This window comes from Mobula birostris, chromosome 10, assembly GCF_030028105.1.
Source record: "Mobula birostris isolate sMobBir1 chromosome 10, sMobBir1.hap1, whole genome shotgun sequence".
Lineage (NCBI taxonomy): Eukaryota > Metazoa > Chordata > Chondrichthyes > Myliobatiformes > Myliobatidae > Mobula > Mobula birostris.
Window position 1 is genome coordinate 98,742,927 of NC_092379.1, and position 70,278 is coordinate 98,813,204.

Here is a 70,278-nt window from a genome sequence, read left to right on the forward strand (position 1 = left end):
TCACGGGTAGATAGGGTTGTAAAGAGAGCTTTTGGTACATTGGCCTTTATTAATCAAAGTATTAAGTATAGAAGTTGGAATGTTATGGTGAGGTTGTATAAAGCATTGGTGAGGCCGAATCTGAAGTATTGTGTGCAGTTTTGGTCACCTAATCACAGGATGGATATTAATAAGGTTGAAAGAGTGCAGAGAAAGTTTACAAGGATGTTGCCGGGACTTGAGAAACTGAATTACAGAGAAAGGTTGAATAGGTTAGGTCTTTATTCCCTGGAGCGTAGAAGAATGAGGGGAGATTTGATAGAGGTATATAAAATTATGATAGGTATAGATAGAGTGAATGCAAGCAGGCTTTTTCCACTGAGGCTAGGGGAGAAAAAACCAGAGGACCTAAGTTAAGGGTGAAGGGGGGAAAAGTTGAAAGGGAACATTAGCGGGGGCTTCTTCACATAGAGAGTGGTGGGAGTGTGGAATGAGCTGCCAGATAAAGTGGTAAATACGGGCTCACTTTTAACATTTAAGAATAAATTGGACAGATACATGGATGAGAGGTGAGTAGAGGGATATGGTCCAGGTGCAGGTCAGTGGGACTAGGCAGAAACATGGTTCGGCACAGCCAAGAAGGGCCAAAAGGCCTGTTCTGTGCTGTAATGTTTCTATGGTTTCTAAGTAATCAAAAAATAACAAAGAGCTCCCAGGTGATAACATTGAAAGAATTAATGTTTGCTTAGATAGACTTCATGATGATAATGTTTTGCACAAAATGTATTAAAATAATAAAATGTGTGCTGTTAAAATATGAAACAATTCATAATTATGGTCTTCATAAATCAAAATATGTTCTGTAGGACTAATACTTGATTAGGTAACAAAAATATTAATTTCACTATTAATATTCATGGATGTGACTAACCTTCAAAATTCATTACAAGTTAATTCTTTTCAATTGTGCTCGTGGAGTTTATAATTAAACTTTATTGAACTTCTATTAAATCTATGTTTTTTCTAACTTCGGTTTGGTTAATTCATTCTAATGAGTTTTATTGTACAGATAATTACCAGATTGCCAGAGAAATTTCTCCCAGATATGTACAGAGCTAGTGATGCTACAACTTCCTGCACATACATTTTGAAAAATGACTATATTTACAGTTCTATTTCCAACCAAGAGGAATTTTATTGAACTGGGAAGACAGTGGAATATTCTTGATTGACCTGATAACTGGATGGCATTTTAGTGTTTCATAAGCTACTAGTACTACTACTACTATGTCGACACAGGCCTAGGGGGCCGGCGTCGGGCACGATGACGGACTCTCCACTTCTCTCCCTCTCCCTCATCAGTGTGTTCAGTTCATCTACATTAGCCGCGCCGTCTTCTAGGAGCGTGTTGACCATAGTCTTGGGAGGGCGCTCAGGGTTCATCCTCCCGTGCTTGGGCTCCCATACGATGACTTGCCTGGCAGGTAGCTCGAGGTGGCATAGACAGTGCCCCGCTAGTTGCAGTCTTCTCGCCTCGATTTTAGTGGTGAGCATCGGTAGGTTGTTATAGAGCTCAACGTTCGTCATGTGCTGTTGCCAACTCACGTCAAGAGCCATCCGGAGCATTCGTGTATAGCAACCATCTAGAGACTTTCGCATTGTCTTGGTGAGTGTCCACGTCTCGCATAAACAGTTGGTTCTTTTTCTCTCTTTTAATTAACTTTGGATCCTCCTGAAGACATCCCAGTGAATCACTATGGATTCTGTCTAGGTAGAAGCATAATGATTAATGACCTTCACCATCCGACAGCTTGAAGCAAAATGCAGGAAACAATATTAACTGCAACACATGGCTTTTTATTGACCTCATAAAATTCTTTAATTTCATCAATCAAGCTGCAAGGTGCAAATGACTCTTGAAAATACTTGGGTTTGGAGTCCAATTTCAAAGTTGTATGAGAGAATGGTCTGTTACCAACCTGGTCTCTCTATACTAAACTGCATGCTATACACTCCACCCTTCACCCTGGGCTGAAAAGCTCAAAGTCCTTTGTCTCAGGAGCAGGCGTTGATAAAATTCACCAGCAACTTGTGCTCAGCAATAGACATTGTATGGTCAAGCTGGGGAATGGTTCCTCTGAAAGTTGGTGCTGCTGAGACACTGTGCTGGTGGTGTTTACAAAGGAAGTTATGGTCCATTCTCCCCACTGATAAATCTTGCCTGAATTGTACTTGATGTATCTGCTCACTTCTAAAAGTGTATTCAGAGTTAAGAATGCATTTCCTTTTGTTAAGTCTTGGAGCCTTAATAAATAATGAAGATTTGAATTTTACATTCATCTGTCTGACAGTCACAGTGGGGTCTGTGCCTTTAATGTTGCCATTATCAGTGTATGCAAAAACAAGTCCATCTGCTCTGCCTGTACCAATGTGTCAGGCTTGATTCCGCAGGTGAGTCGATATCAGCTGCTGCAAATTTTGGAAGAGTTGAGGGGAAGTTGCAGCCATAAATCCCCAGGAAGTAGCTAGCATCTGGTGTTTCCTGACATCCACCTTGGTATGTCTCGACACGGCTAACATTTAATACTAATGCTTCCGCTTTAGTCACCAGCCACTCTAAAGTTGCCAGAGAATGTTGTGTATGGATCCCATTAACAATAGAAGTAAATATAATCAAGACTGGTATTTAAATAGTTCACCGACTTTTTTAAACTAACTAAGCAGGATAATCTATTAATCCATATAATACTAATCATACAAGTTGGCCTTGCACAGGTTATGATTCGTGGTAAAGATATATGAGCCCAATGTGTTTGCCCATTGACTGATAGCCATCTGCATACATGCAGTATTTAATTAGATACTAGATGTAAGTTATGACATTAATATAGTTCTTGTCATTAATTCTAAGTGGTCAGATAACGTGTGAAATGTTAGGTGGTGGTTAGATAATATAGCTGATCATTTCCCGGGCAAGTTTCATTCGGAACACAGAAGGGTATAGCACTGATGCAGAAATAGGCTCTTTATCCCACAATGATATGCCAAACTATTTAAATTAGTAGTCAAATACCCAGCTAAATGAATCCCTTCTGCTTACACAATGTCCATATCTTTCTATTTACCCTACATATTCCTGTGTCGATGTAAGACCCTCTTGAATGCTTCAATTGAATTTGCCTTCACAACCACCCAGGCTTGCATTCCAGGCTCCCAACACTGTCTATGGGAAAAAACCTTCCCTACCTTTGAGCTTACCTTCAATGCATGCCTTCTGCTAGTAGACGTTTCATCCCTGGGAAAAGTATACTGGCTACTAAATAAATACTAAAAAAAAATCCATTTGTGTAAGAATAATGCAAAAGACTAACCATTTCTGGTGTTAGGAAAATTTTTAAATTTGAACTTTTCATAATTTAGTGCCCTAACTTAGCAAAGCTTTATAAATCCAAAATGCCTAGCGTACTACAGTTTTATGCAGCAACCTATGTTAGAAAGAAGAAAATTGTGTATGGTTTAGTTTCTTGTTCCAAGTCTCTAGTTATTTCTAGCAAAGAGATGTTTGTGTTAATTAAGCTGATCCTCATCTCTGCACAGTCCATGTCAAATTGAGTTGCATTAAATAACAACCAGTTAGATGAAGCATCAAACATACACAAACAGACATTAAACTGTACCTTGTAAATAATTAATGTGTTAAGGATAATGAAGAAACTGAATTGCCTGTAAAGTTGATAATGATGTTGGAAACAGGATGGTTCTTCACAAAGAAACATTTGCTCCATTGTTCCTAAAAATAAAGTCTACTTACAATATATTCACTTGGAAAGGATCAGTCGAGTAAATGTATTAACCTTTTTCTCTCATCAGACAGAACCATTGTGATCATAAATGATTAGCATTCAAATTAAACTTGCATTCCAGTTTAAATAAATTAGAACTTGGTTGTTCATTGACGAAGCAGAAACTGACAAATGCTTTATTACTTGATGGAGAGTGCACATCAATGCACTATTTCAGAAAAAAATATATACTTAATTACGGTTGCCATCTAGGGCGGAAAACAGACTAATTTTCAACAATACAAGAGATTCTGCAGATGCTGGAAATAGGCTTTTCCAGCTATCACCTCCCAGCTTCTTACATCATCCTGCCTTTCCCCATATACTTGTCTTACCCCTGATGAAGGGTCTCGGCCCGAAACATCGACTGTACCTCTTCCTAGAGATGCTGCCTAGCCTGCTGCGTTCACCAGCAACTTTGATGTGTGTTGCCTTACCCCTCAGCTGGTTTCACCAATCACCTTCTACTTTGTGCAACACACATCAAAGTTGCTGGTGAACACAGCAGGCCTGGCAGCATCTCTAGGAAGAGGTACAGTCAATGTTTCAGGCCGAGACCCTTCGTCAGGACTAACTGAAAGAAGAGTTAGTAAGAGGTTTGAAAGTGGGAGGGGGAGGGGGAGATCAGAAATGATAGGAGAAGACAGGAGGGGGAGGGATGGAGCCAAGAGCTGGACAGTTGATTGGCAAAAGGGATATGAGAGGATCATGGGACAGGAGGCCTAGGAAGAAAGAAAAGGGGAAGGGGTAAAGCCCAGAGGATGGGCAAGGAGTATAGTGAGAGGGACAGAGGGAGAAAAAGGAGAGAGAGAAAAAGAATATATATATATATAAATAAAATAAATAACGGATGGGGTACGAGAGGAAGGGGGGCATTAACGAAAGTTAGAGAAGTCAATGTTCATGCCATCAGGTTGGAGGCTACCCAGACGGATTATCAGGTGTTGTTCTACCTTGTACTCGTTCCCCTCCCCCACCTTACTCTGGTTTCTTCCCCTTTACTTTCTAGAATAGCTAGACAGGATTTTCATTTGATCACTTCATCCTCATGTAACACACTTCAGTCCTGTTCTGAAATATTGTCTTAGATTTCATAACTGCATTTGGGAGGTAGGAATAGAACCACATTTTTTGGCTCCAAGGCAAATGTAATATATTGAAATTATTTCTCATAGAGTTATATGTTAGGATAAAATAAAGTTTACTGTACAGACTGCAGTTAGTTCTGTTTCAGACTATGGGTTGAGGGCCAAAATAAATCAGCCATGATTGAATGTCAGAACAAACTCAGAGGGCCAAATGGCTTAGTTCTGCTCCTATGCCTTATACATGAAGGCGTCTATATTATTGACTGTATACTCGAAAAGCACTAGCTCTACAATCTTGAAGAACCTGGTCATTATGATTGGGCTAAACTGCTCAAAGTAATAATAAAAATAAAACAGAAGTTGTATTTTCAAACCTTATGGAAACTCTTGACATGCCAAGTCAAAGATTTTGCTGGGAAAATGAACTTAAAGCATGGATCAGTACTTGGAGTTATGATGTTGTGGCCATTACGGAGACTTGGATGGCTCAGGGGCAGGAATGGCTACTTAGAGTACACATCAGGCTTTAGATGTTTCAGAAAGGACAGGGAGGGAGGCAAAAGAGGTGGGGACGTGGTATGTTGATCAGAGATGGTGTCACGGCTGTAGAAAAGGAGGAAGGCATGGAGGGATTGTGTATAGAGTCTCTGTGGGTGGAAATTAGAAACAGGAAGGGATCAGTAACTCTACTGGGCGTTTTTTATAGACCACGCAATTGTAACAGGGACATCGAGGAGCAGAAAGGAAAACAGATTCTGGAAAGGTGTAATAATAACAGGGTTGTCGTGGTGAGAGATCTTAATTTCCCAAATATCAATTGGCATGTCCCTAGAGTGAGGGGTTTAGATGGGGTGCAGTTTGTTCGGTGTGTTCAGGAAGGTTTCTTGACACAATATGTAGATAAGCCTACAAGAGGAAAGGCTGTACTTGATCTGGTACTGGGAAACGAACCTGGTCAGGTGTCAGATCTCTCAGTGGGAGAGCATTTTGGATATGGTGATCACAATTCTATCTCCTTTACCATAGCATTGGAGAGGGATAGGAACAGACAAGTTAGGAAAGTGTTTAACTGGAATAAGGAGAAATATGAAGCTATCAGGCAGAACTTGGAAGCATAAATTGGGAACAGATGTTCTCAGGGAAATGTATGGCAGAAATGTGGCAAATGTTCAGGGGATATTTGTGTGGAGTTCTGCATAGGTAGGTTCCAATGAGACAGGGAAAGGATGGTAGGGTACAGGAACAATGGCATACAAAGGCTGTTGAAAATCTATTCAAGAAGAAAAGAAAAGCTTATGAAAGGTTCAAAAAACTAGGTAATGATAAAGGTCTAGAAAATTATAAGGCTAGCGGGAAGGAGTTTAAAAATGAAATTAGGAGAGCCAGAAGGGGCCATGAGAAGGCCTTGGCAAGTAGGATTAAGGGAAACCCTAAGGCATTCTATAAGTATGTGAAGAGCAAGAGGAGAAGATGTGAGAGAATAGGACCAATCAAGTGTGACAGTGGAAAAGTGTGTATGGAACCGGAGGAGATAGCGAAGGTACTTCATGAATACTTTGCTTCAGTATTCACTACAGAAAAGGACCTTGGCAATTGTAGGGATGACTTACAGCAGACTGAAAAGCTTGAGCATATAGACATTAAGGAAGAGGATGTGCTGGAGCTTTTGGAAAGCATCAAGTTGGATAAGTCACTGGGATTGGACGAGATATACCCCAGGCTACTGTGGGAGGCGAGGGAGGAGATTGCTGAGCCTCTGGCAATGACCTTTGCATCATCAATGGGGATGGGAGAGGTTCTGGAAGATTGGAGGGTTGCAGATCTTATTCACTTATTCAAGAAAGGGAGTACAGATAGCCCAGGAAATTACAAACTAGTGAGTCTTACTTCAGTGGTTGGTAAGTTGATTGAGAAGAGCCTGAGAGCCAGGACTTATGAACATTTGGAGAGGCATAATATGATTAGGAATAGTCAACATGGCTTTGTCAAAGGCAGGTCATGCCTTACGAGCCTGATTGAATTTTTTGAGGATGTGACTAAACACATTGATGAAGGAAGAGCAGTAGATGTAGTGCATATGGATTTCAGCAAGGCATTTGATAAGGTACCCCATGCAAGGCTTATTGAGAAAGTAAGGAGGCATGGGATCCAAGGGGACCTTGCTTTGTGAATCCAGAATTGGCTTACCCACAGAAGGCAAAGAGTGGTTGCAGATGGGTCATATTCTGCATGGAGGTTGGTGACCAGTGGTGCACCTCAGGGATCTGTTCTGGGATCTCTTCTCTTCATATGTTTATAAAAGACCTGGATGAGGAAGTGGAGGGATGGGTTAGTAAATTTGTTGATGACATAAATGTTGAGGGTGTTGTGGATAGTGTGGAGGGCTGTCAGAAGTTACAGCTGGACATCAATAGGATGCAAAACTGTGCTGAGAAGTGGTAGATGGAGTTCAACCCAGATAAGTGTGAGGTGGTTCATTTTGGTAGGTCAGATATGATGGCAGAATATAGTATTAATGGTAAGACTCTTTGCCGTGTGGAAGATCAGACGGATCTTGGAGTCCGTGTCCATAAGACACTCAAAGCTGCTGCGCAGGTTCACTGTGTGGTTAAGAAGACATACAGTACATTGGCCTTCATCAGCTGTGGGATTGAGTTCAAGAGCCGAGAGGTAATATTACAGCTGTATAGAACCCTGGTCAGACCCCACTTGGAGTACTGTGCTCAGTTCTGGTCACCTCACTACAAGAAGGATGTGGAAACTATAGAAAGGGTGCAGAGGAGATTTACAGGATGTTGCCTGGTTTGGGGAGCCTGCCTTACGAGAATAGGTTGAGTGAACTTGGCTTTTTCTCCTCGGAGAGAAGGAGGGTTAGAGATGACCTGATAGAGGTGTATAAGATGATGAGAGGCATTGATCGTGTGGATAGTCAGAGGCTTTTTCTCAGGGCTGAAATGGCTAACACAAGAGGGCACAGTTTTATGGTGTTTGGAAGTAGATACAGAGGAGGTAACAAGGGTCAGATTTTTTTACACAGAGTGGTGAGTGTGTGGAATGGGCTGCCAGCAACTGTGGTGGAGGCAGATACAATAGGGTCTTTTAAGAGACTCTTGGATAGGTACATGGAGCTTAGAAAAATAGAGGACTATGGGTAACCCTAAGTAATTTCTAAGGTAAGTACATGTTTGGCACAGCATTGTGGGCCAAAGGGCCTGTACTGAGCTGTCGGTTTTCTATGTGTTTATGTTTCTAAAATTGTCTTCCAAAATACTAATGATTTTAATAACTGTAAAATCCTGAATTATCCCTAGCCATATACTAATGAAGTGTGGGCACGTGGCCATTCGACTAGTGACCTGAGGGTCGTGAGTTCAAGCCCCAGCCAAGGCAACGTGTTGTTTCCTTGAGCAAGGTACTTAATCACACATTGCTCGGCGATGACACTGGTGCCAAGCTGTATGGGTCCTAATGCCCTTGGACAACATTGGTGTCGTGGAGAGGGGAGACTTGCAGCATGGGCAACTGCTGGTCTTCCATACAACCTTGCCCAGGCCTGCGCCCTGGAGAGTGAAGACTTTCCAGGCGCAGATCCATGGTCTCGCAAGACTAATGGATGCCTTTACTTTATATTAATGAAGTTTATAAAATATTTTTATAAGGAGAAACCAGTTTATACATTCCGATTCCAATCCAAGCTGGCTGCTCTCTGAGTCCAATATAAAGATGCACAGGGAAAATGCAGCCAACCTTTCACATTTGAAGAAATCACCGACAGTGAAGCTCAGCTGTGCATCGGAAATTGAAAGAGCAAAGCCATATTTAATATTGATCTGGTGACTTAAAATCCGGGAAGCTATGAATTACTTAAAACTGATCACATGTATTTGACAGAAAGGAATATATACTTGAAGTGATTGTATGCTGGAGAACCACTAGCTCTGCAGTCTGGACAAACATAACCATTATGATCAGGCCAAAGCGCTAGAAATGTTAATAAAAATAATGTTTAGAACTGAATTTTTGAAGGTTATTTCAAACTTTAATGTAAACTATGTAATGAGCTGTTCTGAATGTTAATATTAAGATATATTGAAGCAACACACACAAAAAATGCAGCAGGCCAGGCAGCATCTCTAGGAAGAGGTACAGTCGATGTTTCAGGCCGAGACCTTTCGTCAGGACTAACTGAAGGAAGAGTTAGTAAGAGATTTGAAAGTGGGAGGGGAAGGGGCGATCTGAAATGATAGGAGAAGACAGGAGGGGGAGGGATGGAGCCAAGAGCTGGAAAGTTGATTGGCAAAAGGGATATGAGAGGATCATGGAACAGGAGACCTAGGGAGAAGAAAAGGAGGAGGGGGGAAGCCCAGAGGATCTGCAAGGAGTATAGTGAGAGGGACAGAGGGAGAAAAAGGAGAGTGAGAGAGAGAGAAAATAAATAAATAAATAAATAAATAACAGATGGGGTACGAAGAGGAGGTGGGGTGTTAGTGGAAGTTAGAGAAGTCAACGTTCATGCCATCAGTTTGGAGGCTACCCAGGAATATAAGGTGTTGTTCCTCCAACCTGAGTGTGGCTTCATCTTGACAGTAGAGGAGGCCGTGGATAGACATATCAGAATATGTCTATTCATGGCCTCCTTTTTTAAAGAAAGGGGCTTCCCTTCCTCCACCACCAACTCTGCTCTCAAACGCATCTCTCCCATTTCATGCACATCTGCTCTCAGCCCATCCTCCCGCCACCCCACTAGGAATAGGGTTCCCCTTGTCCTCATCTACCACCCCACCAGCCTCCAGGTCCAACGTATAATTCTCCGTAACTTCTGCCACCTCCAACGGGATCCCACCACTAAGCACATCTTTCCCTCCCCCCCTGCTTTCTGCAGGGATCGCTCCCTACGCAACTTCCTCGTCCATTCGTCCCCCCCATCCCTCCCCACTGATCTCCCTCCCGGCACTTATCCTTGTAAGCAGAACAAGTGTTACACATGCCCTTACACTTCCTCCCTCACCACCATTCAGGGCCCCAGACAGTCCTTCCAGGTGAGGCGACACTTCACCTGTAAATCGGCTGGTGTGATATACCGCGTCCAGTGCTCCCGATGCAGCCTTCTATATATTGGCAAGACCCGATGCAGGCTGAGAGACCGCTTTGCTGAACACCTATGCTCTGTCCGCCAGAGAAAGCAGGATCTCCCAGTAGCCACACATTTTAATTCCACATCCCATTCCCATTCTGATATGTCTATCCACGGCCTCCTCTCCTGTCAAGATGAAGCCACACTCAGGCTGAACGGAGAGCACCTTATACTCCGTCTGGGTAGCCTCCAACCTGATAGCATGAACATTGCCTTCTTTAACTTCCGTTAATGCCCCACCTCCCCTTCGTACCCCATCAGTTATTTATTTATTATTATTAATTTTTTCTATCTCTTTATCCTTTTTCTCCCTCTTTCCCTCTCATTATACTCCTTGCCCATCCTCTGGGCTTCCCCCCTCCCCTTTTCCTTCTCCCTAGGCCTCCTGTCCCATGATCCTCTCCCTTCTCCAGCCTCATATCCCTTTTGCCAATCAACTGTCCAGCTCTTGGCTCCATCCCTCCCCCTCCTGTCTTGTCCTATCATTTTGGATCTCCCTCTCCCCCTCCCACTTTCAAATCTCTTACTAGCTCTTCCTTCAGTTAGTCCTGACAAAGGGTCTCAGCCCGAAACATCGACTGTGCTTCTTCCTATGGATGCTGTCTGGCCTGCTGCGTTCCACCAGCATTTTTTGTGTGTGTTGCTTGCAATTCCAGCATCTGCAGATTTCCTCATGTTTGCGAGGATATATTGAAAGTCTTTTTCATGAGTATAAATAACAGAGCATATTACCAAAGAGTGGCATAAGACTTTAGGCTGAAGATTTAAAATTAATGCACTTTGCATTATTCATTGATGAATGTATGCCACAACTTTCAAAGCAAGTAACAGATACTTGAACGCTAGAATGAAGAAGCAAGTTTTAAATGCTAAATGTACAATGCAGATGCCATGCGTCAAAACAAATTCGTTAGTCATAAAGATCTTCAGATTCCTATGTCTTTCTGCACCAGATTTCATTGTGTGTCACTTTAAACAGAGGCTGATTTTAAAGGTCAAATAAATCTTAATCAAAATCAGCAAAACACTACATCCACAATAGTCATAGGGTAAGTATAATCACTTTATTACGTATTTATATCCTATCATTGAAAGGTTATTGGCACATTTAACTAAATCAAGCATTTGCTTGCCTTTACCAGGTTTACCCTCCAAGTAAAAGAAGGGAATTTTTCCAAAAGGATATGATCACCATTTATGGGTTAATATCCAATACCAATTATTCAGACTATGCTTAAAATAATTCCCGTTAGCATCATGATGCCAGTAATTTCATTCACATAATATCAAAAGCACCTCATTCTGCCTTATTCCAATGCTATACTCCAAAATTTATTTTGTTGAAAGTGACTTCAGCCAAGTACAACTTTCCATATTAATGGCTCCTGGCATATATACATTCTAGATGTTGCAAGGATTGGAATCTGTTGCAAACGTTATTAAAGCTGAATTGAATCATTGCAGGTGGTATATTTCTTTTTTGAATTCTCTAATGGGAAACTAATGAGGGATTTGGGGATAAATTATTATAAAATATAATTACAACAAACATAGCAAATGATTTTCCTACCTCTCAGAGTTGTTCTAGTGTGACCAGAAATAAAAGATTAACCAACAGAAAATCACTGTAAACAACTCAGTATAAAGCAGGGCTGTTTCTCCATTTTCCTTCTACACTTATGAAAATATCAGGCAAGATGATAAAGGACATGCCAGTCAGAGATAGATTGGAGTTGGTCATATGAACACGGAACTGGCCAAGAATATCTTCAATCTCTGTTGGCGGTTCTGGTCCAGGTATAAAAAAGTTGGGAATTAGTGATGGAGAGGTAGGAATAATGTGGCTGTAAAGCACAGCAGACTGGTTGGCCGTTGCCTCCGTTATAAAAGTCCTGGTGTGGTTTCTTTTGCTTCTTTTCCCAATACATTCAATCCAAATTTACAGGTAACAGGATTTCTTGTTATATCATCCATGTACCATTATCACTCAGTCCATTCTTTTTTCACTTAAGCTTTACCTATCAAATTCAAAGTAAAATTCAATGTCAAAGTACATACAAGTCACCATATACTACCTTGAGTTTCATTTTCTTGCAAGCATTTCCAAGAAAATAAAGAAATACAATAGAATTTATGAAAAACTATAAATAACGAGATCTGACAAACAACCAATACACACATTGTGGATATAATTAAAACAAGTAAATAAATAATACTGAGTTGTAAAGTCCTTTAAAGTGAGTGTATAGGTTGTGGAGTCAGTTCAGAGTTGAGGTGAGTGAAGTTATTCATGCTGGTTCAGGAGCCTAATGGTTGAAGGGTTATGACTGCTTCTGAAACTGATCTAAGGTTCCTGTACCTCCTGCCCAATAGTAGTAGAGATAAGAGAGCATAGCCTAGATGATGGAGGTTCTTGATGATGGAATGTACTTTCTTGTAGAAGCACTCCTTGTAAATGATGGGAAGGGCTTTCCTGTGATAGACTAGCTGTAGACTTTTTATAGACTTTTCTGTTCCTGGGCATTGGTGTCTCCATACCAGGCCATGATAACACCAGCCAAGATTCTCTCCACTGTGCATCTATAAAAGTTTCAGAGGACATGCTGGATCTACGCAAACTTTCTAAGAAAGTAGGTGCACTGCTGTGCCTTCCTAATGATCATGAGGACTGGCTCGTTGACCTCTGTCTTCTTCCTGCTGTAGTCAATAATCTCCTCTTTGTTTTTCACTCCACACTGCTCTGTTAATACTTGCTATTCTGACCCTTTATTACTGATGCTGATTTAGGTTCTGGATCGCATAGGGGCTGGGCTCCTTGTTCAACCACATTTCCTTGTCTTTTTCCTCATTTTGTTCAACTCTGTCTACCATCACTGCTGCCACCTCTGGGCTGAAGATATTATCTGACGTCCAGTACTGTCTGGTTAATTGTCGAAATGAGGCATTGGAAGAAGCATCGTCATCGTCTGAAATCCTGCTGTGGCCATTTTCACATTCTTGGTTGTCTTCTGCCTCACTTTGAAGCTTCCTGATGTCATGTCTCAGCAGCATGTGAAAACCAAAAGTGCAGAGGATAAACACTAAACCAGAACACACACCAGACATGAAGAACAGGGCTACTTTCTCCGGGAGTCCTGAAGGCAAACAGATTAAACACAAAATTCATCAACCTGGAATCAGAATGACCACCAGTTTCTCAAGCTTCTGAAAAGTAAACCATTAAGCAATAAGTGATCTAGGCAGATAGTGGATTTTAAATCCATGCTCAAACCTGCACCCCTCTTCCACCGCCCAATACATAGGTTTCCCATGGGTACAAATGTAAAAATATATAATCCTCAAGCCCAACCTCAATTTGTCTTGCAGCTGTCTCCTTTCTGCTTAGATAGAGGTAGTACAGGTAAAAACCAAAACATTTAAATGAAGTAGTTTTATTTCACATTTCCCCCCAACCATTTGGTTGTCCTCAGCCTGGAAGTAGATGAGACCCTCTGACTGCTGTGCTTCTCTAACAGATGGTGGAAGGGCATCAGGACCAAAAGAAAGCTGCCAACCTGCAATTGTTTTTTAAACTAAGATCCTCAATCTACTACTTAAATCTGCAATATTACATTCACTCATTCCCTTCTTTGTTAACCTTTATTTCAGCCCCTAATTTTCACCCATATCCTTCCAGTATCTCTATATGACTTCTGTTTTCCCCTCCACCTCGTTCCTTTAGCACTTCCTCCTCTCTACTTCCCTCTATCTATCTAATGACCCCCCTCTACTTTCCAACTTTAGCTTGGTGCTGAAGTTCTCATAGCTCAACAGACAGACAACATCTCAATCTGTTCAGATGAAACTGGGAATTAAATTTATTCATTCACAAGTGTGAATATCTCTGGCAATGCCATCCTTGATTATCTATCCCTAATAGCTTCAGAAATGAAGGTGTAATTAAAGGACATCTGTGTTAGTGTGTTGGAGTCACATTTAGGCCAAACCTGCTAAAGATAAGAGCTTCTTCAATGAAGAACATTAGTGAAGCAAATGTTAATCAGGTCCTGCACTTAAAAGGAAGCAAGCAGGATCTTTGCAGGATCAAGAATCCCAAGATAACTTTCACCTCCCTCAGATAATAGAGACTAAAATTTTATTAATAATTAAAAATTTTGCTTCAAATCTTACAGCATTTAACACAATAACATAGAAAAAAATTGAACATCAAACCAGGCCCAATGCATGGAATCATGTTGCTATGATGTCCTCTGAGGTTGTGAGAGAAGGAATTCAAAGAGCAGCAAAATTTGTCCCTATTAAAGTACAATTGAGTTAGTTGTTTCAAATGTTAACTTTCATACTGAGACATAACTTTATTGAAACTTTATTATTGTCATTAATTGGGAAACATCAAACCACAAAAATGAAAATAAAAGGAATGTTAACAAGTGTGAATTGAACTATTTGAAGCTTGTAGATAAATGATACCACTTATTTAATAATTTTAGTCTTTTTAAAATTTGAAAGCACTATTAGAGGCAGATTGGCAGCACATAGAAACGTACCCCTAATGTGAGCAAGAGTAGCCAGGAAACTGCTAATAATAGCGACATCTTTGGCGTATAGCATGGACATTCTTGGGCCATTATACCAACCACCTGCAGCAAATAAGGACAAGCTAACTGAGAGTTCTTTCACACCTGACTCTCAATTTTCCTGTACTATACGATAGTTCTAGGGAGAGCCACGAGCACCTTTAGAGAGAAAATTCAGAAGATGGTAGGATAAAATATACGGGATTATGCTTTCCAACATTGTTAGCATTAATTTTCAGGTGAGCAACTTTAAAGGCAGTGAACTTGACATTGCTTCCAAATGCTGTAAATCTCATCAGTAAATATTACATTTGTTTTGTTTCCTTAACACAAATGGGTAGACTTTCCAAATAGCCGGTAGCATCCACCTCTATGGAGGCATGCACTAGCTTTCCAGGAGGCTTATGCAGCAGCAGTGAAGCCCATTTCACCTTGCCTCATTGAATAGATTCCCGCCTGTGAGCTCCCTCCGGTGTAGAGATGGGAGCTCACGGAGAAATCAGTCATTCAGGGGAGATGCAAGTCAATCATTAGAGGAGGAGAATGAGAATCTGTGAGAATGTGGTAACATGTTCTATCCAGGGCCTTACCTCTAATTCTTCAAAGGTCAAATCATGTCTTGGAAAGCTTCTAATGAAATCAATTGATCTGAAACGTGTAAGCCAGTCACCAACATGGAAACAACTATCAAAGTTTTGTAAAGTTATATAATTTGTTGTTATCTAAACACATATCATTACTATTTAAACAGCAGGTTTGTGTATGAATTATGAGGAATGCTCTCTTTCTCAAGTCAATTGGCTAGATTTCATCAGTGAAATTTTGTATTGAATTACATTGAGCCGCAATTACTTTGTGAAACTGTTTTATTAATTGTTCTTAAGTTTTGCAACTGAATTAAAGTAATTGCTAGATACATGGTGGTTAGAGGTGAGAAGAGAAATGATGGTCTGGAAAGAGGAATTACCGCAGTGACTGGGAAAGTAATGAGCATTAGTGGAGGGAGAGAGACATCATCACACGCAGAAAGGTGGTCAAGGGAAAGAGTCTATCTCTGGGGCAAAATAATCACTGGCAAGGAAGCAACACACATCAAGGTTGCAGGTGAACGCAGCAGGCCAGGCAGCATCTCTAGGAAGAGGTACAGTTGACGTTTCAGGCCGAGACCCTTCGTCAGGACTAACTGAAGGAAGAGTTAGTAAGAGATTTGAAAGTGGGAGGGGGAGGGGGAGATCCAAAATGATAGGAGAAGACAGGAGGGGGAGGGATGGAGCCAAGAGCTGGACAGGTGATTGGCAAAGGGGATATGAGAGGATCATTGGACAGGAGGTCCGGGGAGAAAGACGGGGGGGGGGGGGACCCAGAGGATGGGCAAGGGGTATAGTCAGAGGGACAGAGGGAGAAAAAGGAGAAAGAGAGAAAGAATGCGTGTATATAAATAAATAACGGATGGGGTACGAGGAGGAGGTGGGGCATTAGCAGAAGTTAGAGAAGTCAATGTTCATGCCATCAGGTTGGAGGCTACCCAGATGGAATATAAGGTGTTGTTCCTCCAACCTGAGAGTGGCTTCATCTTTACAGTAGAGGATGCCGTGGATAGACATGTCAGAATGGGAATGGGATGTGGAATTAAAATGTGTGGCCACTGGGAGATCCTGCTTTCTCTGGCGGACAGAGTGTAGGTGTTCAGCAAAGCGGTCTCCCAGTCTGCGTCGGCTCTCGCCAATATATAGAAGGCCACATCGGTGGCAAGGAAGAATAGTGGGGAGAAGATGATCACTAGTAGAGAGGCAATGTCTCCCAGTGAGTTAATCACTGGGCTGGAGAGATGACTGCTGGCAAGGTGATGGTTACTGAGAGAGAATTGCAGATCGGTTACTTGACAAGGAATGTACATGGAAAGAAATAGACATTGACATTTCAGGCTACGTGGCGATGGCCAAATGAGATTGGATTCCCATTTATTCTGATTTGTTTGTTCCCATTTTCACTTCTGAAGACATTTGCTCCTTATCGTGTGTACAAGCATCAACTTCCCTTCAATTCTTCTCAATACTGAGTGTGCAGACAGATATCCTTAAAGAAACAGAGTCACTGCTGAGCTTAATCCTGGCACGGTCGGCACTCTACAGCGCTGTGGTCTGAGAACACTGTCTTCATTTCCAACTGAGAGATCTGGCACATTGCTCATTGTTGGCAAAGTAAGATCATCTAACCATGGAATCAAACCTTGGAGCAATGCCTCATGTAAGGAATGAAAATTCCCATTTATTACCAAAATTTTCTCTTTGGAAGAAGGCACTAAGGGAGATATATTCCAGGCTGTTCATTCCCCTTCAGCAACTTCCCATCTATAGCAGATTAAAGTAAACCCCCTTCCCTTGTATTGCCATTTATGGGAGGCTGCTAATAGCATTTGATACTATTTTTTCATATTCTGTCTTCTTTGAGGATAACTGGTTTATTGTTGGATGAATCTTTCATACCTAGGAAAATCTTTGACATAAGTACTATAATGTAAAATAGAAATCTTCAGTAATTGTTTGCAAAGTGTTGCCTTCAGTCAGTTGTGTAATAAAAACAAATGTTGAAATCCTACCATGAGTGTAATCTGATATCAAGAAGGGCTTTACTGGACCTTGACCAGCCTCGTCAAAGAGTTTCATCGGAACTGAAATTGAAAAATGCACATGATTATAGAAATTTGCTATCTTTTAGTCTGTGCTAATAAATTAAATGGTCAATCTGTGATTTATTTACCACACGTGTATGAGACATTGAGTTGTTTACGGATTCCAGGGATGCAGGGATCACCAAAGCTCAGTACATCAGCAGTGATTGAACAGTTCTGTTTGCCATGGCACCTTGAGGATACTTGCCTCAGTGTTGTGGGGGATAAGCATTCTGAAAGGAAAGGAAGACATTCATAACACTATGACATCTCTTTATTTTTGGCCCATTTTCCCACTTCCTTTCTGCTTCTCATCATTCCTCAAGACATTCCACAAGTACCAGCCAAACTCTTCTACTTGGACTGAGCAATTATTCTTCATGTGTGAATCTGGCAGTGTGATATTTGCAGGTTGTGTGGTGAATACAGATTCTAATTCCAACAGCAACATTCATAGGTCACTGTGTTTTAAATATCCTTCTTCAGTAATTCATTTCTTTTATGATTGTGCAAGACTACACAATCTTAAAACAGTTTGAATTACTGAAGAAGGATATCTTAAACACTTTATATAATAGTTGATTGGACATTAATTGATTTAAAAAGTGCAGGCCTACCAACTCCCCTGAAACTGCTATCAAGGCTTTGTAAATTTACACAGTACTCTGTTGATGAAACATAGATCTGAAGCAGCACATTCACAATTGAATTAGGTAGTTTGCTTTCCTAATTACCTAGGGATTCAATATTCATCAGTGAAATAGTGTAGTAGTTCTTACTGTAGCATGAATAAAGTGTGAACCTCCTCTTCAACAGATTTTACCAATATAAACCAAGCCAAAATAAAGACAAAGGTGACCCAGCAAAATCCAGACAAGTGGGTTGTGCAACACAGGTTAATGGATAATAGTCAGGAAAAAGATTTATTGATCTCTTTAATTATTCTTTAGCCTTGAATATTGAGTTTATTGTAGTTCCATCCTCCTTCAGGTTCATTGATTCAGTATAAATTTGGATATCAAACGTCTGAAAAAACATGAACATGGATCTTTTACTTCAAATTAAAACTGGTTAGCTGGATGAAGCAAAAAAGAAAGCGCAAACTAGAACTACTCAGAATAAGAGCAAACAACAGGAATTCTGCAGATGCTGGAAATTCAAGCAACACACATCAAAGTTGCTGGTGAACGCAGCAGGCCAGGCAGCACCTCTTCCTACAGATGCTGCCTGGCCTGCTGCATTCACCAGCAACTTTGATGTGTGTTACTACTCAGAATAGTTATTTTTACAATAAGTAATATCCCAGACACTGTATAGGAGCAGCTGAAGAAATAGATCCATTCTATGCCTGACAAAGAGATAACAGGCCTAACATATGAAGAGAGATGGGGGTTAATCAGATGTACAGCGCCTTGAAAAAGTATTCAGCCCTCAACCCTTTGTTCACATAAATGAGTAATCTTTTTCAATACATTCATTAGAGTTTAGAAGAATGAGAAAGGATCTCATGGATGCCAATAAAATTCCAAATGAGCTGGACAGATTAGATGTAGAGAAAATAGTGGGTAAATCCAACTCCAAGGCACAGTCCAAGATTAAGGTATAATCCATTTAAGACTCAGATGAGGAGAAACTTATTCTCAGATAGGCTAGTGAATCTGTGGAATTCTTTACCACTGAATACAGTTCAAACCAAATTACTAAATGTATTCAGGAAGAAGTTAGATTCGCTTGTTGGGCTAGCAGAGCCAGGGAATATCTGGAGAAAGTTGGAAAAGGCTAACGAATTTGATGAGCACCCAAGATCCCAATGAATTGCAGAGCAGGCTTGAAGGACTAAATGATCTACTGCTCTTATTTTCCATGTGTCAGCGGATTTGCACTATCTAAACACACAGACTGAATACTTATTTTAGCAGTGCAGAATTAACAGGTTGTCTCAGTGCTTATATACTTGAACAGCTCTCTCATTTTTCCAGAATACTGTCCTCATTCACACACAGCTAGCCTGTTACACTTTTAATATTACTGCAATATTTCATTACTTGTCAGTGAAAGACCCTCTATGTAATTATTGCACTGCCCTGACATTCCAACAGCAGCTGTGAAATGAAAGAACAGACAATAATACAGATTTAACTTTTAAAAGCAGCTGAAATTATTATTCTGAGTCATTAACAACAGTGAAAATTGGTGAACCTCTAAATAACCCAGTGGCTAAATATAACCAGGAGATCAGAAGAGTTGCCAGTCTCTGCCCTCTAAGCCTGCTGTGATAACTGGTCTCAGGTAACAGAGCCAAATACTCCTGTTGAATATTCAGTAATTTTTTTTTCTCTGGCGGAAAGTGATTATGACAAAACTGGAATGAAATAAAACTAAAATTCTGTACGCGTTAGAAAGCAGAAACAGAAAATGCTGCGAAACGGTTGTTGAATTTGCAGCTTTTGGCTGAAGACTCACCAATATTTGGCATTGTCCTGTTCACTGGGGGGCACTCCATGTTCCCATGAAGGGCTCGTCCAAAGCTTGCAGTGTAAATGACAAGGATGGTTTGGTTCGTACATTGCAGATGCAATTTCTCATTCTCACATACTAGTTTGTTTTGGTGTCCATCTGAAGTATAAACACACTAAGCAATATTATGGATCTGAAAATGCTCTGTAAATGATCTAAGTTCATTTCCATTGGAGTGACAGAAGGAATGAGACTGTCTGCCACATTCACTGAATATTAATCAGTCTGCATCTCCACCTGTTAGTACTCAATTCACTTCTAAAAACTAGCCAAGCCAATGGAGTTGATCAATTCCTACCAAATGTTCAATATATGATATTGGAGATTATGGAATGAAGTGGTCAGATACTTCACAGGGCACAATTATTAATCTGATCCTGTCTATTAAATACGGTGTTCACCTTGTATCTCCAGTACTTACATTGGAAAAGCATGTGAAGGGTTAGTCTAATTTTCCTAGGGGTTGGGGCAGTTGTTGCTCGATTGGAGACACTATTGAGTCAGGGCTATAGGCACAGAGTGCAGTGCAGGACTGAGTTCATGCTGAGACGTGGTATGCTTGGCCACGTCATTATAAGATGTTTCGAAGTGCTTTACTGAAACAGAATGAGGAAGTACCTCCAGTCCTTAGCCAAAAACATTAAATTAGCTGATACTTTGTGGGGACTTGCTGTGTGCAAGATGGTTGCCATCTTTCCCTTGTTACTTCAGTTGTTGAACACTGCTTCATTTGGCTACATTCCAGGATGATTGAATGATAATTAAGCTTGAACTTGAACTTGGAGTGGATGCCAATCAATGTGATCTGGGTAGCTATGAAAAGCATATGTTTCTGACATGGAAAAATTGGCTTATGGACAGCTCTCAGGAATGGAGAACTTACGTAACCCCACCACTGTCTGCATTAGCTCCATCTTCCAGGCAACAATGTTACTTCTGGTGCGTGTTCTTAATCCCTTATATTTCCAGTCTACATGATGTATTTCAATGTATGTTGAAACACAACATATGTGCGCTGATGGCATCCACGACCATAGGTTTTCTCCCTTCTAAATTGTGAGATTGTTTTAATTGGCATTCAGTAAAGGAGGAGCAGGAATTTCTGCCGATTAAATGTTGGGTGACCAGCCAAGCCATTTTCTTTACTCCAAATTGCAAATTCTGTTACCCAGCTGCACTGAATCCAGCTCCTCTTCTTCGAGTCTGACTGGGACTGAAAAAAATGAAGCTATGGCTCATGGCTCATCCAAGACTTACTCTTAGACATGTAATCTGACATGACAGAGGTAGTCAGGAGAGACAGTGAAATGCTGAATGTTTCAGGACAGATGGAAAAGCATCTGTCAGGTGCTGTTGCTAAGGAGAACCATGTAGATAGGAAAGTGGAGGAATCCCACTAGGCCTGGAGAATTGTGGCTGAAAACATATGGGGTTCAAATTCCCATATATATCATTTATGCAGCATTTCTTATGATCCCATCTCCTGCTAAATTTATGATGAGTGATAAGAAAAGCCTCTGCAAAACCACCAAAGGCAGGGTTGTATTAAATAAAATTTGTTTAAGGTTACCTAAGAAAATAGTACTTGAAATCTGGATGTCATATACTTAGCAACGGTTTTTAAAGTGTTATCACAAGCCATGTTCCTGTTAATACTTCAATTTATAGCAGCAGAAATTCTCATAAACAGATTTCTTGCTTTTAAATATTATAAACATGGCTCCAGGCAGGTCTCTCAGTATCTCTCATTCTGAGGTACAGAAAATTGCCAGCAATTCAAAGTAACAGCTAAGGCACTTAGTTATTAGAAGTCTTTCAAGTGTCAGGCAGTGGTCTTTTCTTTCAGACAGACTGAAACACATACAGATGACCCACACATTATGGGAAAGTTCCATTTCAAACAATATGGACTGTATTATTTTTTTTCCATAACACCAGCAGCATCAACTACACATTTATTCCGTTTTGTTGTCTTTTTTTTCACTTTTTATGTGAAACAGGTCTGGCAAAGTTGTAAAATTGTAATTATCTGCTAACAATCTAATCCTTGTTAAGAATTTATCTGCCGTAGTTGAGTGTTAATAAAACAGTACTGGTTAACAGTTTCATTTGTAAATGCACTACAATGCACTTGAAATGCATTTCAAGCCTTCTCCAGATGCTCATTTGAAAATTTTACAGTGTAATATGATCTCTCCTCTTGTTAACTGAAGATTTTTTTAACATTGCCACTTCTGTCTATTCTGGCTTATCTTCCATAGCCAGTACAACGTACAGTGTGTAATCCTCCCTCCATTCTCTCTGTTCTTTTGATGAGGGGGGGCAGTTTTACTTGTTACACAACAAACTCTTAACTGTCTCTTGGTGCATGTTAATGTGTTACCTCAGCTGGAAGAAATCACCCCAGCTTTCATTATTCAGATTCCAACTCAGTATCTACGTTATAGTTTGCTCAAACAACCCTTCTTACACCTTGTCTCAGTACTTTTCTCATTTATTTTCTACAATAGTGGAAGTAGTTGGTCAATAAATCTAACAACAAAGCTATTTTATTAAAATGACACCCAAAATTTTTCACAGTAGCTACAGACACTTGCCATAGAGCTCTTAGACACAATTCTTAGAAGTGTGACTGCATTAAGGTAGTAATTATTCATGTTAATTGATGGTACATAATTATATATTTTTATTTAGAGATACAGCACAGTAAGAGTCCCTTCCAGCCCAACGAGTCCACACTGTCCAATTACACGCTTGTGACCAATTAACCTGTTAACACGTATGTCCTTGGACTGTGGGAGGAAAGTGGAAGAAACCCACACAGTCATGGTGAAATCAGCCGCTCACTAAAACTCACAAGTTGATCAGCCACTCACCAGGTTTGCATTTGAATGAAACAATTAGGTATTTACTGGTCCCAGGACAAGGATCAGGGCCAAAAACACGACTGTTGACTAAAAACTGGCAGGAAGGCAGTTCTTGACACTCGTCATAAACTTTCTGTTTAAAACAAAACAAACATAACCAACTTTGTAAAAAATATCTAGTCATGATGCACAAAGCTATATTTGGAGTGCTATGAATAGATTATTCTCAAGCCCTCGTTTTCCTAAGCTCCTAAGGCAGGCCGCACAGGTGAAACATACAAATCCATATATTTCCCAGTTAGACTACATTCCCAGAATCCTCAGGAGTATCTTGCACATACTGCAGTTTCTTAAAAAGTAGGTAAAACTCAAGCAGTGCATAACAAATCCTTTTTAAACATAATAAATCTATCTTGAGTACCAGAGATTATAATGTTTGATGCCAAAACAATATCAGTTATGATAAGGTACTGACACCATAAAAGGGGCACCTCACTGCCCAACATGTGTCTTTGTTGAGAGATGGCTCTGGGACTAAATAAAAGAAAAATGGAGATTCAGCCTCTTTTTGCTAAGTCTGCAGGAACAGGAGAACTTTTAAAAAGTACATTAGAGCTACTGTAATAGGTCATGATCGCCACGACCACAGCCCCACACCTTCGCTCCTACTATATCATCTCCTGGAGGATGGCTAAGCATGGAAACTTGTCAAGCATGGACCCAGATATTCTGAGATATTCAATTGCATTTACTTGCCCAAGTTGAAAGCACAGGGGCAACAAGCACATTTAGCCTTTTTGACAAAAGGAGGTTACATTGCAAATTCCCTTCTGCCAGGCAGAAGATATATTTTCAGAGATCCAATTTAACTCAGTGACTGCATTGTGTGATCTGCAAAACTTTTTATATAATGCACTGTCAACCTGGATAAAAATGTACGCACGGGTGTGGCTGTGAGGGCAGCACAGTTGGTACTTTCAGCTGACGTATTTCCTGTGCTCCAGCATAGATGTTCGCTGGGAACCCGGCGACCATAGAAGGCAGACAGAACACTGATGGATGTCTGAGGTGGGCAGCTTATCGAGAACTGAGCCCCGTCACAAGCATGCACTGTGTGGTTTTGCAGAATCTTCAGAAGGTAGCCTAGTTAACACAAACAGATCACTGAAGGATTAACAGCATGTCTTTTTTGAACCTGGGAAAAGGATGTCATAAATACTGTTTCTTTCACAATATCGGCTTTTAAAATAATATGATTTCAAATAACTCAGTTTAAATTTGAGTTCCCCAAACTTCATCTAACTGTAACTCTTACATATTTATGCATATGTTAAACAATTTTATAATTTTGAATAATTCTGTAACCTTTATAAACTGTTATAGGGTGTTTTATAGCCACTGCTGAAAAGTCCTTTATTTAACAGGATAGGATTATTAAGCAACACACATCAAAGTTGCTGGTGAATGCAGCAGGCCAGGCAGCATCTCCAGGAAGAGGTACTGTCAACGTTTTGGGCTGAGACCCTTCTGTTGATTGTACCTCTTCCTAGAGATGATGCCTGGCCTGCTGCGTTCACCAGCAACTTTGATGTGTGTTGCTTGAATTTCCAGCATCTGCAGAATTCCTCGTGTTTGAGGATTATTAAGCAATGGCTTTTACAAAACAAATGTATGAATTTAAACGGAATATGAACTGAATTAGTGTACAGTTGAACTAGACCTTTTACTTTGAACCTCTAACTACTTGGTAATGTTTCATGACTTGTAGAATGCTGTTATTTTTGGATCAACATGGTATGAAAATATCATTATATGGTTTCAGAACACATTCATATTCCTCCTGTTGAAGCTGGCAGGCCATTAGGGAGAGCTGTCATCCAATGCCGTACAATGTTTGTCTTTCATACCCCGAGCAGCTGCAGTAGCCATGTGATGTTCACCAGAAAAAAATTACTCTACTGTACCAGCCACAAACATGAAAAAGTCTGCAGATGCTGGAAATCCAAAGCAAAACGCACAACATGCTGGAGGAGCTCAGCAGGTCAGGCAACATCTATAGGAAAGAGTAAACAGTCGATGTTTCGGGCTGAGACTCGTCTTCAGGACTCAATCATGGGTCCTGAAGAAGGGTCTCAGCCCAAAATGTTGACAGTTTACTCTTTTCCATAGCTGATGTCTGGCCTGCTGGGTTCCACCAGCATTTTGTGTGTGTTACTGCAGTACCAATCACCTGGATACAATGGACATTTGTGTCCTCTGCCTCTAGTGTGAGCTACTGATGGAGATGTAGCAGCAGCCTTGCATTTGTTTATGCATTCATTTTCTTTTTAATTTCCATCTTGCTCACCCATCTCCCAAAAGTACTGAGTCTAGTATAATTATAAATGATTGAAATGTTAATATAGGAAGAACATCTATGCTGTGTCTGTCTTCTTGTAGATCCACTTACTAATTCTGTTCCCAAATCATATAACCATATAACAATTACAGCACGGAAACTTTCAGATATTATTGAGTGTATTTCCATTGCTTTAACTTTTCTACATTCCATTCAGTTTCCACACCTGAAATCTCTTCTGGACCTGCCTCACACCCAGAACACATCTTCAGTAATACATGGCCAACCCCATGACTACACAGTGCCATGGAGAGCAAGCCAGCAGATAATGAGAATGAGCACAATAATGAGGATTTGTGCTAATGAGTGATCTAGATATTGTACCATCCAAACTTATGAACAAATAGATCACAGATTATCAGAATTTTACTATGGCTGGATTTTTATTAATTATTTATTTTGTTTATGAAGGATACCCAGTGTATAACCCGCTCTTGTGCTTACTTCTCTTATGTAGCTGACTTTAATGAAGTTTTGGGCAATGATGATCCTGAGATATTGTTCTTGGAGGTCTTGGCATTGGTAAGCCCGTTGACTATCAAAAGCAGTTGGTAAGACTATCTTGCAGCAGATAGTCATTCCCTGACGCTTCTGTGGTTTGACTGTTACACGTCATCCGGGAGTTCCTGTCGGAATGTTGTGTAAATTTTGAGATGTGTCAGCCAGTACTGCTTCGTTATCAGATGAAATGCAGTTGGAATTACAGATTGAGCATGTGCCTGTCTGTCCATCCGTACTACTGACCTTACACAGTGAGGAAGGCAAGCTGCAAATGGCTAGGTCTAGAACCTTGCCCTAAGGATCTCTAAAAGTGGTGAGGTCCTGAAGCTGGGATGATTAGCCTCTAACCACCACAACAGCCTCCTCAGTACAAACCACTGGAGTATTTAACCTTATTACCCATTTGACTTCAGTTTTACCAGGACTTTTCAAAGCTGTATTTGGGTAAAATCTGCCTGGACGCCAAGGGCAGTCACTCTCCCCTCACCTTTAGAATTCTGCTCTTTGGTCCATGACAATATCTGAACTGGCCATGATGAGCAAATTAATAGCATATTTGATGACACCTTTAACCACCTTGTTGATGATTGGGTATAGGCCAACTGTGCAGTAATTGGCCAGATTGGATTTATCCTGCTTTTAGTGAAAGATCATGACTGGTCATTGTCCACATTATTGGATAATTGTCAGTGCCATCAGAGTACTGGAGTAGCTCAACTGAAGACACGGCTATTCCCAGAAAGCATCTCTCCTGTACCACAACTTGGATGTTGTCTAGTCCCCAATGCTTTGATGCATCCAGAGCTCCCAGAATTTCCTTGCTATCTTGTGGAAGGAACTGAATGGGACAATTGTTTTTGTGATGATGGTGATCTCAGGTGGGACTTGTGACAATCATCCAGTTCACACTTGTAGCTGAATTTAACTGTGAATACATCAGCCTTGACTTTAACACAGAGTGCTGAAACCTGTCATCAATCATGACATAACGTGACAGTCCTGCACATGATCTGTTAGTTGTTTGAATCTCTTGGTTCAGTCAAATTATCTTATCCATTCACTCACTTACTTCACTATCTATCTGTACGAGACCCAGTCTAGTACCTGTGTCCTTCAGGATTCATCCAGTATAGTTGTGGTAGAGCAATCAAAACATTCTTGATGATGGGCATAGAAATGCCCTCCTCAAAATACATTCTGTACCCTTAATACTTACAAGCTCCTGCCAAGTGTTCTTCAACATATGAGAAAACTAATTCTAACTGAGAGAAGACAGTGGATTGTAAATAGAACAGGTAATTTTCCATATTTTTGACCTGATGTCATGAGACTTCCTGGGCTTTGGAGCCAATATTTGAGGCTACTTCCTCCTGCCTGTATACCACTGTGCTGGTATCTTTGGTGGGCTTTCCCTGTCAGTGGGACAATAGATACCCAGGGATTGTGATGGAGAACATAAGAAATAGGAGCAGGAGTCCATCGAGCCCATTGAGCCTGCTCTGCCATTCAATAAGATCATAGCTGATCTGGCCATAGACTCATCTCCTCCTACCTGTCTTTTCCCCATAACCCTTAATCCCCCTCCTAAATGTATTGAATCTTGACTTAAATATATTTACTGATGTAGCCTCCACTGCTTCATTGGACAGAGAATTCCACAGATTCACCGCCCTCTGGGAAAAGCAGTTCCTCCTCATCTCTGTCCTAAATCTACTACCCTGAATCTTGAGGCTATGACCTTTGTTCCAGTGGAAACAACTTTCCTGCCTCTATCTTATCTAACCCTTTCATAATTTTATATGTTCTATCATATCTCCTCTCATTCTTCTGAATTCCAGTGAGTACAGTCCCAGGTGACTCAATTTCTCCTCGTAGTCTAACTCCCTCATCTCTGGAATCAACCTGGTGAACCTCCTCTGCACCACCTCCAAACCCAGTATATCTTTCCTCAAGTAAGGAGACCAGAACTGCACACAGTACTCCAGATGCAGCCTCACCAGTACCCTGTACAGTTGCAGCATAATGTCTCAGCTCTTAAATTCAATCCCTCCAGCAATGAAAGCCACCATTCCATTTTCCTTCCTGATAGCCTGCTGCACCTGCAAACCAACCTTTTGAGATTCATGCACAAGCACTTCCAAGGAGGAGTATAGCCCATTGTCTGTACAGTGTGGTTCTGGGAGTATGACTATGTCAAGCTGTTAGCTTGACTAATCTATGGGACAACACTTCCAAATTAGCCAATAGACACCTCAGATTAGAAAATGCTACTTTGCAAAATTATACTGGGAATAAATTTGCCGTGTCTGACCTCATTCCCTAGGTCAATGCTAGGTGGACCATCTGGGTTCATCTTGTTTTATTTATAACATATGACTGCAGGGCCCCTTCAGAGACAGTAAAGAATCAATGAGCACTGTGGGTCTGGATTCACATTTAAGCCAAACCATGAAAAGCTGACTTGTCTGCTTACGTGAAAAACATACTGTAAGTGATACAGTTGGGCTGTTAAGACAATCTTTGTCATCGTTGCTATGGCTAGTTTTAAATTTTAATATTATTAAGCTAATTTAAAGTTCACTTCTACCCGGTAGAATTTGAAATCACACCTCTGGATTAACCCATGACTCTGGATTTAACGTGCAATATGAGGGGACCTATTTTCTGTGGTTAGATGGTTCACTTTTCCCAGATTCACTGATAGGAGTAGTGAAGTATCTAACCAGAGAAAGTAGTACCTCCCACATATTAATTCAATTTTTAAAGATGTTATTTTGAAGGGAATATACAGCACTTTATCTTTATGTCACGAACATCCACAAAATCATTTTTGACAAGTTTCAGCACTTTGTGTAAGGGCAAGACTGAAGTAACTAGAGTGAGACATTAGTCATGCACCATTCAGAAACCTGATAGTGGTGGGGAAGAAACTGTTCCTAAAACATGTAGTGTGTATCTTCAGGCTCCTGTGCCTCATCCCTGAGAGTAGTAATGAAAGAGGGCATGCCCTAGTTGGTAAAGGTCCTGAACAATGGGTGCTGCCTTCTTGAGGGATTGCCTTTCGAAGATGGTCCCGACGAAGGGCGGGGGGGGAAGGGGGCGAGAGGGCTAGTGCCCATGGTGGAGCTAGCTGAGTTAATAACCCTCTGCAACTATTTCTGAATATGTGCATTGCCATCTCCATCCTAGGTGGTGATGCAACCAGTCAGAACGCTCTACACGATAATCTGTAGAAATTTGCTAAGTCTCAGGTGACGTACTAAATCTCCTCAAACACCTTATGAATGACTTCTTATAAATTGCATCAATATGTTGGGCCCAGGATGGATCTTTGAAGTTGTTGACATGCAAGAACTTGAAACTGCTCACCCTTTCCACTGCTGGCCGCTCAACGAGGACTCGTATATTTTCCCTCAACTTCCCCTTCCTGAAGGCCACAGTCAATTTGTTGGTCTCGCTGCCATTGAGCGCAACGTGGTTGTTATGATACCACTCAACCAGCTGATCTATCTCACTACAGTATACCACCTCATCACCATCTGATATTCTGCCAACCACAGATGTGTCATCTGCAATTTCTTTGAAGGCGATTATGTTCTAATCTGTTTGTTGGGCGGTTCAGATGAGGAAGCCTTGAGAAGCTGTAGTGCAAATTGTGAATGGTAGAGGCATTGAGCTTCCTGAATATTGCTGGACTTGATCTCAGTCGCATAACACGTTTCACTCCTGACTTGATGTTTAATGGAAAGGCATTGAGTAGTCAGGAGGTAAGACACTCATTGAACAATGTCAATCTCTCATCTGTTCTCTTAACCACGGCACCTTTGTGTTGCTTGAACTACAGTTCCGCTCAATTGTGAACTCCAGTATACTGATAGAGGGACTTTACTGATTGCCCTGCCAAGCTGGTTAGGAGATGCTTCACATGATCATTTCCTAGTATCATCATGGTATAAAGCTTCCTTACCCATAATCATACAAACAAGGATGTTGTCTAGCTATGACTTTATGACTCTTGAACTTGATGCAACACACTATTTATTTATAGGAGGATTTGCAAATTGAACTGAATGCAGTGCAAAGATTCTGACCACATACTGGAGTGTAGGACATTAATGAAACAAATGAAGATGGTTAAACCAATGCTCGGACTAACTTCTGCAGTCAAGTCCTGGGTCTGAGATCATTGGCACACCTTTCTTTGTGTGATGATGTATCCAACTCAGAGGAAGAATTTTCCATGGCTCAATCTGCACTCCATATGGACTCTTTTTGTTCTAATTGTATTCTTTCTTGTAAAAATTGGGTATCATTTCTGCTTATTTGGTGTTTTTCTAGTGAATATTGACAGCTGATACTGCTGGATACGGATTTTTCACTGCACCTGTTCATACATGTATTTGTTGATATGACAATAAACTGACTGTGACTTTGGTAAAGTAAAATAAGTGATTCTCTTTGGGGAGTTTGGACAGAGTGTCTCCAATGTGAAGAACATAAGAAGCATCCCAGAAATTACGAAAAATCAGAAAAAAACTGCAGCTCCTGAAAGTTTAAAATAAAAAACCCTCAACAAGTCATGCAACTTCAATGGAACGAGAAAGAGAGAGACAGAGAGAGAGAGAGATAATATTTCAGGTGCACTGACAGCGGGTGTTCAACCTGAAATGCCAATTCTGTTTCTTTTTCCTTAAATGCTCTTTATCCTGTTATCTGTGTTGGCTGACTCGGCTTGTCCCATTGGCCGCAGTGTCCTGGCTCTTGGAAGGACAATCACTTTGGGAGGATTTTCCATTTCTACATCAAGCAATTTGAAGAAATCCCAGCATGCAACAATTCTCCACTAGAAGTTCAGAAGCAGAAAATCCTGGTATATTTCCTTACCCAGAGGCTATGCCCACCTCTTAGAGTGCACACATAAAGCTGGCAAGTGAACAACTTCAGACTCAGTGCATGTTTTCTTGATTATGAAACACACCCAGTTCACACCAAATGACGTTATCCCAAAATTTGGTGCTAATTTAAGAGCCCTAGAAAATGAGTATTTGAGGCAATTAATATTCAATATGATGTAAAACATCTCTTAAAGGAATACATCTATCACTCATCGACATGAATTATTGAACTTGTGAAAGAATGACACCAGAACAATACTGAACTTCCCATATTAATCTCAATGACATGCATAGCAAGGCACATCCCACCCGTGCACCTTCTTCCACCCACTCCGCTTTATTGACCGGTAAGCACATTAAGCAAAGGTACTTGTGGACTAAATGTTTGCTTAAGGTGCCCCTCCAAAAGTGGTGATATTTAAATTTGTACATATCTTTCAGTTATGGTATTCCAAGGTTTGGAACGTAACCACAAAATTGATCAGAGTATTTCAGATGAATGCTTTCAGCTCACTTAAAGGCACTGAATCCAATGTCTTAATGCTAACTATAAAATAGTTGAAACAACAGATTCTATCAGCAGCAGTCAACCATTTCATGTGAAGTCTGGGAATCCGCAGTATTTCCTTGTCATCCAGGAACTGAACTCACCTTTAGGGAAGTACTTGATTTGCATTCACAATCTCTTTAACTATATAATTGTCTTCCAAAGTCCCTCTGAGAAATCTCTTTTCAAGGCTGCAGTAAACCAACTTACAGTGTAAAAGCTACAGGGAACTCTCTACAATCAGACATAATTCTCACAAGGAATTTGCAAAGAAGCGCTTACCTGAGAAATCTGGAGCAGCTTCAAACTGAGCCCAAAGGTAAAACCAAATCACTGTGGCAAATGCAAGTTTATGCTTTTTAAAAGCAATCATTTTGAAGACTTGATAAGATGTATGAGAGCTGATAAACTTTCATTCTGACTAGTGAATAATCATTTCGGTTGAAGTATCATTTGGTGTCAGGCTCCAAGCGGCTGTGATGTGATCGTGGGTAAATTGATGAGTTGGCAGCTTTCTTGAGCAAAGACTACGTATGGGCTGGTACACTGGATTCAACGCTGACTTTGTTTGATATTAGATAATGGCACAATGCACAATGCACTTGTGCAATCACGTTCAATACAACCCTTTTGCGAAAGCATGTCTTACTGGAAATATTACAATGGATAAAGGACATTCCTTACTTGAGCTTCTTGTTTGAGCTTTTGTCTGTCTGAAAATGAGCATTAGCAGATCACTTAATCACAACAATAATAGTGGAACTTTGCCACCACCCACACCTTCCATTATGAGCACACCCTCCCCTTCTATGTTCACGTGTATTTTTTGACATCTATAACAGCAGCTGTTTCATTGTGACAGCACCAGCGGAGTTAACGAATAGCATGGAGTGCTTGAGTATACAAGAAGCACAACTTCTTGTGAGTTAATTTTTCCTTTTGTTGCATTTTCTGCTCATAGTTGAGACTGTAATTGTGACAGATTTAAAGCTTTCTGATTATATTGTAGTTGAATCTGGGGACCTGAGGTATGAAATTCAAGTGACTACCCCTCCCAGTCCCAGGTAAGATGGGAGAGTGTGGCCAAACCCAGAAATCCTGGTGAATCAAAGGAAAGAGAATGAGGCAAAATAAAGTTCAGCGACTGTATAATCTGGTTTATATATAAAAGCCCACAGTAAAACACCAATTGATAAAAAATTCTAGTAGTTATATTTATGGACCTTATTTTTTCTTGTGATCAAGCAGTCAGAAATTAATGTTTACATCTTTGTGTTCTGTGATTTTAGTCTTTAATGTTTCTGAGACCCTCTCCAGCATCTGCACTTCTCTATCCATGGACACCTGTGCATCTGCTTGGCCCTTAGTCCACTGAAATCAGCTGCTCAGGTAAGATGGTGGCATGCTCAGGCACAGCAGCTTCTACGGGGTCAACCAAACCTGTTATTGTCTTTTTTAAGTGTAATTTTTATGATCAGAAGACCCTGCTGGACATTAAGGACTTAAAAGTATTGTAGGTCTCCTCCATCAGTGAGTTGCTTGTTGGCAGAGAAACAGAAGGAACTGGACTTGGTGCAGACCGTGACGCTGCCTGCAAAAGAGGTATCGGTGCGCAAAGGAGGTGTGCAGTCGAATAGTGAGTGATTGGCTTATTTGTTTTTCTTGTGTTCGCAAGACCCTATAAGACACTATTGGAGTGGAATTATGTAAGTCCAATTCATTGTTTTATTGATGAACAGCAGGGGAGCTGCACGGCCTCAGTCGTAGCGAGGACTAGCCCTCAGACTGCGGCGTTGCCTGTTTGCAGCGGCCTAGGGGGAGGCATCAGATTGGGGTGCTCCTCCACAGTGCCGGAGGTGATGTGGCACGGCGTCCATGCTGAAGTTGATGCTCTCCCCCCCCCCACCTCCAGTGTTCAATCAGCAGAAAAAAAGCTGAGTTCTGTTTGACTGCTGACTGCTACAACATTCATGGAACTTGGGACTTGGAGATGTTTTTGTGTGCTTGTACTTTACTGTTATCTTATATGAGCTATAGGTGTATTCATGTATGGCTGAATGACAATTAAACTTGAACTTAAAGTAACATTCCCTGGAATTCCCTCGAAACCTTTGGATCTCTCCATCCCTATCCTCATCGGGCCCCTTCATAATTTTCCCTTTGTTGGTTCAGCCAGTAAACATGTTCCCTTATGGTTCTATAAAGGATTTCAAAGTAGTTACTCATGATAAATGTGCTTTGGTGACTCTGAGACCAATCTACAGATTTGATTCATTGTATATTTACACTACATGGTATGATTATTATTTATAAAGTTGTTTAGAACTAAGCTCAGCTTTCAGATGTGAATCTTCCTGGGGGAATAAGTAACAATATTGAACTTCAAATTGTTTACAGGCATCAATACTCAATAATAGGATGAATTATTAATTATCATATGTCCAAAAGGAAATTAACCACAAAAAAGACTTGGATATATCACAGACACAGTCTCCCAAGAGGAAATTACTGCATATTTATTTATTCTGCATGCTTATATGCTGATCAGGCATCATTTAATTGTTTATAATACAATCCTGAAGAGGAGAACTGCGACTTCAAACAATTAATCCTTTGACCCAGTTGCAGTTCTGAGGTGAGAAAGTTGATAAATAGATCATCCACTGAAATCTGTCTTATCAAGGAACTGCCATTCCACATCAATCATAAATGTTTTAAAAGACTGGCAAGGTACTAGTTATTTTCCTGTTCTATAGTAGGAAAGGTAAGTCACAACCAGAACTTCTCCCGGTTACTGGGCGATTTTCTTCCACATCGCTCTGACATATTGGGAAATCGTGTATGAGGCAATTTACAGCGGTGGTTTGCCATTGCCTTCTGCCCGGTGAGATTTTTTTTTAAGAGAACACCAGCTCTTAGCTCAGCACGGATGGAGAGCATGCAAGGGTGCCGGCTGGAATCGAACTCGGGACCTCCCGCCCCAAAGTCCAGCATTGGTGCCACTGCCAGCCAGTATGGAAGCAAATTCATTTATTTTACCTGATCTTTTTGCTCTTTCTGCTTTGAAGAGCATCCCATTTTCCCAATTACACATCATTTTGCTTACTACAAACCTTTGAGGCTGATGGACAACATAGAAGAACTTGGCGTGGGAGGGGGTGGGGGGGGGCTAGCATAGCACAGTAAGGATTTATCTGGGCAAATCCCCGAATGCAGTAACTTTCTAAACAGAATGAAGGTGGGGATTTGGGGGAAATGGGAATTCAGTGAGAAACAAAGTAGGAAGCATTCTGTAGTTTTAAATTGAAGTTGACAGCTAAGCTGTAATTAGAGTTATAATGGAGGGAAGGAGGTAGACCAATTGCTCATTATATGTTGTTAAAAGGTACAAAATGGTAGCTTCAACAGTGGAGTTTAAGTGAGAAAAGAACTGGATGTCTAGCTATTTGGGGTGACATGATATCTAAAGTGAATATTTGGTAAGAACGGTATTTCCTGGGTATGCAATCACTTTGCTGCATGAAAAGGCTGGGGCAATTCCAGAGTACTAACTACAATTCTGAAATTCACACCATGGGATAGATATTTGGGGAACTTCAAGTGGCATTAGGGAGAGGTCATTTCTGAAATTGTCAATGTGAAATCTGCTTTACATGTTATTCTGCTGCAGCCAAGGTCAAAGGAACATCCAAAAACTTGATGTCTTTGAAGCAAAGGAAAGAAAGAAAATTATATTGGAGGACTCTTGACGCAATACTACAGGAGGCATGGAGAAAGTTAAAGAGCAGACTCTCAAACGTGGCAAAATCAGATCAATTCCATGCACAAAGAAATATAGAACAGAACTGGTAAACAAGTGGTTGGACAGATGGATGGGGTCCAGACTCCAGGGACATTGGAACCATTTTCTAGGACAAGAATAAACTGGGCAAGATGAATGCTTCTCACATTAGCAGGAGATATACTTATGAACTTGCAAGGGAGCTCACTAGTCTTTTGGATAGATTTTTAAAAAGGTTAAAAGGGGATAGACAAAAAGATTACAGCAGTCACAGACGGATGAAAGAAAATGGCATTCAAACTATTTGGCAGTATGCAGGAGCTCAATAATGCTGTTAAAACATGTACTGGCTCTAAAAGAAGATGGGATAGGTCTTAAAAGCAAAGTTATATAGAACATTCATAACCAATTAGCCCAGAACGAATACTATTAATTATGAGCACTACAATTTAGGATTGTAAATTCTATGTCATAGAATATTTATGAAAATAATATAGAAGTCCAAGACTTAGTTACATGGCATTGTTCCATTAAGAGTATAGAAGCTCAATGAAATTGGATCAATTTTAAAATTAAGGACGGTTTTGATAAGATAAATGAGACCATAAGACATAGGAGCATAATTAGGCCATTTGGCCATTCAACTAAGCTCTGCCATTTGATCATGGCTGATTTATTTTCCCTCTCAACCATATTCTCCTGTCTTTTCCCTGTAACCTTTGATGCCTTTACTAATCTTTATTATCAACTACCACTTTCAATATACTCAATGATTTGGCCTCTACAGCCATCTGTGGTAATGAATTCCACAGATTCACTATCCTCTGGCTAAAGAAATTCCTCTTCATCTCTGTTTAGAAGGGACATTCTTCTTTCTTGAGGCTGGACCTTCTGGTCCTAAACTATCCCACCTTTGGAAATCCTCTCTATCTAAACCTTTCAATATTCTGTAGGTTTCAATTAAATCCTCCCTCATTCTTCTGCACTCTGAGTACCAGCCCAGAGCCATCAAAAGTTCTTCATACATATATTATTCCTTTCATTCTGGAATCATTCTTGTAAACCTCCTCTGAACCCTCTCCAATGCCAGTGAATCCTTTCTTAGATATGAAGCCAAAAACTACTCACAATACAGTACTCCAAATTTGGTCTGACCAATGCCTTATAAAGTGCCAGCACTACATCCTCTTGAAATGAATGCCAGCAATGCATTTTACCTTCCTTACTACTGACTCAACCTACAAGGAAACCGGAACTAGGACTCCCATATCCCTTTGTACCTTTCAGAACCCTGTTCGGAAAATAGTCTACACCTTTATTCCTTCCACCAGAGTGCATGACCATACACTTACCCACTCTGTATTCCATTTGCTCTTCTTTGCCCAGTCTCCTGATCTGTCCATGACCTTCTACAGACTCCCTACTTTTCGGACATTACCTTCCCCTCCACCTATTTTTGTATCATCTGCAAACATGGCCATAAAGCCATCAATGTTGCCATCCAGATCATTAGCATTACGTGAGAAGTAGCAGACACAACATTGACCCCCGCAGAAGACCAGTCATCACCAGCAGCCAACAAGAAAAGGCTCCCTTTAATGCCACTCCTTGCTTCTGCCAGTCAGCCAATCTTCTATCAATGTCTTTCCTGTAATGCCATGAGATTTTAACTTGTTTAACAGCCTTGAGTGCGGCACCTTGTCAAAAGCCTTCTGAAATTTCCGAGTAAACAACATTCCACTGAACTTTCTTTGTTTATCTTGCCTGTTATCTCCTCAAAGAATTCCAACAGATTTGTTAGGTAAGGGTTCCCCTAAAGGAAACTCTGCTGACTTTGGCCCATTTCATCATGTGCCTTCAGAACCCTGAAACCTCATCCTTAAAAATGGACTCAACATCTTGCTGTCAGGCTAACTATAATCTTCCGTCTTTTGCCTCCTTTTCTCCTTATCAGGTGTGGAATGGCATTTGCGATTTTCCAGTTCCCTGGATGAAATGTTTTCCAGTGTCAGTAGGGTCAGAGTATAGGGAACATGACTTGAAAGTAAATGCCAGAGTCATTGACATAGAAACATAGAAAATAGGTGCAGCAGTAGGCCATTCGGCCCTTCGAGCCTGCACCGCCATTCAGTAAGATCATGGCTGATCATCCAACTCAGAACCCTGTACCAGCCTTCCCTCCATATCCCCTGATCCCTTTAGCCACAAGGGCCATATCTAACTCCCTCTTAAATATACCCAATGAACTGGCCTCAACTGTTTCCTGTGGCAGAGAATTCCACAGATTCACCACTCTCTGTGTGAAGAAGTTCTTCCTAATCTCGATCCTAAAAGGCTTCCCCTTTATCCTCAAACTGTGATCCTCAATCATGACATGATCTGGCTATTGTTCATGATTGCACTTAATTAAAAAATGCAGCATATTCTGTACTGGAATCTTTAATGTTGTTGAAATCAGATTTTAATGTAAGTTTTAAATTGGAAAATATATGGAGGTTAAAAAATAGGTGCAGAGTAACGAATTAAGACTAGGAGAGTGAAATTAATGGGTGGGGGCTCTCTCAGTACATTAGTAAATATGCCACAATATCCCCTTATGCTATAAAGTTCATTGATTGTACCCATCATTGGGCACTAAATGCTATAAATTCAGAATATAATTCAGTTATTAACTTTCACCTGATGGCTACAGTCATGATGATTGATTTGAGAGAGTTTTATCTTCAGAGTTTTGCAATGTGCTATTCCACCAGGTGATTACACTGTATTGCCCCACAGGTGGAGGAGGTTCAAGCATGCCAAGAGGATAATTCTCAAAAGAAAGACGTTCTTTACCACACAAAGATAAATTTAAAGTATGAGAAGAAATACTTTTAATTTTACAGAAGCATTTCAGCAGTTAAATGGAATCTACACGCCAGGCATTCTTCCCCAATTAGCAAAAAAAATAATAATTTCTAACTCTTAGCTCAATCAGTGTCAATAGTGTATGGCATTTTTAGCAAGTTGAAGAATTGTGATGAAAGTTGCCTGCACTCTGTGGGAGCAATGCAAACCAATACACTAATTGGTTTAAAATGCTTTGCAGGTTCTTCACACGTTTATTAGTAGGCGTCAATAAAAAAAATGGAATGCCTTTTATATACATTTACACAAGGTGTTCTGGGTACTGTTGACAAGGTCAGCATCCAATTGTCACCTTATTTGCCCTTGAAAAGGTGAGCTCATTTCTTGAATTGCTAGAGTGAAAATAATTCTAGTGTATTGTTAAGTGGAGATTTCTCGTATTTTGACCCATTGTTGACAAAGGATCCACAATGTAGTTCCAGATCCAGAAAATATGCAACTTGTGGGGCGGAGGGGGGGGGGCGTGGAATCTATAAGGTCAAGCATTCCCATCTGGGACTACATCCCATTACTGCTCTTACCATGACTATTTCTTCATCCCAAAGATTGAAAAAGAATAGTTTTCAAACTGATTGCATTATATTTTATTTTCTTAGCTTTTCATTGGATTTTTAAATTAGAAACAGATTACATTATATTAAGTTACAAGAAGATTTACACACTGCTTTCACAGTGCATATCAATAATAAAGAATTTACACGAACTACAGTACAATACTTTCATCAGCACAACATCCCTAACATGTACTTTAGATTCAATTCCAGCACCATCATCTGTCTCAAGACCTCAGTAAACAGCTGTCCTGTTTGGCCTAATTCATGTTCAGCCTAATGCATCTGTCTGACGTTGTTGTCAAATATTGGTTAATTAGCACGGAAATGTAATGATATATTTCACACTAGCAGTTCAAATAGGCTGCAAGCATGCAGGGTCTGGAGGAGACAGAAACAGAAAGCAACAGAAGAGAAAGGTCTTCCACTGTTTTCCTAAATCCACCAGTCAACATGTTTATCCCCAGAATAAACTTGTACAGGTAGTACCTTACGCTGTTCAGAAATTTTGCCACATTTCTAAAGAAAAAGATAACTGCTAGTTTGAATCCAGCAGATTTGATGCCAGCAAATATAACTGTTTCATACATAAGAAAGGGGAGGGAGGGTCATAATGTATGCAGAATGATGACTCCTGGCTTTTGTTAAGAGGACCAGCACCAGAATCATTGAATTTACTTCTTTGAATTTTCTAAAACTGAATTTTTCTTCTTCAGTTTTACAAAAGGTGGCATACTGCATGAATAATTTCTCCATCACAGCTTTCTGTAACCATAAGATTTATTTTAAAGAATACTGATCAAAGCTGAAAAGGGAACCATCCTTCTGCCATTCTTTATTCAGTCACTACTCAGAATACCATGAGCAATCTAATAACTGCCTTTCCGTCAAATGTTGAGAAAGCTGATTGCTGTTTCTCAAGATTATAATTGATTTGTCTGGCAATATTTTTGTCACAATTCAAGATGAGACATTTGACGTGGCTTCTTCATCACCATGTCTACCTTCAATTGCTTTTGCTTCACTCAAAACTTATCCAATTTTTCCAGTGATGCTGGACCAGAATTCTAGCAAATCAATAGAAGAGGTTGAAACTGAGAATCTGTAGGAACGCTCAGCCAAGACCCTTGAATTGGAAATCTCAGCAGAGACCCCATAAGAGATGTCCACAAATAAAATTCCTTCCTGTAAAACTGCTTTAACATATAGGTAATAAAAAAGATCAACTGAATTCAACACATCCATTCAAGAATTCTGACTGTCAACACACACTGGCCTTTTGGAGGGGAGAAAGAATATTTAAAAGACTAGCAGTTCCAAGAACAGCATGGTTCAAAGCTCAAGCCACTGGTGACATCAAAGCACAGACTTGTACTAATTCCAGAATACAATGCACCCAACAGGGAGCACAGACTGAGCATCAGGGCTACATGTTGTTGCCTTATCTCTAACCTGTATACCCTTTAAATGTGATTTTCCATTGATAGCATATGATTATGGGAATAGCCCTTATATTTCATGCATCCAGAACTTTTAACTATACAGTTGGGAAGGCAACCTCACCAGCATATCAACTTGCACATCACTGCATATTTACAAACGTGGCAGTGTTTCACAAGATACTTTCCAAATGGTAATGTTTATTGGAAATCATTGAAAGGTTATAGATAGTTATAAAACAACTTTGATTAGTTGGGTGTTTTTGGTCTTAGGAACTCCAAAATTATTTTCTCAAATTTTGTATACATTGAAGTACAAGCAAACAGTTTTAACAAACTGACACAGGCACAGTCTAACAGCTTCCATTCTCACCTCCTCATTCTAAGCCACTCAACATGGGCATGTACTCCTAGTGTTTGATTGTGAAGCATGAGCTTTTTTATCTCTTTTCGGCATCTCCTGGAATGTCAATGTTTTTTGCGCCTTCAGCTTGCATGCAAGAGACATGAAAATGGATTCCACGTGGTCACTTTCTTTTGGATCTTTTGCTGACGTCTCAAACAAAAGCATGTTGTTGGCATCTGCGAAGCGGAGTGCTACGTTGGAAGATACCTGGATCTCATTGGTGAGATCGCACTTGTTGCCGACCAGCACCCGTGGCACATTGGGCGAAACCGAGTGGTTGTTGCATTCTTGAATCCAAGCTTTCAGGTTTTCAAAGGAAGCCAGTTTTGTTACGTCATACACAAATACCACAGCATGTACGTTCCTGTAGTAGTGTTGTACCATGCTTTTTCTGAATCGTTCTTGCCCCGCTGTATCCCAGACCTGAATCTGAAAATAAGAAGGAGGAAGTTACAGGAAATAATAATGGAAGTAATGTTATATACTTAGCTGCTACAGTGTTTTCTCCTCTTTAGGTATAAGTGATTAACTTTCACAGATACCATCCAGTGGATAATGAGAATGCATGAAAGTATATGTTAGTGGCGGTGGGGTATGGAAGAATATGGAATGAATCCCATAACTGCACATGCACTGTCCCTGATTTTGCCTTACTTGCTCATCTGAAATTAAATGTAACAAATACTATTGTTTCAGCAATAGCAATGCAGAACAAAAAACACATTTCCAAAACTGCTCAAAGGATGTAAGTTCAAATGACTCTTAAGGTTAATGATGATGATGGAAAGAAATTCATTATACACCAGTTATTGAAAATGGGCATGCAAGTACAGTAGGCGTTGAAAAAGGCGAATGGTATGCTGGCATTCATAGCAAGAGGACTCGAGTACAGGAGCGGGGAGGTACTACTGCAGTTGTACAAGGCCTTGGTGAGACCACACCTGGAATATTGTATGCAGTTTTGGTCCCCTAATTTGAGGAAAGACATTCTTGCCATAGAGGGAGTACAAAGGTTCACCAGATTGATTCCTGGGATAGCAGGACATTCATATGATGAAAGACTGGATCGACTAGGCTTATACTCACTGGAATTTAGAAGGTTGAGGGGGGATCTTATTGAAACGTATAAAATCCTAAAGGGATTGGACAGGCTAGATGCAGGAAGATTGTTCCCGATGTTGGGAAAGTCCAGAACGAGGGGGCACAGTTTCAGGATAAAGGGGAAGCCTTTTAGGACCGAGATTAGGAAAAACTTCTTTACACAGAGAGTGGTGAATCTGTGGAATTCTCTGCCACAGGAAACAGTTGAGGCCAGTTCATTGGCTATATTTAAGAGGGAGTTAGATATGGCCCTTGTGGCTAAAGGGATCAGGGGGTATGGAGGGAAGGCTGATACAGGTTCTGAGTTGGATGATCAGCCATGATCGTACTGAATGGCGGTGCAGGCTCGAAGGGCCGAATGGCCTACTCCTGCACCTATTTTCTATGTTTCTATGAAATATGGCAGGCATTTTACACAGTGAAGACTCTACATAGAAAGCAATGCAGTGAATAAGAAACAGCTGGTGCTGGAAATACTTAGCAAGTCAATTAGCATTTGTGGAGAGAGAAACAAAATTAACATGATAAATCGATTACCTGGTATCAGAACTGGATGATGTTGGGAGATAAACATACATTTAAGTAATAAATGAAATAAATACCCAGCTTTTCTTTTGCTGCTGACTTTAAAAAGGGAACACTACTCTGTTTAAACGTTCATCAGATTAATAAACATAGCACAGAATGAGAACCAAACTTGAGTCCTTCCCTGTTAATACATCATTTTTTTTGTTGTTGTTTCAGGGTGACTATTGCAAACTTCCTAAAGCAATATACTGGACAGTCTGTGCCAGAGATCCTTGAGATGGGAGTGCAGGTAAATAAGTCCTTCAAAAGAAAAACTATAACATCTGGCATTGTGATAGGTATTTATTTCTTGATTGTTTTCCAGTCTCAGCATCTATACACTAGTAAGATCACAAACAAATGTAAATAACCTTCCAATTAATATTATCACAAGAAAATCTGCGGATACTGGAAATCCAAGCAACACACACAAACTCAGCAGGCCAAGCAACATCTATGGCAAAAAGTAAACAGTCAAAGTTTTGGGCCGAGATCCTTAGTCCTGATGAAGGGTCTCAGCCCGAAATGTCAACTGTTTACTCTTTTCCATAGACACTATCTGGCTTGCTGAGTTCCTCCAGCATTTTCTATGTGTGTTGCTTCCAACTAACGTTATTGTGTTAAACTTCTGGTCATAAATGGAAGTCAGTTTTCAGTTCTTAAAATGTGAATAGAAAGCAGTAATCAGCTTGAAGCTAAAAAAAAAAGCCTTGTAAACAAGCTCTATTTGTAGAACAGCTGCTCTGTCTAAGAGAAGTAGGATGTAGTTCACCACACCAGCTTCATTGCTGTTCGGTTTTGCAGTACAAGACAATGGGTTGTTTAATTTGAGTTGCTCAAACAGACAAGCTGTCTTTAAATTGCTTAGTTTGAGGAAGACTCAGTCCTGAAGAAAGGTGTCAGCCTGAAATGTCGACTGTTTATTCATTTCCTTAGATGCTGTCTGACCTGTTAAGTTCCTCCAGAATCTTGTGTGTGTTGCTTTAGATTTTCAACATCCGTAGACATTATCACGTTTAGTTTAAGGAAGCTTGCAGACCAAATAGCTAATATCATATAGCATATCAAATAACGAATCTAATAATCTAATAATATTGGAAGGTTTATGTACTTAATGAAGTTAGCTGCATAGCATTAATGTTAAGGTCTCCAAGATGCTTTTAGACTGTTTGTGTTAAAAGGATATCTAAGGAAATATCATATGTGTGTGTGAAGTCACCCACATGATAGGGAAACAGTATAAATGTAGCACTTGTCAAGAGCTTTCAGAATTGGACTACTGCTGAATAATTGTCTAAGATAATACTTCTAGTATTACATGACCACATTGGGAGCCAAGTGTGATGGCAATGGGTCTGCTGACCAGGAAGTTCTAAGTTCAAATGAAGATATTACCTCACCAAATCTTTGAAGATTAGTTAGTTACAGTATAATCTCACTTTAAGTAAGAGTACTCTTGGCTATTTGTATCTGATAGAGCTTAATGACTTCATTTGAATTTAGAACTTCCCAGTCAGCAAACCCAATGCCATCACAGTTGGCTCCCAATGTGGTCTCCACATCCACTATATCAAGGCCTTTCACCATTCGAAAGGTTTCAATTAGGTCACCCCCCCCCCCCAATTCTTCTAAAATCCAATGAATACAAGCAAAGAGCCATCAAACGCTCTTCATATGACAAGCTGTTCAATCCTGGAATCATTCCTGTGAATCTCCTTTGAACCCTCACAAAATGGTGGAGGAACTCAGCAGGCCAGGCAGCATCTAGGGAAAAAGAGTACAGTCAATGTTTCAGGCCGAGACCCTTCAGCAGGACCAAAATGGTGACTATACTCTTTTTCATAGATGCTGCCTGGCTTGTTGAGTTCCCCCAGCATTCTGTGTGTGTTGCTTGGATTTCCAGCATCTGCAGATTTTCTCTTGTTTGTCCTCTGAACCGTCTCCAGTTTCAGCACATCATTTCTAAGATAAGGGGCCCAAATCTGCTCACAGTACTCCAAGTGAGGTCTCACCAGCGCTTTATAAAGTCTCAACATTACTTTATAAAGTCTCAACTTTGCTTTTATGTTCTAGTCCTCTTGAAATGAATGCTAACATTACATTTGCCTTCCTCACCACAGACTCATTTTCATTTTTAAATCTTTTTTATTAATTATTATTGAGAATAAACAAAGAAAAGTACATCAAGATAACCAAGCCACCATATCCGTACATATAATAAGATTTAAACTATTAACCAAACTAAACAGTATATCAATAATAATTTTTTAAAAAACAAAATGTTAAAGCTATTTTTCACCACAGACTCAACCTGCAAATTAACCTTTAGGGAATCCTGCACAAGGACTGCCAAGTCATTTTGCACCTCAGATTTCTGTATTTTCTGTCCATTTAGAAAATAGTCAACTCTTTCATTTCTTCTACCAAAGTGTATGACCATACACTTCCTGACACTGTATTCCATCTGCCAATTCTTTGCCCATTCTCCAAATCTGTCTAAGTCCTTTTGTAGCCTCTCTACTTCCTCAAAACTACCTGCCCCTCCACCTATCTTTGTATCATCCGCAAACTTTGCAGCAAAGCCATCGATTCCATTATCCAAATCATTGATATGTAACATTTAAAAAAAATCGGTCCCAATGCAGACACCTGTGGAACCCCAGACATCAGCTAACTAGAAAAGGCTCCCTTCACTTCCTGCCAATCAGCCACTCCTTTATCCATGCTAGAATCTTTCCTATAATACCATGGGCTCCTAGCTTGTTAAGCAGCTTCATGTGTGGCACCTTATCAAAGGCCTTCTGAAAATCCAAGTACACAACATCACCCGATTCTCCCTTGTCAATCCTGCTTGTTATTTCTTCAAAAAATTCCAAAAGATTTGTCAGGCAAGATTTTCCTTTGAGGATGCTGACCACAGCCTATTTTATAGTGAGCCTCCAAGTACCCCAAAACCACATCCTTAACAATAGACTCCAAAATCTTCCCAACCACTGAGGTCAAACTAACTGATCTGTAATTTCCTTTCTTCTGTCTCCCTCCCTTCTTGAAGAGTGGAATGATATTTACAATTTTCCAGGCTTCCAGTACCATTCCAGAATCTAGTGATTCTTGAAAGATCATTACTAATGCTTCTGCAATCTCTTCAGCCACCTCTCACAGAACCCTGGACCACCTGGTCCAGGTGACTTATCTACCTTCAGACCTTTCAGTTTCCCCAAGAACCTTTTCTCTATTTATGGTAACTTCACACCCTTCACGACCCCTGGCATCTGGATCTTCCATCACACTGCGTGTCTTCCATGGTGAAAACTGATGCAAAATACTTCAGTTTGTCCACTATTTCCTTGTTCCCCATTACTACCTCTCCAGCATCATTTTCCAGAGGTCCGATATCCACCCCTGCCTCTCATTTACATTTTATGCATCTGAAGAAACTTTTGGTATCCTCTTTAATATTATTGTTTATCTTATTTTCATATTCCATCTTTACCTTCTCAATGACTTTTTAAATTGCCTTTTGTTGGTTTTTAAAAAGCTTCCAAATCCTCTAACTTCTCACTAATTTTTGCTCAATTATATGCCCTCACTTTGGCTTTGCCTTCTTCGTTAGCTATGGTTGTGTCATATTGCTTTTAGAATACTTCTTCCTCTTTGGATTGTATATATTGTATGTCTTCCAATTTGCTTCTAGAAATTCCAGACATTGCTGCTCTGCTGTCATCCTTGACATTTTTCCCCAATTAATTCTGTCCAACTCTTCCCTCATGCCTCTGCAATTCCCTTCTCTTCCTCAAATTTCAGGGTGAATTTGATCATATTATGATCACCTACCTCTAAAAGGCTTTTTTTAACCTTAAGCTCTCGAATCAATTCCGGTTCATTGCACAACATCCCATCCAGAATAGCTGATCCCCTAGTGGGCTCAACCACAAGCTGTTCTAAAAAGTCATCTAGTAGGCATTCTACAAATTCCCCCCTTTGGGATCCAGCACCAACCTGATTTTCCAAACTACCTACATATTGAAATCCCCCTTGACTATTGTAACATTGCCCTTTTGGCAGGCTTTCTATCTCATGTTGTAACTTGTAGGCCACATCCTTCACTACCGTTTGGGGGCCTGTATATAACTCCCTTGCAGTTCCTTAGCTCTATCCACAATGATTCAACACCTTCCGAACCTATGTCACCTCTTTATAATGATTTGATTTCACTTTTTACCAACAGAGCAACACTGCCCCCTGCCCTACTGCCTGTCATTTTGATACGATGTGTATCCTTGGACACTAAGCTCCCAGCCATAATACTTTTTCAGCCATGATTCAGTGATGCCTACAACATAATTCATGCCAATCTACTGTTTTGGCTCTCCCCCTCCCCCTCCCACTTTCAAATCTCTTACTAGCTCTTCTTTCAGTTAGTCCTGACGAAGGGCCTCGGCCCAAACCATCCACTGTACCTCTTCCTAGAGATGCTGCCTGGCCTGCTGCGTTCACCAGCAACTTTTACGCGTGTTGCTTGAATTTCCAGCATCTGCAGATTTCCTTGTGTTTGCGTAATCAATGAGGAACTAGCTTCCATTGTTGATCATTATCCATAGCGGTTGAAAAGCATTCTTCTGACAGAACTACACACAAAATGCAGGAGGATTTCAGCAGGCCATGCAGCATCTATGGAAAATTGTAAACAGTCGACATTTCGGGCCAATACCCTTCAACAGAACGTCCTGATGAAGGGGTTTGGCCCGAAATGGCAACTGCTAATTTTTTCCCTGCCTGGTCTGCTGAGTTCCTTCAGCATTTTGTGTGTATTACCTTGATTTCCAGCACCTGTAGGTTTTCTCCTCTACAGAACTACCAGGAATCTCATGACAGATAACAAGTAATATGCTACTGACTAATCAATATCTTGTTTACCTGAAGCACAGAGTTCATAATTCACTATAGAATCCCTAGAATTCTGTAGAATCCTTGTGCAGAACACCCTGAAGGTTTATTTGCAGGTTGAGTTGGTGGTGAGGAAAAAAAATGACATGTTAGCATTCATTTCACGAGGTCTAGAATACAAGAGCAAGGATGTGATGCTGAGGCTTTATAAGGCACTGGTGAGGCCTCACCTTGAGTATTGTGAACAGTTTTGGGCCCCTCATCTTAGAAAAGATGTGCTGGCATTGGAGGGGGTCCGGAGGAGGTTCACAAGGATGATTCCAGGAATGAAAGTGTTATCATACGAGGAACATTTGATGGCTCTGGGTCTGTATTTGCTGGAATTCAGAACAATGGGGGGGGAATCTCATTGAAACTTTTCGAATGTTGAAAGGCCTAGACAAAGTAGATGTGCACAGGATGTTTCCCATGGTGGGAGAACCTAGGACAAGAGGGCATAGCCTCAGTATAGAGGGGCACCCTTTCGAAACAAAGATGCAGAGAAATTTCTTTAGCCAAAGGGTGGTGAATTTGTGGAATCTGTTGCTACATGCAGTTGTAGAGGCCAGGTCATTGGATGTATTTAAGGCAGAGATTGATAGGCTCTTCTTGATTGGACATGGCATCAAAGGCTGTGGGGAGAAGGCCGGAAACTGGGGTTGGGGAGGAGATTTTTTTAAAAAAGATCAACCATGACTGAATGGCAGAGCAGACTCGATGGGCCAAATGGCCTAATTTTGGTCTTATATTGGTTCTGAAATCAGACAAATCTAACCTCAAGACACATAATGCAAAAAATTCAAGGTGATGTGAAGCAAAACACAAAAACACTTCCCATCACAGAAGCATTGCTGTAAGCAGAAGCATTATCAAGTAGTTGACTAGGCACTGAATCATTTGACTGTCCTTGCAACTTCTGCATTCTGCTTACATCACTTGGTATTTGCAAAAATTTTCCTACCTTCTAAATCCAGAATAGCACACAGCTCTCATAATATTTTTTTTAAAAATTAGACATACAGGCCCTTCTGGCCCAACAAGCTACATCACATCTATTTAACACTAGCCTAATCACAGCAAAATTTACAATGGCCAATTAACCTACTAATCGGTACATCTTGGACTGTGGAGGGAAACTGGAGTACCCGGAGGAAACCCACACGGTCACAGAGAGAATGTACAAATCCTTACCGACAGCATTGGAATTCAACTCTGAAAACGGGAATACCTTGAGCTGTGCTAGGGCCACGCTAGCCACTATACTACCACGGTACTATCATAGTACGTGTTCCATCATTACATAATCTTGTTATGTAATCGAATCACAAACAAGAGAAAATCTGCAGATGCTGGAAATCAAAGTAATACACACAGTAATACTTCTGGTAATGTCTCTCCACTTCACCATTCCCATTTCCCTCTCTCTCTTATCTTCTTGCCTGCCCATCACCTCCCTCTGGTGCTCCTCCCCTTTCTTCCATGATCTTCTGTTCTCTCCTATTAGATTCCCTCTTCTCCAGTCCTTTATCTCTTTCACCAATTTACTTCCTGGCTCTTTATTTCATCCCTGCCCCTCTCCCAGTTTCACCTATCACCTAACACCTTGCACTTTGTCCTCCCCTCCCCCCACCTTCTTATCTCTTTTTTCCAGTTTCCGATGAATGCCTGTTGACTGTTGACCCATTCCATAGATGCTGCATTGGGCTGCTGAGTTCCTCCAGCATTTTCTGTGTATTATCTTGTTAAGTAAGTACAGTGTTGGGTCACTTGACATAAATGAATGTATATACTTTATTTCTCTGAGAGAGAGAAGGTAGCCTGTAATAGTGAGAGGGGATGTAATCAATTTGCAAAAAAGTAAATCATTGTCCAAAAAGGCATAAATATGTCACCATCTTGTAGTTAGTTTTCCATGTTAAAAAGTGCTCCTGTCAGGATACACCATCTGGTTTTACATGGGTTTGAAAGGTGGTTACTTAGCATCCTATTTTTCTCCTCACTCCCGTGCCTTTCTTTTCTTGATTCTCCATACAGAATTGAAGCAAATTTGTAGGTATTTATAAAAGATAAAGTGATTTATTGGACAAATATTCAATTAAAAGTACGCATGCGCCGGTCGTGCATGCAGCCTGGTACAGCCATTCCGATCTATTCTTACTTTCTTCTTCTTACTTTTTAATTGATGTTATTTTTTGTATTTTTTTCTCTCACAGTAACATGCCGAAGCTGCACCTTCTCTAACATGCTGGTAGAGAGAGTTTTATTTGGGTTTTCTTTAGCGCTGGAAATGGCTACATCCCGACACGCGGGACAGAAGCAAGGTCGCATTGTGTATTCCACGGACCAGCAAATACCAGCCGGTTTAGCGAGCAGAGCGGCGGACACCCCTGCTGAAATCCGGAGGAAAACACACAGAGGATGCAGAGGGGGATCACAAAGCCGAGGAAAGAGGACCGGGTCGAGACAACAGAGACTTTTGGAGAAGAGGAGTTTGGTGGGTAATACCGTTTTGGCTGACCGGAAGTGCACTGAGAGCGGTAAGCGTAAAGGAGTTGGGTGCTTACTGCTCTGGTTAACAACAGGTGGTGCAATCCGGGGCATATTACAATCGAGGAACGTGTTTGCAGACTGGATATTGAACTGTTTACTGTTGGACTTCGGCCACATTCCACCATGATACAACACTGGGTGGAATGGGAGGTCGTTCCTGCCTGTGGCCATCAAACTTGCAGCTCCTCCCGTGGAGTGTCAGACACCCTGAGCCAATAGACTGGTCCTGGACTTATTTTCCATCTGGCATAGTTTGCATTTTGTTGTTTGATTGTTGGGGTTTTTTGTATTGCTATATTTATGCTCTATTCTTGGTTGGTGCGGTTGTAACGAAACCAAATTTCCCTCGGGATTAATAAAGTATATCTATCTATCTATCTACTTCTTTCAATAGTCAGGATAAGAAGCTTCCTGCATACAGGACTGAAGATACAAACTGGAGTCTTACTGTATCTTAGCACAGTCCCCAATATTAACCATACCTCTGTTAAATACATTGTCTATTGCTTCCTATATCAAGGATATAGCTAAGATAGATATCCTACGCCACATTCACAAAACAGGAGTATGTACTGTAAATAGTTTAACAAAGTTGACAGAATATGTTAGTGGCTAGATTGTTGACGTGATTGTTAAAACAGTTAACTTTAAAAAAAAATAATTTTATTGCCATACTGAATCACTAATTTGTTGACATTGCATTTAAAACTTAACACAAGTTTCACTGGAAATTTAGCAAGCTGATCTCATGCAAAAGCTCAGTAACAAAATGAATCACATCTACTGCAGTGAAGTATCCATGCCAGACAGTTGCAAAGTAATAAACTGCAGAAATCTGGAATAAAAATGGCAAATTCTGAAAAGGTAGCAAATGTGAACAGAGAAAGAACGTTAACAATTTAAGTTAATAAACCTTTTTCAGAACCAGGAAACATTTCGAAAACTGCCTGGTATAAATGCTGTAAGTGCTAAGCATGGAGCAAACAAAAGGGAATATCTGGGTGTCATGACAACAGCCTTTCCCTCAATGCCAGCAAAACAAAAGAGTTGTCATTGACTTCAAGAAATGGAACAAACCTCATGTTCCTGCCTGTATCAATGGTGCTAAGATGTAGCTGGCTGAAAATTTCTAATTCCCAAGTGTAAACCACCAATAGCTTGTCCTGTCCAACCACAAAAATGATATGAACAAGAAAGCACACCAGTGCCTCTACTTCTTCAAAATTCCACAGAAGTTCAACATGCCCCTCTTGACCCTCACCAATTTCTGTAGAGGCACCACAGAAAGCATCCTATCCAATCACATCACAGCTTGGTATGGCAATGCCCCTCCCAAGACCGCAAGAAATTGCAGATTGTTGTGGATGCAGCCCAGACCTTCATAAAAAATAATAGACTTCCTTTTGTGAACTCTGTCTGCACTTGTCACTGCCTCAAAAACACAGCCAGTATAATTAAAGATCCCTCCCATCCTGGATATTCACTCTCCTCCCTTCTTCCATCAGGCAGAAAATACACAAGCTTGAAGACACACACACCAGGCTCAGGTAGAGCTTCTAGCTCATTGCTATAAGAATTTCGATTGGGCCTCTTTATGTTAAAGAACTCTTGATCTCACAGCCTACCTTGCCATGGCCCTTGTACTGCATTGCATTTTCTCTGTAATTGGAACGCTATATTTGCATTCCATTATTGCTTTTCTCTTGTACTTGCTCAATGTACTTTGCTTTGAAATTATATGTACGGATGACATGAAAAACAAAGTTTTCACTCTCTCAGTACATGTGAAAATAATAATCCAATATCTGTGAAAGAGTGGAGCTGAAGAGATGGAGAATGGCATGAGAAGAGGGTGGCGAAGGCTTTGTTAGTAGCAACTAATACTGTCTGCAAGAGACATGAATAGAGAGGTGGTGAAAAGACAGAGGACACTGGGGGGAAAAAAAAGTACCTGCTGTCACTGTGAGATACAGAGCACAGCAGTAGGAAGTCTGAAATCAAAGTGAGTGCTGGGAAAGCCCAGCTGGTCAGGTAGCATCTGTGAAGGAAGAAAACCAGAGTTATGTAAAATCAAGCAATAGACTGAAAAATTAAAACACTGGAAAATATTGGAAATCAGAAGCAAAAATAGAAATCAGTAGACATTCTGAGCAGATCAAGTCGCTCTCCATGAGGAGAGAATCAAGGGGAAATTAGTAGGGGATTTAAGGGTTATGGGAAAAGGCAGGTAGGTTGAGATGAGTCCGTGGTCAGATCAGCCATGATTTTACTGAATGGCGGAGCAGGCTTGACGGTCCAGGTGACCTACCCCTGCTCCTATTTCTCATGTTCTTATGTAGAAGCAGAATTAATTTCCCAGGACAGGTGTTGTGTTTTCCTCCATACACTGAACCATATTAATTCTGTCCCCCTCCCAGTCCACTGATGCCGCATGCCCCACCAATCGCACCCAGAATTCCTTGCTCTTGCCAGGAGTGTTTGGTAGGTCAGCTGAGGTACAAACTGGAAAGGCTGGTTACCTGAAATTGTTAAATGATATTGAGTCCCAAGGACTAAAGCATATTGTGATGGAAGGTGAGGATATTGTTCCTTGAACTTTTGCTGGTTTTGCTGAAAATGAATAAAGGTGGAAGGTGCAGAGGTCAGTCATGGAGAATGAAGGTCCCAGGTATCTGCAAGCTCATAGTCACCAAATTTTTCATTAAATTACTGCAATGCAACAAAGTTGCTATGGATTTCAGAAGATTCTGTTTGGTAGGAACTATATTAATAATTACCAGATATGCAGCTGGCATATACTTCAGCTGCCATAAGGAACCCAATTACTTAAAATATAGTTATTTAGTTCATCTTATTTGGTGCTATGATCAAACAGCAACTATATTTATACAACTGTCATGTTGTGAGGATTTAATATCTTGACATGTTATGGGAAATTATCCAATGTATTATTAAGAAAATATTCAATACATATCTGTCATACCTTGTGCAAATTAGCTCATTTCATGTTTTTCCTAATTTCTATTGAAGTATGTTCACTATGTATCTCTAAAATTTCACACTTGGCACTCATTTTGCTCTGCTGCCAGGCCCAAGTTCCAAACCAGCAAAGTCACTGAGGTTCATCCGCTTCAGTTTAACAAACATCCACTTAGGATTGCCACCCTACTGAAGAAGTTTGAGAATGCGTCTAAATTTATAATTTCTTTACAGTCAGGAAGTGAATTCACATTAGAGTGTTTCAGTACTGCAAACCATCTGACACTGCTCCACTTTGAACAGCAGTGATATGTTGCCTGTGTTTATGTTGCATCAGCAAATCAAATGGTAAGAAATAATTTCTTGGTGAGATAGTGAATTCTCTGGAAACCATCTTTTGACTTGTATTGTGCTTAGTAACCATTTTTGCCCAGCGGTGTCTTGTGCAGGACCTTGGAACATGGTTTACTCTTAAACGTGCAACGTAAATGCAATTTGCGATACTGCAGGAATTTTGTGGCTATAATACAAAATGCATTGTTCGAATTACCCAGAATAAATTTAACAGCACCTTGAGGTGATCTCAACACTTCTTCCTCTGTTCACTAAACAAATTATCATCCTGAAACTCAATGTTTGAATTTACTTTATAATGTAATGCAAAGTAGTTGGGAGTTAGCAACACTAGTCAGTAGCTTTGAATTGAAACTGAAACATGGCAAATGAATATTTAAGGTTTTGAATTTATGAATTTCAGCAAACCAGGCATATTTTCTGTACAAAAAGCAACAGTCAGGCTTAGTTCGTTAGTCAACCCACCCGCTAATTTCTCTGCAAAACATAGGAAACTGCATTTAAGATGATGAGCTTTTTCCTGTTTGTTATTAAATGTAATAGATGGTTAACGTACGATGTAATTTATATCTAGGGAATACAGCAAATGACCGTGGTCTGGCACTGTTCTCTCCCTCTATCACTGACCTGTATTCCACTCAAGTTCAGATGGTCTGCAATTAACCCGAGATAGAATGGTTTTTCTGTCACTTGGAATGCTGGGAAAGTGAGTCTTCATTCTACAAAGCCATTCCTTTCATAAAACTTGCTGCTGCCCTGTGCTGATCTGCAAGCACCATCAACAATAGCGTCAAGAGCCAAGGAAAATTAGTGCTGGCAACCTAAGTGGCATCCTTTCTTGTGCCAGTGTACAGAGGAGTGCTAAGAGATTAAGAGGAATTGAAACGTGTGTGTAAAAAAATAGCTAAAAATAAGGCTATTTTCTACCAAATTAATGCAGCATCACAAACAAATATACTTTGTCTTTAAATGATATCTGATGACTGGGATTACAGCCATCAATCTTTCAAATCAACATTTCTTCAAAGCCATTTCTGCCAGTAATCTTCAGAGATACCTCCAATAAGAGGTGAATGACCATACAGCTGGCTCTCTGTTTACTTATTCCAGAATTGCTGGGAAGTATTGGAAAAATTCTTTATTATTTTGTATTCAATTTTCCATCTCCCTAAAGTTTAAGATCTTTCACACATTTCCTTAGCAGAGTAGCTCACAAAAAATTCTACATATTTCAGTTTTTCTGAAGCTAAAAGAACAGCATGATTTAATAAAACCATTTTGTTGTTTAGCCTCCACCTAATTGCTGTATACCACTACGGCTGTACCGTCTGTTAGCAAATAGTGGTTCTTGGCAAGCTCCAGCTTCTCCCTGCGACAGCAACCAACCATTTACCCTTTCCCCTAGGAAAGCACATCACATCTGCTCAGAATCTTGTGGAGTCCATTTGTTATGACCAAACGGTTAGTAGATCATCACGCCAAATCTCGCTTTATGAAATTGTTAAAACTCAAAACAGAATAAAACAACAGGCAATTGAATTTTTCCTGAAGAACACTGTGCACATGAAATGTTCATTAATTTAATATAAGAGTGCCTTCAGTGCATTTTCCAGTGGAAATACCCATACATTTTCTGTTACATCTGCAATATCATTAGAAAAATTGCTATATCGTGAGGCAAACCCAAGGTCAGATGCTTCCCTGTATAGAAGGAAACTCTTCCACTTAACCAAACTTGCTCATTACTGTTGAATGAAAGAGAATACCCAGAGAGTTTCAGCCTCTCAGTCCAGGAATAATGTTAAATTAACTAAATTGATTTTCATTTAATTACAACTGCTGAGTAGCATGCCACTAAGCATGGACACTTAAAATGTTCCATAACTATTAGGATTTTATTTTATATAGCTTTTGTTGCTTGAAAGTATTTCTCATCTCCAGACTCTAGGTTTCAAGTTGTTTTCCAAAGTTAATGTGCAAAACTTCATTAGGAGCTCGAGGGGTTTCGGTATGTTGACAAAGGCTCTTGCAAATTCTTAAAGATGTATGGTGCAGAGCACTCTGACCAGTTGCATTATAGCCTGGTAAGGAGGCTCCAATAAACAAGATCTCAATAGGCCCAGAGAGTTGTAGATTCCAGCCCCATCACAGGCACAACCATACCCACAATCGTCCATTAGGAAGGCATCATCCATCACTAAGGTCCATGTCATTTTGAGACATGCCCTCTTTTCTTTACTACCATCAGGGAGGAGGTACAGGAGCAACAACGATTTAAGAACAATTTATTCCCCTCTGAATTGGCCATGAACCCATGAACACTGTTATGTCCTTTATTTTTGTATGATTTATTTTTCTATTCTGTAATTTGCAGTTGGTTTGTCTCTGTGGTGTACTGCTGCTGCAAACTGACAGTTTTTTTAAAACAAAAAGTCAATGACAGTTAACATGATTCTGATTCTAAAAAGAACAGGAAATGGGAATGGTTTGAAGCCAACTTGGGATCACCATTTGTAACAATTTGTGGAAGTCTGTAGTTTGCTTAGTTTAATGGTTTTCTCAAACAATGTATTCTACCAGATTATCTCCTCACTAAAATGTTCCACCATTTTTTCTGGTGGTCTAGAGCCAGTTAAATCTATCTTGTTCTACTTGGAAATATTTTGTTGCAATTCATCTGCTGAATGAAATTTTATGCATTCATTAATCAAATCAAATAATTACAGAACAGACCAATACTAGCCAGCACTGAGTAAGTGGAGCAAAGCTGTTCACATTAGGAGATGACTCTGGGTATGGACACAAAAATAAGTTTTTGGCCGTGAAGGAAAACCTTTTTTAAAAAATACAGACAATAATTATGATCTGCAACTCACTGCCTGTAAGGTGGTAGCAATAAAATCAACTAGGGCTTCCACGAGGAAATTGGATAAATACTTGAGGGAAAATAATGTGCAGAGTTCTGGGAAAAGAGTGAGGAAATGGAATTGATGACATTCCTCTTCTAGGAACGAGCAAATACTCTAAAGAAGCTACGTAACTTTTGTACATGCAGTGAAAATCCTGTGATTCTATGAGAATTTCTTCATAAATGCTCTGCTATTTGAACTCTTGAACTGTTTGCAGAATTTTCCACAATAGGAACAGTTATATAACCTGAGTGTAACATTCAGTCAGCACATCAAAATTACACAAAAGTCTTGCTATTGTTTCCACTGAAGACTTACATAACACTGGACAAAATCATTAACAAGGCTCATAAAGGAAAAGCCAATGTTCTGACAGAGAGGGGGCTGTGAATCATACTCCAATCCCTTCTTAAAGTCTGGCCATAATTGATCACTGTGATACCAGAAGGTAATTTTTTTTCCTGATTATCTTCCCGTGAATATTATGGCACAATGCATACTGAAAAAAAAGATAAAATCTTTATTGTAGTCATACGTCAACAAATAACAGGATAAATAACTAGATAGATAGGTACTTTACTGATCCCAAAGGAAATTACAGTGTCACAGTAGCATTACAAGTGCACAGATATACAGTACTAGAAGAGAAGCAAGAGGAATAAATAAAAAATAAGTTACCTTAAACAATCTAACAGGAGGGGGTCAACACTCGCCCAGCCATAGTCTGATTCATTATAGAGCCTTATGGCCAAGAATGGGCCACATGACTAAGAATGACCTCATATAGCACTCTTTGGAGCAGGGCAATTGTTTTAGTCTATTACTAAAGGTGGCATGCAGAGAGTGAGAAACATTGTCCAGAACTCCCAGGATTTTCCAGAGGATCATTTGGTCTACCACAGCCTCCATTGTGTCCAGTTTGACTCCTATAATGGAGCCAGCCTTTCTAATCAGTTTATTGAGCCAGTTGGCATCACCCATATTGATGCCATTGCCCAGCACACCACTGCATAGAAGATTGTACTGGCAACAACAGACTGGTAGAAGGTGAAGGAGAGGCCTGAATACCCCAAAGGACCTCAGTCTCCTCAGGAAGTACAGGCGACTCTGGCCCTTCTTGAACACAGCCACTGTACAGTATTGGTGTTCCACTCAAGTCTGTCATTCAGGTGCACCCCCAGGTACTTGTAAGTCCTCACCACATCTATGTCCTTACCATCAATAGTAACAGGGAGCAGTGCAGGCTTAGTCTCCTTAAAGTCCATCATTATCTCCTTTGTCTTACTGACGTTGAGCTGCAAATGATTCAGCTTGCACATTTCGACAAAGACCTCCACCAGGGCCCTGTATTCATCCTCCCATTATACACCCAACTATTGCTGAGTCATCAGAGAATGTGTACAGATGACATAACCCAGTGTTGTATCTAAAGTTGAGGTATACAGGGTAAACAAGAAGGGAGCCATGGTGGGGCCCCAGTGCTGCTTATAGCCATGTCTGACACACAGCTCTGAAGCCACACAAACTGTGAGGTAGTCCAATATCCAGGATACAATGGAAATGCCAACTGCACTGAAGAGATCTTCACCCCCAGCAATGAGGGCTGTATGGTATTGAAGGCACTTGAGAAATCTATAAAATCATGATCTTCACAGTGCTGTCCTGCTTATCCAAATGGGAGTAGGCGCTGTTCAGCAGGCAGATGACAGCATCGTCAAATCCAATGTGCTCCTAGTGGGCAATGACTATTGCCTTAATTAGAATAGTAAGTAGTGATAAATATGAATTTCTCCTCATTATCTATGCCATAGTAGGTTGGTTGGAGTAGACCATGAACAATGATATTCAATTGATAGTCCAAAATGCCAAACACCATTGTGTAAAATCATGCATTCAGAGTTTCATATCCAAATCACCATTCATTTCCTGTAAAAATTACACTGAGAATTACTGAATTCACCCATATGAGCCACAGACACTACAGGAGATGAGCATAGTTTGATCTCTAATTTATAATTTTAGCTGATTAACACTAAGATAAACTAAAGGGAAAAACAACTGTCCCCATGATATCTCATAGTTTTGGAAAGTAATTCACAACATGAACTCCCAGTCCTGATTACTGCCTTGTGACCTCTCATAGTCTCTGAGCACGTATCTGTGGTAAACCATGTATATATGTTGTAACTCGGTTACCTGTCTGGACACACCCCTCTGCTGACTGTCCCTATGGCTCCTCCCACAGAGTCCTGTATAAAGGTGTTCGCCTTGCCCCTCCCCCTCAGTCCGGGGGCAGACACTCACTGTGGAGGTCGTATTGTACAGCGAATAAAAGCCTTTTCAGTATTTTACCAAACCTCAGTCTTTTGGAGCAATTGAAGGTGCTTCAGTATCAAATACTTTTTTTTTAAAAACTGCAAGCACTTCTGCAAGATGGTAGTTTTCTAAGTAAAATCTATTTCAGAAGAGAAGCAGAGGGGAAAATCCAGGAAAAGTACAGAATGTGTTACAGTTGACAATATTTTTTATACTGAGATAAATCTATATCAATGTTAATCCCATACAGACATGCCACTGAAGAAACAAAGATGTCAACTATTTAAAGAAAATAAGCTACTGTAGTTTTGCATTAGACGATCAAATAGTGTCTTCCCATATGATTCACCTAATGCACAACATTACAGTTTAATAGATATACCATATTATAGACTATTATTATATATATACCATGGTTCTTATATTTATAGTATTTAACTATTTATATGCCATGCTTTTGGCGAATGGTGTTTATGTTTTAAAAACAAAAACTAATTTACTAATATTCATTCCAGTGATGTAAACAAAACCTTTAATGAACCTTTATCATTTTTGACATTGAGGGAAAATTAAGATTATTTATCAATGTGGTTTATTTATTCAGAAGGAAAATAGTAAATGCTGAAAACCTGAAATATATAACAGAAAAGCTGGAAAGACAGAAGATCACATGTGGAGGAAGAAACAGAGTAAACACTTCACATCAATGAAGGTCATCAACCTAAAATGATAACTGCTTCTCCCTCCACAGATGCTGCCTGACTTACTAGTCAGGCTCTTCCTGGTTTTGTTAAATCTGCTGAAATTGACATCTGTGAAGAAACTACAAGTTGAGTCTATATGATGTACCAAAATATTTGTTAGTTGGTTTTGTATACTTGCCATATGAGAAACTTCTTAACAGCAGAATTAAAGTGGCCCTCCAGCCAGAACCAGATGCTGATGTTCTGTTACTCTATCTTAATTTTAAATAATGTTCATATTGTATTATTTTTCATATTTCCATTATCTTAAATTATCTTTGATCCTTTGCATCAAGAATAAAGAGGGCCCTTGTTCTTGCTTTTCATCAGAACTTAGGACTCTGATATTATAAATCATGCCTCATCAGTAATGTCTTCTTACTGGAAATGTCCTTTTGTCTCAGTAAACAAACTATTGCTGTACTGTACAATGTGCTGTTTGACACTAAGATAGGATAGTTTCAGTTTGACCTTCTTTTGACTTGTATTCCACTGACTTATAGCAGATAAATGCTTTGCACTTAATCAAAATAGTGGTAAATATCATTTGAGTTGAGTCAACCCAGATATTATTTTCATTTTTACATGAGTGTTTGATGGTGCTAAGCACATAGAAGAAGATATTAACTTCCCATGGTAAATATTTATGGCATTATGGTCAAATGAATCCTTGCGTTTTGCTCTAACACTTATTGCTTAGTTTGTAAATCTACTCACGGGATATTGGTACTCACCCCAGGACTGACTAAATCAAACACATACAGTACCCCTCTTTGTCATCCTGGAATGTCACATCTCTTTCTTATAAACTATTTTTCCAAATGCTATCTAACCCACTATCCTCAGGGTAAGACAAAATCTTTTGCAGTCTGAAGTTTCTCAACAGTTAAAACTAATGGGTCTGACACACTAGTGAACCAGCCACACAAGCTAGTTACTGGTTTGCAGTTAGTTTTATCTGTTTTGAATGGGGTAAGAAAAAGAGGGAAGGCCCCTCTCCTCCCAAAAGATCTACCAAGCTGACCAAGTTACAGATATAACATGTTTAACAGAATTTCTGATTAGTCTGATCACTAATCCTGATTAGTTAAGATGAATTAATTTGCCCAGGATATGAATTACTGTTCACAGTAAATGGGCTCCTGCCGTGGTGTAAAAACAAGGTTGCAGCACTGAAAATGGGTCCGGGGATTTTCAGCAGGGCATTGTCCCGGGAAGCCTTGGAAGAAAAATAGGGAATGCAGGCATAGTTGTCATACTCTCCATATTTCAGCAGACAACCAACACCTACAACAACAGCGTGTTGGAGTATTTCTAAAGGGTGAGGTACCATTGGTAGGTTTAATTTCTCACAGTTGGGGTTCCACTCTCAGTGTCTGAACATCGAGCAGTACGAGAGCACCCTCCCATATTTTAGGAGAGAACGGAAACGTAACTATTCCTAGGAAAGCTGGTGTACCTACCAGCGACTGACATCGTCATTAATGCAAGAATACTGGGACTGGGTTTGTGAATACTGTTCCATCTGGGAGTATAAAACTTGCAGATGCAAGAAAAAGCTTTAATTAATCATAACCAACCTTGGACAATTTATTACATTGCTGGTTACCTTGATCGTTTCTCCTTCTATAGTCACGGGTTTCTCTCGGAAATCCACCCCTATGGTGGCTTCGGTCTTATCGGGAAACGTCCCTCCGCAGAATCTGAAGGTCAGACACGTCTTACCGACATTGGAGTCCCCGATTACAATAATTTTAAAAATCCGCGCTTGCACCGAGAGTTCCAAAGACGATTCGTAGTCCCTGGACACCTTCTTAGATGTGTAGCTCCGGGTCTCGCCATTCGCCGTTACTCGATTTGCCATATTGGAATCCTCTTTGTGTTAATAAAAGTGGAACAAATCTTCAGAAAATTATTCTTTTTTTCTTGCTTAGGAGAAAAGGGAGCCCACATCCATCGATAAAATAGAATTGGGTGTCAAAAAAATCCTCATGAAAAATTAGATGTGAAATATTTGGCCGTGGGCTGAGGTTGTACCCATCAACATCCTCACAATGGGGGCGATCCTTGTGTATTATTGCTTCAACTTGTGAGCACAGAATAGGGTTGATGATGAAACTGGGAATAATCTCAGAAAGCTGCTCCTTTATCCTCCTCTTGCTCTCGGCGCGTTGTTTTTTTTTTGTGCTGATTAATGGGGCCACGCAGTAATTGATCAGCTGAAATTGACGCAGTGATGGAGGCAGAGCACTGGCAACGAGACAAAGCAGATCTCGCACGGCAAGCCGACAGACACTCAGTCACTTACAGGGGACTTTAAAGCTAGCTGTGTATTTACTGCTGCTCCTTCCTCCGTGGCCTTAAATATAAATTCCCTCTATGCTTGAATTAATTGTTTAATTTTTAATTATTGAAATAGGTACTTGATATTTTCTGTTTCCAAATTAAAGTAGTGAGTGGCCCTGTCATAAGAAAATAGTATTTTCACTGGCATTGTAAATTACCTAATCGGGATGATTACCTAATTCACGTCTCGGATTCCGTGTGCTGAAACTGCTCCCGTCCCCAACCCAAGAAAGGCAGGTGTTGAAAAGGCACATCCAATTCAAGGAGTGGCAAAATTACATTCCGACTCAGAATGAGATGAGTGAAGCCCGGGAATGTTCTGACAGTTAGATATTATAAAGTGTTACATTCTTTCTGTTGTGCTTTTCCAACAATACACTTCACATCTTCTAGAGGACTGCGAGGAGAAAGTATCTTCATTCGTATCAGCTAATTAAGTTTTTTTTAATGAATTTGGAGATTGTGAGCACTATTTAAATCACAGTGACGACTGGAATTAAAATTACACGGAAGTGTTATTACTTTTTAATTATAGCTTTCTATAAGAGAAATGACATGTTGGAACGTGAAATGAATACTCTGATGATTGGGGGAAAATGGAGATGATGTCAGCCTGGGCTGTGGATGTCAATGCTTCATTCTACCATGGTGATCTCTCCTCTTTCCGCCCTTTCATTCAAATTAGGAAAACGACAGAGAAGAAGGCATCGCTTGAAAAAGAACTAGTATTGATTTCATTTTTTTCCTAACGAAAACAGTACTTGGTGTTGGGTTCTTTCTAATACACACAGAGTGCACTCGGTTCCTGTGATAAAATCGTTGTTTTCCATAAGGCTTTACCAATTATGGGGTTTCAGAATTAGCCTTAAAGTGATTTATTTGTACTTACAAACAAATCACCCCGTATTCGAGTATAATAGTCATAGGCGCAACAAGTTTGTTAAATTTTTACATTCACTACAAAGAAGCAATGCTTAACAAAAAATTATAATCACGGTGTTCTTTGAGACTCCAGTTCTAACCCTGGAAGTGACTGTTGTTCTCCTCTTCTCTCATATGCTGTTGAGAAGTTTTACTTCCACCCGCTCCTTGCGTGTGTGTTTCTCTTCGCTCTTACCTCGCAACTCGGCCTCCTTATCATTGCCAATTATCAAGAGAGCTTTGAATCAGCTCTATTCCTTGTTTTCAAATATTTTTCTTTCTCAAGGTGAGTTGTTCTTTAATTGGGACTTTCACATATGTATTATAATTATTTTGCTATAGTGACAAAGGTTTTAACCTCTCCTCATTGACTTCTTTACGTAATTAACATTCTGTCCCCAGTTATTCGTTATTTCACTTTATTATTTTCTCTATTTTATGGTCTGACCTTCACATTTTGGAAGTTTTGAACATACGGTACTCTTGCCTTATCGCCGCCTCTGCAGCAGTATACATGTTATTTACTCTTTCCACAAGTAAGCAAATGTAAAAAAAATGAGATCCAAAAATAAAATATTTTACAAAAATGTTTTAGGATCATAAAGTCAATCAGTGGGAGATCTCAGAAGGTTTGGTTTCAATGTTCTCAAGACGTTTTTTATACGAAGGGCTTTCTAGTTTAATAACTAAGGAACAGTGAAACTGCAAATAGTTCAAACTTGCTCGTACAGGGATTAAGAATAGGGATCCTAGCAGGTGACATTGGGGTCAGAGACTGCCAGAAACAGGATGGACTGTGAGCTTTGCAGACTAGTGGTAAAAAAAGGTTACTATAAAGCACACAGAGAAACCCTTTAGGCTACTAAACAATAGAGGACAGCTCCGTGAAGACTTAAAGATTCAGGACGGCCGGAAGGACTGATGGAAGACTATGACATAGCTATCTCCTCCTATAATTATTTTATAGGTTGATTCTCACTCATTGCTATTTGCACAATCATGCAGACCGTCGACAAAACACCCATTGTTCATTTTGTTTCAAATAACTATGCATTTCTGAAGGTACAGCAAGCCAGGTGCGCCGATATGCAGCTCCTAAGGGACCGCGTTAGGGAACTGAAGCTGCAGCTCGATGACCTTCAGTCTGGTCAGGGAGAGTGAGGAGTTGACAGAGAGGAGTTACAGGCAGGTGGTCACACTGGGGCCACGGGAGGAGACAAGTGGGTCACGTTTAGGAGGGGGAAGGGGAAGAGTCAGGTAATAGAGAGTACCCCGGTGGCTGTGCCCCTTGACGATACGTACTCCTGTTTGAGTACTGTTGGAGGGGGACAGTTTACCTAGGGGAAGCGACAGTGGCCGTGCCGCCGGCAAAGAGTCCGACCCTGTAGCTCAGAAGGGTAGGGAAAGGAAGAGGAGGGCAGTTGTAATAGGGGACTCGATAGTTAGGGGGTCAGTTAGGCGATTCTGTGGACGCAGTCCAGAGACCCGGATGGTAGTTTGCCTCCCTGGTGCCAGGGTCCGGGATATTTCTAATCGTGTCCAAGATATCCTGAAGTGGGAGGGTGACGAGCCAGAGGTCGTGGTACGTATAGGTATCAATGACATAGGTAGGAAAAGGAAAGAGGTCCTGAAAGGAGAATATAGAGAGTTAGGAAGGGAGTTGAGAAGAAGGACCGCAAAGGTAGTAATCTCGGGATTACTGCCTGTGCCACGCGACAGTGAGAGTAGGAATGCAATGAGGTGGAGGATAAATGCGTGGTTAAGGGATTGGAGCAGGGGGCAGGGATTCAAGTTTTTGGATCATTGGGACCTCTTTTGGCGCAGGTGTGACCTGTACAAAAAGGACAGGTTACACTTGAATCCTAGAGGGGCCAATATCCTGGCGGGGAGATTTGCGAGGTCTACTGAGGTGACTTTAAACTAGAATGGTTGGGGGGTGGGAATCAAATTAAAGAGACTAGGAGAGAGGAGGTTAGTTCACAACAGGGGGATGGGAACAAGTGCAGACAGACAGAGGGGTGTAAAATGAGGGTAGAAGCAATAAGTAGTAAGGTGAAAAGTAAAAGTGGCAGGCCGGCAAATCCAGGGCAAAAATCAAATAGGGCCACTTTTCAACATAATTGTATAAGGGCTAAGAGTGTTGTAAAAGCAAGCCTGAAGGCTTTGTGTGTCAATGCAAGGAGCATTCGTAACAAGGTGGATGAATTAAAAGTGCAGATTGTTATTAATGAATATGATATAGTTGGGATCACAGAGACATAGCTCCAGGGTGACCAAAGATGGGAGCTCAACATTCAGGGATATTCAATATTCAGGAGGGATAGACATGAAAGAAAAGGAAGTGGGGAAGCATTGCTGGTTAGAGAGGAGAATAATGCAATAGAAAGGAAGGACATTAGCCGGGAGGATGTGGAATCGATATGGGTAGAGCTGTGTAACACTAAGGGGCAGAAAACGCTGGTGGGTGTTGTGTACAGGCCACCTAACAGTAGTAGTGAGGTCGGAGATGGTATTAAACGGAAATTAGAAATGCGTGCAATAAAGGAACAGCAGTTATAATGGGTGACTTCAATCCACATATAGATTGGGTGAACCAAATTGGTAAGGGTGCTGAGGAAGAGGATTTCTTGGAATGTATGCTGGATGGTTTTTTGAACCAATATGTCGAGGAACCAACTACAGAGCTGGCTATTCTAGACTGGGTATTGAGCAATGAGGAAGGGTTAATTAGCAATCTTGTCGTGAGAGGCCCCTTGGGTAAGAGTGACCATAATATGGTGGAATTCTTCATTAAGATGGAGAGTGACATAGTTAATTCAGAAACAAAGGTTCTGAACTTAAAGAAGGGTAACTTTGAAGCAATGAGACGTGAATTAGCTTAGATAGACTGGCAAATGACACTTAAAGGGTTGACGGTGGATATGCAATGACAAGCATTTAAAGATCGCATGGATGAACTACAACAATTGTTCATCCCAGTTTGGTAAAAGAATAAATCAAGGAAGGTAGTGCACCCATGGCTGACAAGGGAAATTAGGGATAGTATCAATTCCAAAGAAGAAGCATTCAAATTAGCCAGAAAAAGTGGCTCACCTGAGGACTGGGATAAATTCAGAGTCCAGCAGAGGAGGACAAAAGGCTTAATTAGGAAAGGGAAAAAAGATTATGAGAGAAAGCTGGCAGGGAACATAAAAACTGACTGTAAAAGCTTTTATAGATATGTGAAAAGAAAAAAGATTGGTTAAGACAAATGTAGGTCCCCTACAGACAGAAACAGGTGAATTGATTATGGGGAGCAAGGACATGGCAGACCAATTGAATAACTACTTTGGTTCTGTTTTCACTAAAGAGGGCATAAATAACCTTCTGGGAATAGTAGGGGACAGAGGGTCCAGTGAGATGGAGGAACTGAGGGAAATACATGTTAGTAGGGAAGTGGTGTTAGGTAAATTGAAGGGATTAAAGACAGATAAATCCCTAGGGCCAGATGGTCTGCATCCCAGAGTGCTTAAGGAAGTAGTCCAAGAAATAGTGGATGCATTAGTGATAATTTTTCAAAACTTGTTAGATTCTGGACTAGTTCCTGAGGATCGGAGGGTGGCTAATGTAACTCCACTTTTTAAAAAAGGAGGGAGAGAGAAACCGGAGAATTATAGACCGGTTAGCCTGACATCGGTGGTGGGGAAAATGCTAGAGTCAGTTATCAAAGGTGTGATAACAGCACATTTGGAAAGCGGCGAAATCATCGGACAAAGTCAACATGGATTTGTGAAAGGAAAATCATGTCTGACGAATCTCATAGAATTTTTTGAGGATTTAACTAGTAGAGTGGATGGGGGCGAACCAGTGGATGTGGTATATTTGGATTTTCAAAAGGCTTTTGACAAAGTCCCACACAGGAGATTAGTGTGCAAACTTAAAGCACACGGTATTGGGGGTAAGGTATTGATGTGGATAGAGAATTGGTTGGCTGACAGGAAGCAAAGAGTGGGAATAAATGGGACCTTTTCAGAATGGCAGGCAGTGACTAGTGGGGTACCTCAAGGCTCAGTGCTGGGACCCCAGTTGTTTACAATATATATTAATGACTTAGACGAGGGAATTAAATGCAGCATCTCCAAGTTTGCGGATGACACGAAGCTGGGCGGCAGTGTTAGCTGTGAGGAGAATGCTAAGAGGATGCAGGGTGACTTGGATAGGTTAGGTGAGTGGGCAAATTCATGGCAGATGCACTTTAATGTGGATAAATGTGAGGTTATCCACTTTGGTGGCAAAAATAGGAAAACAGATTATTATCTAAATGGTGGCCGATTAAGGAAAGGGGAGGTGCAACAAGACCTGGGTGTCATTATATGCCAGTCATTGAAAGTGGGCATGCAGGTACAGCAGGTGGTGAAAAAGGCGAATGGTATGCTGGCATTCATAGCAAGAGGATTCGAGTACAGGAGCAGGGAGGTACTACTGCAGTTGTACAAGGCCTTGGTGAGACCACACCTGGAGTATTGTGTGCAGTTTTGGTCCCCTAATCTGAGGAAAGACATCCTTGTCATAGAGGGAGTACAAAGAAGGTTCACCAGATTGATTCCTGGGATGGCAGGACTTTCATATGATGAAAGACTGGATCAACTAGGCTTATACTGGTTGGAATTTAGAAGATTAAGGGGGGATCTTATTGAAACATATAAAATCCTAAAGGGATTGGACAGGCTAGATGCAGGAAGATTGTTCCCGATGTTGAGGAAGTCCAGAATGAGGGGTGACAGTTTGAGGATGAAGGGGAAACCTTTTAGGACCAAGATTAGGAAAAAATTCTTCACACAGAGAGTGGTGAATCTGTGGAATTCTCTGCCACAGGAAACAGTTGAGGCCAGTTCATTGGCTATATTTAAGAGGGAGTTAGATATGGCCCTTGTGGCTAAAGAGATCAGGGTGTATGGAGGGAAGGCTGGTACAGGGTTCTGAGTTGGATGATCAGCCATGATCATACTGAATGGCGGTGCAGGATCGAAGGGCTGAATGGCCTACTCCTGCACCTATTTTCTATGTTTCTAAGCCACATACCCTGTTCGTGGACAACTTGTCCAGCTCCCTTCAGGGCGGAGGCTAAGTAGCATCCACGCCAGGACCACCAGACTCAAAAACGGTTACTTTCCCCACGCAGTAAGTTTGATCAACACCTCCACCCACTAACCCACCCATCCACCACTACTTTATCATTTCCTGTCTGTCACCTTATGTACAGACACTCCTGTGTCTAAGGTCACTTTATGAACAGACAATCAACAAAATTAAGCCACCTCACAAAAACTGCTGGTGAATGCAGCAGGCCAGGCAGCATCTATAGGAAGAGACCCGAAATGTCGACTGTACCTCTTCCCTACAGATGCTGCCTGGCCTGCTGCGTTAACCAGCATTTTTTTTGTGTGTGTTGCTTGAATTTCCAGCATCTGCAGATTTCCTCGTGTTTGTGTAAGTAAGCTACCTTATGAATTTATATTTATTGTGTTCTTTATCTTATTGTGTTTTTTTTGCGCCGCATCGGGCCCGGAGTAACGATTATTTTGTTCTCCTTTACGCGTGTGTACTGGAAATGACATCAAACAACCTTCAATCTAATTTCTTAAGTGATAATAAAGACCGATGTGAATCAGAAGGTTGTTTACCACTATGAAGAAAACTGGATTAAATTAATTTAAACAATATACCTTAGTAAAATTATCTATACATACAGTATTTTCAGGAACAAAACGTGTAGGAAAAGGAACGAAAATATTTAATAAGGAACCTGTATAGAATTAATTGTACACAATGTACTATCATAAGGTGAATGTCTACGGGGTTATTCAGCACTGTAATCTCCTCATCCAAAAATCATTTTGCGTTCAGCTTATTCTAAATTATTTAAGAATTGTTGAATTTAATTCATTTATGCGATATATTAATTTTATTAATTTACATTTTCCTATAGTGCTCGACCTTGTGTTTTCTTTTGCTTAGTTATTTTGTAATACCTTTCGCAATGAACTGTAACCAAATCACTTGTGTCATACGCTAATGTGTCATTGCTACTGTTCTTTCTTCATCTCGAAGGTTAATGTTCAAACATTATTCCAATAGTTATACCAACCTTTGATTCCTTTATATTGAATCATAAAACTTTGTAGGGACACGAAATAGCGGATAGCGAGATGTTTCCCCCTTGCGTTGGGAATCTGGAACTGAGAGCAGACCAAAGTGTCATTATTTAGAACAGAGATAAAAGTGTGTGTGTGCGTGTGTTGTGCACACTGAGTCAATGAATACATTTACAAGGCAACTATCATAATTTTGCATTAGAATGTAGTTAACAATTAAGAAATCCAAGCAGGGAAGTGCATTTAAGATCAAGATCCTATCAAGAACAATCAAACTAGCTGAATGGCAGATCAGGCTTGAGTAATCACACGCTCCCATTTCATGTACTGCAAATATCACTTTCTTCAGGCTGTACCAGAATGTTCACAACTGTATAGCCCTACTTGACCTCGTTGACCCTATCATTGTGATCAAACTGACGGACCTAAACTAGCAAAACTCTCAGCCTTTCATGTTTCTTTCTTACACTGTACCTATCACAACTTTGGAGTCACAGGGGGAAGTTTTATCATGTGGCCTGATTTGTTAACCTTCATTTACAAGCTATTTAATAGCTCAGGCAGCATTAATGGAGTTAAACGCAAAATTTGTCACAGAAATAAGAAACACTGAAGATATTCTAAAGCATGTTTGGACTATCCATTCTTTTCTCATTCCTATTTTTTTAAATAAATAAAAATAAAAGTTCAGGGGTATTTATTACAAAGATAGGGCCAAACACAACCATGGTGGGCCAAAGGGGCCTATTTCTGTTCTGTATCTTAACGTGACCATCTAACTGGACTTTCGTCTGTTTAGAGTTTGCAGGTAACTGTTTCCTCCAATTGCATGCAAATCAGTAGATTAATTGACTGTTGTAGAGTGCACATCTGGTAGGATGGGGAGGGAAAATTGATGAGAATATGGAGAGTATAAAAGTGGGATCAATGCAAACTGGCATGAACTCAATGGGCTACTGGGTCTTTATCTGTGGCATGTCTTTATGACTTTGGCAAAGTCCCCTGTGGTAGGCTTGTTGAGAAAGTTAATGAGACTTTGGATCCAGAGCAAGCTAGCCAATTAACTTGGTGGTAGTAGGCAGAAGTTGGTCATGCAGGTTTGTTTTTACCCAGAGAGGAGGACTGTAAGCAATGGTGTGCCACAGGGTTTAGTGCTGGTTCCTCAGCTGTGTCATCTACATTAACTATTTAGGTGAGCATTAAGCTGGCAGGATTAGTAGGTTTGCAGATGACAACAAAATTACAGGTGTAGTGAACAGTGAACAAGGCAATTAGGCACTGATCAACCGGGAAAATGGTCAAAGGAACAGTAGATGGAATTTAACTCAGAAGTACAAACTGATGTTTTTGGAAGTTAAACCAGGACATGATACAGTGAGGTGCAGTGCCCCAGGGAGTGTGTTGAGCAAGGAGACCTAGGAGAATAAGCACATTGCTCCCTGAAAGTCAAAAGGGTGGGGAAGGTAGTGCATGGAATGCTTCCATACATTAGCTGAGGTACAGAGTACAAGAGTTGGGACATCATGTTACAGATGCACAAGAATGTGGTTAGGCTGCATTTGGAGTATTGTATTTACTCCTGGTAGCCACACTCAAAGAAAAATATGATTATACTAGAGAGGGTGCAGAAAAGTTTCACAAAAATGTTGGCTGTATTACTAGACTTGAGATATAAGGAGAGATTAGATAGACTTGATCTATTTTCTCTGGAACAAAGGCAGCTGAGAGATGACATGATCAAGGCATACAAATCTGAGATTATTACAGATAGGCATGGTGAGCCAAAGGGAATTTTTTAAAAAAATATTGTATGACTCTTTATGATGCAGTTTCCCTGAACCCTTCCAATCACCTTTTCATTGGTTCAAAAATCCAGCCACAATCTTAATGACACCTTACATTCATAATAGATCTTTATTTCTTGTACAAATAGATAAGATTCATAATTCAAGTAACATCCTCACAATGCCAACTATTAGTTTATGGACCACTGCCTTCTAGAGTAGTGAACAGTCACCTTGAAGCAATTCAAAGATGAAGACTTGAAATCTGAAAAGCAAAATGTAGAATATGGGATTGGAATTATACTGGTACAATATACAGAATCTTCACCCAAGTGCACAGGCAGATGGTTTATTATTTTCCCTTCGTATTTTTAAATTAGTAAGTTTAATCATTGGAACCACTAATTACAGCATGATAACATTTAGATCTTTTAGTGGCCTCATAAATGAATTTTGAGAAACACAACCAGACCTACTATTGAAAATATGAAAACAATTCAAAAAATAAGAATTCTATTATCATATTTTCTGGGAGTGCCCCATTATCA

General features: G+C 40.3%; 3 protein-coding genes across 4 annotated transcripts in view; all 3 read right to left on the reverse strand.

Annotated features, from left to right (window-relative positions):
* Positions 1 to 12,812: 12,812 nt before the first annotated feature.
* LOC140203721 (protein eva-1 homolog C) lies at positions 12,813 to 31,389 on the reverse strand. The gene is made up of 8 exons (XM_072269757.1): positions 31,299 to 31,389; positions 23,619 to 23,818; positions 22,685 to 22,808; positions 19,755 to 19,907; positions 17,381 to 17,524; positions 17,220 to 17,291; positions 14,591 to 14,683; positions 12,813 to 13,177 (listed from the first exon to the last, which is right to left on the reverse strand). The coding sequence occupies exons 1-8, from the start codon at positions 31,387 to 31,389 to the stop codon at positions 12,813 to 12,815; spliced, it is 1,242 nt and encodes a 413-aa protein (XP_072125858.1).
* An 8,264-nt stretch (positions 31,390 to 39,653) lies between these two features.
* Positions 39,654 to 60,576, reverse strand: rab33a (RAB33A, member RAS oncogene family). The gene is made up of 2 exons (XM_072270670.1): positions 60,155 to 60,576; positions 39,654 to 40,529 (listed from the first exon to the last, which is right to left on the reverse strand). The coding sequence occupies exons 1-2, from the start codon at positions 60,407 to 60,409 to the stop codon at positions 40,086 to 40,088; spliced, it is 699 nt and encodes a 232-aa protein (XP_072126771.1). The 5' UTR covers positions 60,410 to 60,576; the 3' UTR covers positions 39,654 to 40,085.
* A 9,295-nt stretch (positions 60,577 to 69,871) lies between these two features.
* mars2 (methionyl-tRNA synthetase 2, mitochondrial) overlaps positions 69,872 to 70,278 on the reverse strand; it is a 13,721-nt gene continuing 13,314 nt past the window's right edge. For both annotated transcript variants that reach the window (XM_072270672.1, XM_072270671.1), the window contains exon 3: positions 69,872 to 70,278. This exon is cut by the window's right edge and continues 3,858 nt beyond it. The gene's annotated coding sequence lies outside the window, so the exon portion shown is untranslated.

Bases quoted from the DNA above. Each gene is read 5' to 3' on its own strand.
- LOC140203721 (XM_072269757.1), bottom strand. From the start codon at position 31,389: ATGATTGCTTTTAAAAAGCATAAACTTGCATTTGCCACAGTGATTTGG. The intron at 14,684-17,219 runs GTAGGATTTCAA...TATTTGCTGCAG, and splicing joins GATATCAGATTACACTCATG to GTGGTTGGTATAATGGCCCA. The intron at 13,178-14,590 runs GTACGTTTCTAT...GTTTGCCTTCAG, and splicing joins TACTCTTGCTCACATTAGGG to GACTCCCGGAGAAAGTAGCC.
- rab33a (XM_072270670.1), bottom strand. From the start codon at position 60,409: ATGGCAAATCGAGTAACGGCGAATGGCGAGACCCGGAGCTACACATCT. The intron at 40,530-60,154 runs GTAACCAGCAAT...TCTTATTTTCAG, and splicing joins TAGAAGGAGAAACGATCAAG to ATTCAGGTCTGGGATACAGC.